The 67681-nt window shown below is 51.8% G+C and overlaps 5 protein-coding genes, 1 long non-coding RNA gene and 1 pseudogene across 9 annotated transcripts; 4 read left to right on the forward strand and 3 right to left on the reverse strand.

Annotated features, from left to right (window-relative positions):
- Window positions 1-2578: 2578 nt before the first annotated feature.
- On the forward strand, window positions 2579-5643 carry LOC120689408 (annotated as a pseudogene).
- Window positions 5644-5666: 23 nt separating this feature from the next.
- LOC120692687 lies at window positions 5667-8498 on the reverse strand. The gene is made up of 2 exons (XR_005682704.1): window positions 8291-8498; window positions 5667-7578 (listed from the first exon to the last, which is right to left on the reverse strand). It is a non-coding gene; the product is annotated as an uncharacterized LOC120692687 (long non-coding RNA).
- Window positions 8499-35606: 27108 nt separating this feature from the next.
- On the forward strand, window positions 35607-38128 carry LOC120687713 (flavanone 3-dioxygenase 2-like). Its single transcript, XM_039969739.1, has 3 exons — window positions 35607-36172; window positions 37313-37637; window positions 37739-38128. The coding sequence occupies exons 1-3, from the start codon at window positions 35730-35732 to the stop codon at window positions 37979-37981; spliced, it is 1011 nt and encodes a 336-aa protein (XP_039825673.1). The 5' UTR covers window positions 35607-35729; the 3' UTR covers window positions 37982-38128.
- Window positions 38129-39159: 1031 nt separating this feature from the next.
- On the forward strand, window positions 39160-43501 carry LOC120687711 (photosynthetic NDH subunit of lumenal location 1, chloroplastic-like). Of its 2 annotated transcripts, XM_039969737.1 has the most exons (6): window positions 39219-39948; window positions 40028-40120; window positions 40250-40455; window positions 40547-40618; window positions 42800-42896; window positions 43125-43501. In XM_039969737.1, exons 1-6 carry the CDS (start codon window positions 39375-39377, stop codon window positions 43229-43231), a joined length of 1149 nt encoding a protein of 382 aa, XP_039825671.1. In that variant the 5' UTR covers window positions 39219-39374; the 3' UTR covers window positions 43232-43501. The 2 variants fall into 2 exon arrangements, with proteins under 2 accessions (XP_039825672.1, XP_039825671.1); XM_039969738.1 differs by lacking the exons at window positions 42800-42896; window positions 43125-43501 and adding an exon at window positions 42302-42793 and having other exon boundaries at window positions 39160-39948.
- A 431-nt stretch (window positions 43502-43932) lies between these two features.
- LOC120687714 (50S ribosomal protein L11-like) lies at window positions 43933-45926 on the forward strand. 2 transcript variants are annotated; one of them, XM_039969740.1, is made up of 5 exons: window positions 43933-44272; window positions 44373-44545; window positions 44654-44717; window positions 44890-44934; window positions 45494-45926. In XM_039969740.1, exons 1-5 carry the CDS (start codon window positions 44068-44070, stop codon window positions 45700-45702), a joined length of 696 nt encoding a protein of 231 aa, XP_039825674.1. In that variant the 5' UTR covers window positions 43933-44067; the 3' UTR covers window positions 45703-45926. The 2 variants fall into 2 exon arrangements, with proteins under 2 accessions (XP_039825674.1, XP_039825675.1); XM_039969741.1 differs by lacking the exon at window positions 44890-44934.
- Window positions 45927-50191: 4265 nt separating this feature from the next.
- Window positions 50192-53744, reverse strand: LOC120692903 (transcription factor bHLH70-like). Of its 2 annotated transcripts, XM_039976290.1 has the most exons (4): window positions 53256-53744; window positions 52412-52828; window positions 51920-52300; window positions 50192-50759 (listed from the first exon to the last, which is right to left on the reverse strand). In XM_039976290.1, the coding sequence occupies exons 1-4, from the start codon at window positions 53298-53300 to the stop codon at window positions 50670-50672; spliced, it is 933 nt and encodes a 310-aa protein (XP_039832224.1). In that variant the 5' UTR covers window positions 53301-53744; the 3' UTR covers window positions 50192-50669. The 2 variants fall into 2 exon arrangements, with proteins under 2 accessions (XP_039832224.1, XP_039832223.1); XM_039976289.1 differs by having other exon boundaries at window positions 52412-53414.
- Window positions 53745-57690: 3946 nt separating this feature from the next.
- On the reverse strand, window positions 57691-63514 carry LOC120691418 (serine/threonine-protein kinase ATG1a-like). Its single transcript, XM_039974473.1, has 13 exons — window positions 63196-63514; window positions 62994-63111; window positions 62849-62907; window positions 62347-62411; window positions 62008-62092; window positions 61850-61930; window positions 61650-61749; window positions 61394-61448; window positions 60529-60650; window positions 60112-60452; window positions 59350-59635; window positions 59208-59278; window positions 57691-58222 (listed from the first exon to the last, which is right to left on the reverse strand). Exons 1-13 carry the CDS (start codon window positions 63451-63453, stop codon window positions 57998-58000), a joined length of 1866 nt encoding a protein of 621 aa, XP_039830407.1. The 5' UTR covers window positions 63454-63514; the 3' UTR covers window positions 57691-57997.
- Window positions 63515-67681: the final 4167 nt, after the last annotated feature.

Genomic DNA, 67681 nt, shown 5'->3' on the forward strand with positions numbered 1-67681 from the left:
ACTTACGATCCAGCTAATCCCGATCTTGAAGAGTATTTCTAATACATGTAAGATCCGTATTTGCAATAATTATATCAGTTTTTCACTTGTTCTAATTATGTTTGTGTTTTACTACTGGCAACAATTAATTTGTAATACATGTTCGGATTATGTTTATTTTTTTACTACTTGCATTAATTAATTTCTAAATATTGTTCTGATTGGTTTGCCCCTTTTAATTTCAGGTGATAAATCAAAGATGGTTGAGCGCGGCGGAGGTATGATGCAGTCGTTGGAGGCCGTGCTGCGCAGAGTTGCTGGGAGAGGTGAGCCCTCCCAGATGGCTGGAGGAAGGAAGAGGAGGAGGAGGAGGGTGAGGCAAGTTCGTCGGTGCCTCCACTAGATGAGGACGCCGGCACGTCACAGACGACGAGGAGCGGCAGGAGTAGCAGGAGGACGAGGGGGCCTCGCGTGAGGTCACCCTCCCCTGAGGACGAGGAGGAGCCGCCGCAGCAGCAGGAGGAGGACCAGGAGCAGGACCAGGAGCAAGACCAGCACCAGCAGGAGTAGGACCAGGAGGAGGAGGAGGTGGCCTCTAGTGAGGAGGACGACGACCAGGGAGAGGTGGCAGGAGACATACCTGCCGTCTGGATGCGAGGCCCCGCTCGTCTCCCGAACTGACCTATACCGCTCGAGCAACGGCCGATTATTCGGCCGGACGGTAAAAGGTAAGTAACTTTAGCCTATTTCATTACGTTTCATATTTATATATTTCAATTCCAATTTTACACAAATATTTTTTGCAGGAATTTTGTAATCGTCGTTCCATGTGTTCACAAACGCATCCCCAATGGCATTCTGGGCCTACTTTGCAAGGACCACTACCCTGGATGCATCGAGATTGACGGCCGTCTTCAGTCGGCGTCGGATTGGGAGCACTACATCCAAGCCTTCGATAGACCGAACCGGGAAGGCGGGTGCTTTGTGAGCAAGGCAGAGCGGGTGTTGCAGGAACTGTGGGTAAGTCTTGTATGCGCTATAATTGTCAATACATCTCATTAATTGGACATTCTTGATATAATGGCTTCGTTCATCATCATGTGCATGATTTCTACAGGTGCGAGGAGGGAATGATGACCATGGCACGCGAGGTGGCAAACACGGCCTGTCACAAGCTGGTGGCGGATATGCTCTATGAGGCGCGCATCCAGGCCAACTGTGATTACAAACGTCGCATCGAAAAAGTGAAGACCAACAAAGGGGCTGTGCGAAACCTCAGGCTAACTCGAGAACAATATTTGAGGGTAAATATACAATATTGTTAATATTGACTTTTACTAAAATGAAGTACGCTACAGTTGATCTTCTTATATGTCATGTATGACCTGCAGGTGATTCCTTGGTGGTTAGCCTGGAATGAACAGTGCTTGGAAATGATAATCGATAGGTGGTATGCGGAAGGTTGGGTGGAGATGCACGAGTCTTGCCGGCAGTGGCGTTTGATGATGCCAGGTGCACCGCACTATCAGGGCAACCGTCACCTACGACAGTACGCGGCCAGATGGGTAAGTGAATTCATTTCTTCATTTTAACGCTCAACCGTACACAATTTGTAATCATCTTTCTTTTTTCACAGTCAGCCTCACATGGAGGCGAGCCTTGCCCCCCGATCAAGGCGTGGGCTTTGGCCCACAAAGGGAAGGCGACATCGAATGTCAACTACAACCCGGCGGACCCCCCAGAAGCGTACAGCAATGCGACTGTCCACAGTCGCCTCAGTGAGTACAACTCGATGGCAACGGAGGTGAATGGGCCGGACTTTGATCCGAGCACGGAGTCCATTGATGCAGAAGTCGTGATGAGGGTGGGAGGAGGGAAGAAGCATGGCCGGTACTGGATTGGAGACAGCTTGATTGACACCGCCAGTACTCCTCTCGTGCAGATTCGAGCCAGGAGCACCAGCTCTAGCCCGGCCATATGCCCACGTCAAAGCACTACGGAGATCCAGATGGAGGCACTGAAGGTTATTTCTGTTACATCAAAGGTTTATTAATTTTGACATATGTTTCTTGGTACTCTAACAATGCAATCTAATTTTGTAGGCCCAGATGCAACGGGACTTTAAAGCACAGCTCCTAGCACAGCAGTAGGCGTGGGCGGCACAGCAGCAGGCACAGCAGCAGACGTGGTCGGCCGAGCGGGAGAGGATGCAACAAGACCTTCGGCAGACACAGGAAGCCTCCCAGCAGAATCAGATGCAGCTGGCCCTGTCTTTTCAGTTCATGCAGACTCTGGGCTCGCAAATGGGTCTTTCGCCACCGCAATTCACTCAGACTAATATCCCTGCGTGTGCAGCTACCCCTACTCCTGTGAGCGATTTCACAACCTTCTAATTTCATTTATCGTTATTTGACTAATAGACAACTCTATCATGACTTAGAAATAATGCCTTAGAAACAAAGACTTAGAAACAATGTCTTAGAAACAAAGACTTCAAATTAATGACTTTGAATTTGCAGCCTCAATCGGCGGCATCAAATGATGGGCCAACAGAAATGTCCCCTTCGCCGATGCCTCAGAATGTGTGGCCGCCTCCTCAATGGGTGACTTACCTGCAGCAGTTCCTGCAGAACCCTTCGTGGTCGCAGCACCCGCCGCCGCCGCCGTAGTCGTGAGTTGTGCTTGCATGGACATGCACTCTTTGTATAGACTATCGTTTGAACTTGTGCTTGTATGTACATGTATGAACTACCAGTGCTTGTATGGACTTGTATCGACTACATTTGGGCTAGTATGCATTGCAATATTTGCTATATTTGCATTTGGACTTCTATGGATTGAATGTGATGCAAATTGTGATATATGAAATGATCGTGACATTTGATGCAATATATATGAATTGACTGTGATGTTAATTTGATTGGAATCTGAAATATTTGTGATTAAACAAAAAAAATAAATCTGAAAATTAATTTTGCCGTGTGCCATGGCAAGACACACGGCAAAGCTGCCATTCTTTGCCGTGTGTCTGTCTACGAGGCATACGGCAAATGTGGCATTGTTTGCCGTGTGACTGACCATGTGGTACACGGCAAACAGACCATGTGGCATGCTGGGCGACGGGGTAATTTTATTTTGCCGTGGGCCTGATAAAACACACGTCAAACACCTTGTATGCCGGCCGAGCTTTGCCGTGCGCTCTTTACCGTGTGTAACACACGGCAAATCTTTTGCCGAGTGTTTTTGGGTCTTTGCCGTGTGCTTTGGCAAACCCACTGTTTTCTGTAGTGAGTGTTTTCGTCTCATACTACTCTAACAGCAATCTCCAGCATCAGCGCAGCGAACAGGCCACTACCCTGTCTGTAGATGTGGTTCCGTGGATCCGAATCTGAAGTGTACTCTCCTGCCCATTCGCGCAATCGCCGGTGCTCTGAGACTTGCGGCATGCCCTAGTCCAGGGGCGAGCCTCTTCTGAAGACGAACAGGGAGGGGCAAGGCGTGCGCAGAGGCCTGTTTGGTTTGAACGCGTGGCTCACCAGGTGTTTATTGGGCCAACGATTCGGCATCCTGCAAGACTGATCGGGTTTGATTTGCGGGGCTAGACGTGTCCACCGGCCAGTGGAGCGAAGGGGAGGCTTCTGGAGCCCTCTCGTTTCTGGAGCCGGAGAGGCCAGTCACCACGTAAGAGCAAGTATTATAATTCTCTCACAGCCGGCAGGGAGGAGCCACGTCATCGAAAAAACAGCCACGTTATGAGAGAGAAATGGCAGCGGGCGGTAAACTCTTCGCCCGGCGTAGAGCAGCAAATCCAGGAATATATCTCACCGTGAAAAGCGGATTGCATTCATGCAAATAGCCAGCGACCGGCTTTTTTTACTATACGAGCATTGATTACAATGGGCGTTGAGTGACCTGGCAACGCTCATGCGCCGGCAGCCGGCGTTCTTATAATCCTTGCTCTAACTGGCGCCCCCATCTCCTCCCTCCATTCTCCATCCAACCACTCACAATCATTCTGAGCCACTTGGCCGCCTGCTACTCGCCGCTCGGCTGCACCCGCCCGCGGCCCGCGTGCCGCTCGCCTATCCGCGCGCCGCCCGCCGCTCGGCAGTCCGCCCGCGTGCCTGCCAGCTTGTGGCTTGCCGCTCGGCCGCCCGCCCGCGCGCCGCTCGCCGCTCGGCCGCCCGCCCGCGCGCTGCTCGACCGCCCACGTGCCACTTGCCGCTTGCCGCTTGCCGCTCGGCCGCCCGCCCGCGCGCTGCTCGACCGCCCACGTGCCACGCGCCGCTTGCCGCTCGGCCGCCCGCCCGTGTGCCGCTCGCCGCGTGCCTGCCCGCTGGCGGCTCGCCGCTCGCCCGCCTGCCTGCTCGCGGCTTGCCGCTCGGCCGCCCGCCCGCGTGCCGCGCGCCGCTCGCTAGTCGGCCGCCCGCCCGTGGGCTGCGCGCCGCTCGGGGAGGCCAAGCTAGAGATCGCCACGCGGCGGCAGGCGGCAGCGCTGCGGAGCAGCGAAGGGTCAAGGACCTTATATTCGGTCAACCGCGCGTGCTAGGAGAACATCAAGCTCGTCGAGTCGCAGCGCGTCATCCGCGATGAGAACGCACGCTTCCGGGACATCCTCAAGCAGGCCGTTGCCGAGGCCAACGCCGTCAAGGACTCGCTCGAGCTCGCCAGGGCGAGAATGCGCGTCTCAACGACGTCGTCGCCGACAAGGACGCCGCGCTGCAGAGTCTCCGCCAGCCTACTCGCTGCGACGTCCACGGCGCGCAGCACGCCGGCGGTCGTCCACCAAGACCGCCCCCGCGCCGGACCACGGCTTCGATCAGCGCCTGCAGAACGGGACGCTGCAGTCGGCGTCGCAGCGGTGGATGGCGGACAAGCCGAGGACGCCCAGCAGCCGCCGGAGGTACTCAGATCGTCGAGCCGGGCAAGCTGAAGGGCGGCATCTCGCGTCGCTTAGCAACATTGCCAACCTCAAGTGTCAAGTCCGCGGCCGACGCGGCCATGGAAGACTTCAACGATGTGGCCCTCGTCGGCCGAGGACGATGTGGCCGGTGGTGTCAGGGGCCGCACCACACTGGCGGCGCACGGGCACGGGCGTGCGTGCGGCGAGCTGCGCGCGGTCGAGCGGGCGAGCGGCGTGCGGCACGCAGGCGGACGGCCGAGCGGCGCGCGGCGCGCGGGCAGGCGAGCGGCGCGCGGCGCGCGGGCGGACGAGCGGCGCGCGGGCGGGCGGCCGAGCGGCAAGCCGCGAGCTGGCAGGCACGCGGGCGGACTGCCGAGCAGCGAGCGGCGCGCGGGCCGCGGGCGGACGCAGCCGAGCGGCGAGTAGCACGCGGCCAAGTGGCTCAGAAAGGTTGTGAGTGGTTGGATGGAGAATGGAGGGAGGAGATGGGGGCGCCAGTTACGTGGTGAATTGCCAGAGGCAAGTCACCCAATCCGGCTCCCTCGTTTCTGGCCTCTGGGAGCGAGCCACGATTCCTCCGTCTCCATGGTCCCTCCCCACCATGCTCCTCCGGCGATTAGCTTGTGCTGCCTACTCACCTTTTTCCATTTGGCGAGCTTTATTGATCCGGAAAAGTCGTGATTGGCTTTTACTTTCAGCTCATCACTGTTCATTCTTTTTCACAAAACTGCCATCACTACTCACCACTACAGACCATATAAATTTCAGTACAAAAGTAACTTAATTACTTAGAAAAAAAATGAAATTATCAAATTTAGTTCCACCGGCTGCCTGATCGGCAACAATGTTGGAGTGCTTTCTTTGAAAGCATAATCCCCACAAACACCGGATCAACCATGCAGATCAACCTATTACATTCACAATGGCTATAATGACAGAAAAACTAAACAAGTTCATGATCGAAAGCTCCCGTGGTTCTGTAGTTCCCATTTACCATATGGTTCTGTAGTTCCCATTTATCATAGTCCGCCCCCTAGTTCCCAATCCCGTCCACAACAGTCTGCCAGATCATAGTCATCATTTCCCAAATGGAGTAGGTATTGAGTATCAAACCTGTAACCTCAAGTTTCATTGCTTCAATATTTGGAATCAAGGAATACCCGAGTCCTATCTGTCTCTTGCTGATTGTTTCACATAGCATGGGCTACTGCCATTTTCACCTCAAGTATACATGCTTCCAGTTCTGCATGCAAAGGATCAATCACTTGAGGCATGGTTCCGGACCTGCCACAATTGCATTACAGAATAATTATCTCGCTCAAAAATACTTGAATACCAAGTATACCTAGTTGTTCAGTGCCAAATCCATTTTTCTGAGATTCGAAAAGATCAGCAACAGACCAAGGCAACCCCCTATTGTTTCTGTAGAGGACTCCAATTAGTCCCAGCAGAGGAACAAAGTGCTCGGTTACTCCCGAGAAACAACATATAGCAATCTAGGCTATTTATCTTCACTCAGCCTGTTCAGCTTGCTGGAGAATCGCCGGCTGGGCTGGTATGGCTGGGCTGATCAGCCCAGCCGAGGCCACCGAACGGCTGGTGGATCAGGATAAGCCTGGGCGTCGGTCTCCCATCCAGCGGGTACAGTTCAAATCAGCCAGCCCATCCAGCGGGTACAGTTCAAATCAGCCAGCCCAGCCAATCAGCCAGTCCAAGTCAGCGAACCGAATGGCGCCACTAGCTTTTTGGGTCATGGTGCAAACTTCATATATTCTCATCCACCCAAGTTTGGTCCAATAGATGACTGGAACCCATGCCATGCTGGCTCTTCTTTTACCCAGACTTGACGCAGATCGCCCTATGGAGCATGAACAATGTATACTCCCATATCGTTACTGTACCCAATCCACAATTACCTTTGTCATGAGTTGTCATGAGTCGTGACCACAGTGCTGCTGAGATTGATGGCAATAATTTCACCGTATAATAGGCCAACCTTGTAGCTGCAATCCTGTAAATGTGCTTGAGATGGCCACCAGCTCCAGTTCTCATCCCCTAACCTAGCAAATGAAAGCTGCCCAAATGGATTGTGGATGGAAACCCAAACTATAGCTCTATGCAGATGTATCATAAAACACAAATGTCTTATGATGGAGATAGTACCGCAGCTTGCTAAGAGCAAGGTTTAAGCAGCCATTCAGCAACAGACCATCTGATGTGAACTGAGCAATGATATTTACAATTTTCACCTGCACCATCAAAAAATGGGCCTTGCCTGCTCCATGGCAATCTCCAATGGGAAAGCTATAAGCTCACTTGTGATCGGATTGACAGGGTGCATTCCAGACTGCTCATCAACAGAAGTGACTCACGCGAGGACCCAATCAGATTCCTTCTGCAGAGGTGTGGTTCTAACAAAGTTAACTTGTATGTCCTCTTTCCCGTGAGGCTCTGGAGGCAAAACAACATTCTCACCAGCAGATTCAGACCTGTAGAGGAGGCATGGTGTTCGGGGCTGCTTCAATGCTTCTATTGCCCAATGCTACGTAGGCTGGTATTGCGGAGTTCCAGGAGGTGCAGAAAGAGCCTATGCGCATGAGGTATGGGATATCCAGAAGAACAAATATATCCATCAGGATGTTCTGCAGACAACTCTGGGCTCTGGCAGTTTGGTTGTTGCAATCCCCATACGATGCCTGGCCATATTACCATGAATAAAGCATAAGTTGTTTTCAAGAAATGCTGCAACTTTAAACTGTAAAAAAACAAATTAGTCATAAATAAGATCCTCCAATTACTCATCTTTTTTCTCTCTCTCAGATATCAGTGACTCGGTACTACTTGTAAGGTGGCAAAAGTGCAATAGTCCTTAGTTGGTAGGTGCTCCAAATAATGCTGAGATAGGTTCTACCTCTTAGCTCTTAATGATGCATACTAAGGGACCTCAAAATGAAGTTACAAACATGAAGCATGCAACACAGAGCCACAGAATGTGTACGAGCTGGAGCAAACTTTTAACACTGTCCATATGGAGGCACGACATATGCTAACGCTAATTGCTGACTGAAAGCAGATTCAATTTTGTACTGCATTTCACTAATTGAGCATCAGCCATCAGGGGTCTTAGAAAAGCCACGTGTGCCAACAGCTGTGCTGCAGATTCACTATGTCAGCTGTGCATTTCAGAAGCCGCACCACAGCACCAGGTTTATAGTCATTTCATATATTTTTTTGAATCAAGTACTGATATTACGCTAGCGAAAGAAACCATTCATAAAAAAAATCGCTGAGTTTAGGGGTAAGTAACTATAAGAAGCTGAAGTTAAATCGCCAATCCATTCCATCACTTGTTGAATCGTTCTCTGCTTCGGAATGAATTGACACATAACACATCGATTCGACGCAAACCTAGTCTCTGTCCAGATTTGAGACTGTCGAGGTTGCTTCGACTTGCTACTTGCGGGCTTCCGGCGCGGTGGCCTAACCTTCGCCGCTCCCCTGCCTGAACAGCCTCGCCGCGGGCCCCTCGTGCTTGGGCTGACCGCTCGTCGAGACGTCGTTTTCCCCTCCGCCGGCGCGGTGGCGCCGTCGCCGCTTCGTGTGGTGACTGGTGACTGGTGAGGGGGGGGGGGGGGGGGGGGGGGGGGGGGGGGGGGTTTCTGCAATGCACTTGTGCTTGTGCAGCGAGGGGTATAGCATTTTCTTGGGCCGTAATGTTGTGGGCCTGTGGTCGGCCATCAATATTGGTTGGGTTGGGCCGGTAGTCGATTTGATATACAGGCAGGCCTTTCTAGTGAAATTGTTGTTGCAGATCGGCAGGCCCTGATTTGATTTGTCACATCTCTCCAAAAAAGGAAGAAAAAGATTTGATTTGTCGTAGAAAAAGCATCAATATTCAAGAGCTTCTCCAAATCACATTAGTCAAATTTTATTTTAGCTAACCATTTAGCTAAGATCTCATCTCTATATCTATATTGTGCTTCTCTCCAACAGACTAGCCAAATAAAATGGGCCAAATAAAATCATTTTTCCACAAAGGCCCCTAGACTCTTGCTAAACCAACTCGCAACCCAGGAGACCCTATTCACTTGAGTCTATCCCTTTTCAAAGAGGACCCTCGTATTCTGTTTCTTCTCCGCAAGGGTCCCTGGCACAATGGGTTAGCTCCTTGAGTATAGGGAGCTCGTGGAGTCGGCTGGGGAGGGCGGCCGGCGGTAGCCACAGGGCACTGGGCTGGAGTCCCATCGACGGTGGCTCACGGGGCCGGCAGGTGACCCAGGCCGCTGGTGGCTCGTGGAGCTTCATGGAGCGGCTAGGTGGGCAGCGAGCTAGTGGTTGCCGAGGCGGCGCTTCGCAGACAGCGCGGGCGTGGGGAGGTCGCAGTGCTGAGGCGTTGGAAGGGGCACATCGCCGACTAGAGCCGAGTTGGGCGGAGCAAAGCGGCGAGTGGCGCCGCGACGCAAGCAGGCAAGGCAGAGGCAGACCGGTACGAGGCGGGTGGAGCGGGCGGCCAGCGACCTCGGGGCAGCAGCAAGCATGACGGCACGTTGCACTGTGCGGGGCGACGCTATGTGACCGGCCGGAATCGAGGGTGGTGTAGGGTTGAGATGGCGGACTAGAGGGGGGTGAATAGTTCTGTCTAAAACTAATTGCGCCGGCTAACCGAAATTTATGCGGAATTGAAACTACTCGCTTAGCCAAGACTTCACCCCTCTAACTATGACTCTAAGGCACCTTCAAAAAGATTCTACACAAAGCAAATGGAGTGTCAAGCTAGCAAGAGCTCTCCTAACAATTCTAATGCCAAGCCTCACAAGCCTAAGCACTAGTACTTCACAAACCGGGGGAGCTCATACACAATTCTAATGAGCAAAAGACAGAGATAGATGCTCAAGGACAGAGATACACAATCCAAACCCAAGAGCTCAACTTGCTTAGCTACACAATCTAAGCAAGAGCAACTAATTAAGCTACACAAGCTAACTAGTTACACTAGGATCTCTACTTCTAGCTACGCAAGCAAGAAGATGATTAGCAAGCTACACAAGCTAACTAATCACTAGAGAGAAACTACACAAGCACAAGATATATATGAATGTAAATATAAGACTTGTGATTTGGAGAGTGCAAATCACCGAGAAGAGTAGACAAAATTGACACGGTGATTTTTATCTCGAGGTTCACTTGGTTGCCACCAAACTAATCCCCGTTGAGACAAGCTCCAAGGTTGCCGCCGATCCTCTTGCTAGTGGTGACTCTCAAGTCACACTCTCCCACGTGGAGTGCTCACACCGAGCTCTAGCACATGATCCGGTCGAACCACTTGTTGAGCTCAAAATACTCTTAAAACCCGAGCCCTTTCCCGGAATCCCTCTCTCCATTCCTAACGTCCAATTCCCGACCCCGATCTTTTTCCTGTGGCCTCGTCTACGCACGCACGCAACGTTGCGCGTGGCCGACCGGGTCACAGCGGCCGCCACGAATCTTGCCGGCGAGCGTTCGTTCCTCTCTCTCCCCTCCTTTTCTTTTTCTTTCTCCCATTTTCCTTTTCCTTTTCTTCTTTTCTTTTCCTCTCTCCTTCCTCCTTTCTCTCCCTCCTCTGCCGCGCGGCCCGGCCCGCACTCCTTCCTTTCTCCTTTGCCGCGCGCGCCTGGCCCGCCCCCTTGCCTCCTGCTCCACCCGGCCACGCTCCCCACCCGAGCACGCCTCACCTCGGCCCGTGCGCACGCACGCCCCCTGGACCCCGCTCCTGCGCGCGCGCCCCGCTCCCGGCTGCTGCTCCGTGCACGCACACGCGCGCACCGCCGCGGCTCCCCTTCCCCGGCCGAGCGCCGCGCCGCGCCATTCCAAGCAGCCTGCGCGCACGCGCACACCACCCACCGCCTTCCCGCCGCACGTCGGCCCACCTTCCTCTCCTTGCGGTATGACGACGGCCACACAGCACCGGTGACCTTGGCACAGCGCCGCCTGCGCCGGTCGCCCAAGGCGTCGAGTCACCAGTGCTCGCCTCGCCGACCGCACCACCGCCGCCGTTGACGCCCCGCAAGTGCTGCACAGCGCCCGTGCCATCGCATCACCGCCGTGCCGCCTCGCCGCTAGCACCGCCGCGTCGCGACTCCATTAACTCGGCCGCACCGCTCGCCGGCCTCCGCCCGCGCCCCGCCAAACCTCCACCGCCTTAGCTCGCCTATAAAAGGACGCCCAGCACCGCCCGTTTGCCCCACAACCACCTCCGCCACCCCCAGCACCTCCCCCAAGCTCCAGCGCCGCTGCCGCAAAGCTACTTTGCCGCCGCACCTTCCTCCCGTCGACCCGCCTCTCAGCTCCACTCCAGTCCGAGGTGAGTGAAGGAAATCAAGCCAGAGCCTTCTCTAGTGCTCCTCCCCCACTCCCTGGCCGCTCTCACGCCCCACGACGTCGCCGCCGCCGCACCGCCGCCCCCCACCCTCTGACCCCGTGGCACCGCCACCTCATCGCACCCCGGCCCAAATCAAGGCGGGGAGTGGGTTCCCCATGGCCCGCACCCCTTTTTCCCTCCCCAAGACCGCCGCCGAGCCCCAGGGCCGCCGGCGCCCTAAGCCTCCTCCTCTGTTTTCCATTGAGGGAGGAGGAGGAAGGGGGCAAATTTGCCCCAAGCCTCCTCCTTTCCCTCTTAATTGGTTAAGAGTCCCCCCTCTTTAACCATTTTGCAAAAAGAGACCCCCCCCCTTTTATTATATTTCAAAACAGACCCTTCCACTATATAGCATATTTGTGAATAGACCCCTACCTCTTTCTAGAATGACCCAAATACCTTCTAGATTACAACCAAGCCCCTGCCTTCTCAAATATATTTACAAACAAGTCCCTGGACCATATTTAACCCCTGAACCTTTGTGCAACCTATCATTTTATGCACCAAATGAACTCTGATCAACCCGAAACTTTACCACGACTTTCATAACTTAGTTTTGACCATGCCATTAGGATACCGCTTGAAAATATTACTCCGTACTCCATATCTTATGTGTTTCCGATTCGAGCTCAACGATAAATTTTTATTTTTATGTGTCTTGATTGTGTGCTTGTTTGTATGCGTCATAGACCACGGTGTGAACGAATGAGAGCCCGCCAACGAGTAGTACTGCGAGCAGGTGAACGAGGACCAGTTCCGCGACCCCGAGCCCGAAGGACAGGACCTCCCCGAAGGCTACGAAGACGGCAAGTTCAATCCCGCCCCTTTGATGCATGTTTTGTCCTAGTTTTTATAAACACAACCTATTGGCCTGTTTTACAAAATTGCATATGTTTTGCTTGCATGAAAACACGGTTGGATAGCCACCCCTTGATTTGTGATAACCATTCCTTGACCACCTAGATTAATGTCTGATTTTGCTTGGACGTTAATCGATACTAGAACGCTTAGGACCTGCTACTTTATACAACTTGTTTTATAAAGAAAAAGTGTGTGTGGAAAGGGATAAAAGTGGATTTTTGAAAAATGAGTCTAGACGGGATGGATGGCATTTCAGTGTGATTTGCCGTTTGGTGTGCTCGTGCTGGTGTGGCAGGGCAAGGAAGGAAGATATCCATCTTGTCACCCTAAGGACCGAGTTGGTGTTACATCTCACCTAACTCCACTATCGTGCAAACCACTCGACCGTTGTATGGGCAACGGCTTAGCATAAATCCCACTAGTTAGTCTGATAGCCATCAGGAGAGCTGAGAGCAACGGGTGACTAAGGAGAAGGGATAAGCCCCGAGTGACTTATGCCCCGGTTAAACCTAGGTGAACGGTCGATGACCCCTGCATCCCGTGAAGGCTAGTCAGGTCTAGCTAAGGTGGGTAATGGCTTTGTTGGGATCTGCACGTCACTAAGGTGATCGAGTTGCGGTACCCCGCTTGTGGGTAAAGTTGCACACCTCTGCAGAGTTATAAAAACCTATTCGAATAGTCCGTGCCCACGGTACTGGGGTGAGTTACGGTGTGGTCTCACAACTAGTGTTTACTTTGGGATGGGTTGGTGTGAGATGTTTTGGAAATGCGTCCGGCAGTTGTGCCGTGTGCTACGGCGGATGAGGAGTCCGGTAGCAGCATAAAACTTGAACTCCGTGTTACTCACTACAAAAACTGGTTTCTAAAATGTTTTCGGCTAAATGAACCCCTGCATAAAATTTAGCTTTTCGCAAATTAAACCGTAACCTTATCCATTGTTTTACCTGAGCATGTTAATCTGATATAACCCCCTCCGTGGGTGTAGTTGGACTTGCTGAGTACGTTTGTACTCACCCCATTCTTACTTTTTATAGAAGAAGACCCAGACTTCGTACCAGACAACGCCGAGTAGAGTTATCGTTCTACATCCAACCTTGCCTGTGGAACCGGTCCTGTTCGAGATGTTTTCACTGGCGCAGTATTCTGAACCCGAGCTAGATCCCATGTGGGTCGCGCTCTGGTGTTATGCCGTAGCTTGGTTACTTATTATTATCATCTGTATCGAGTGTCCTCCTCGGAGGTTTGTACGGTAATGAACCATCTGATGTAATAAATGTGGCATCAGCCTCCTGGGACTGATGTTTGTATCACATTTAAGTTCTCTCTTATGAGGGGACGCTTCACGTCTAGGAGGTGGCAACCTCCAAGAGTAACAAGTACACCGGCTTGCAACACGATCACCTAGTGCCACTCGATGCAATCTCTCAAAGCAATCACACTAGAATCGCTTTCTCACTCGATCGGATGATTACTATCAAGTTAGAGTGAGTAGAGGGCTCTCAAGCACTCTCAAATAAGGACACCAAGTCCCCAAGATGCTCTGCAACCTCAAATGGCCGGCCACACCCACTATTTATAGAGGGAGACCCCAAACTAGCCGTTACTTCAAAAACCCGTCGAAACAGAGCATTCGCGGACTGTCCACCTCATAAAACCGGACTGTCCACAATTCAAACCCAACAGCTAGAACTGCAATGATTATGTGTCAGAGTCGATCGTTAGAGCCCTTCGCGAACTGTCCGCGCCCTATTGGCGGACCGTCCGCCGTTCAGACACCCCGAACACTCAGAGAGACAGCGTCTCTGGACAAACTTAAAGTTTGAGGGGCGGACCGTCCGCACCCCTTGGGAGGACCATCCACCCTTCACATCGTGCAACCTTCCAGAAACGAAAACGTCTCTGGTCATTTTCTCAACTGACCGGCGGACCGTCCTCGCCCCAGGGGCGGACCGTCCGCCCTTCACTCTTAAATCCCACTAGAGACCCAACACATCTCTGGTCAAATTGTTAAGTGACCTGCGGACCGTCCGCAGTCCAACCTTTCAGCCCAAGCTAGAGAAACAACCTCTCTTGACGATTTCTTTAAAACACCAGCGGGCTGTCCGCACCCCAGGGGCGGACTGTCCGCAGTACGGCCTTCAAGCCCAAACAGAGCTGCAACCTCTCTGGACAAAAGTGAATTATACTTGTGGACTGTCCGCCCAACCGGGCCGGACCGTCCGCCTGTCACTTCTTTTTCACACAAGTTGATCAACATCAACTTCAACACCTTCTCCTTTGCAAATGTGCCAACACCACCAAGTGAACAACATCATGTGCATGTGTGTTAGCATTTTCACAATCATTTTCAAGGATTTTCACTTGATCTCACCACGCCACTCGAACCTAGCAACATCGCAATATTAGATCGCTCAAGTGACACTAGATGACCGATATGCAAACAAGTTTGCCCCTCTTGATAGTACGGCCATCTATCCTAAATCCGGTCATGCACTTCTCTATACAACCTTTGACTGGTGAAATGAAATGACCTACAAGTCATATATTTGGCTTGCGCATTCTATTTCATCTTTCCAAATATTGATGCCACACAAGCACCAAACTCCATCAAGCCTTTTGATCATCATCATGAGTCAACACTTGGCTTGATCTTTCTTGAATGATATGATCCACTCCATATCATCACATGACCTCTTTGGTCTATCGATCTTGACCTTGCTCGCTCTTCACCGTTGTCTCGGTCCATCGGCGCCAAGTCTTGCCCAAGCTTCACCGCCACGCGGTCCCTCGCTTCAAAGCCTTGACTTGCCCTTCACCATTGCAACCGATCTATCAAGCCAAGTCTTGTCTTGATCTTCTCCACTTTGGTCACATGACTCCATGTCATGTCTCATATGCAATGAGTTCCTCCATCACACTATATGAGCATAGCATCAATCCTTAGTCATTTCTCCTCCATGGCACATGTTGCTCATACTAGTGTCTTTGTGTGGACTAATCACCTGTGTATCTCAACATAAACACTTATTAGTCCACCTAAGTTGTCACTCAATTACCAAAACCAAACAAAGGCCTTTCAGGTGGGAGGGCGAGATGGCAAAGTGGAGGGCCTTAGCAAATTGCCGAGCGATGGGGGCAGTTTGGCTAACCGGGTAGCGAACACAACACTTTGGCTAGGCTATTGGATGCTAATTTTACAAGTTTTTCTATTTTTTTAGCTAACGTATCAGAATAGAGAAGTTTTTGAAGTTGCTCCTATTTTTTTTCTCTATTTTTTTAGCTAACGTATCAGAATAGAGAAGTTTTTGAAGTTGCTCCAATTTGACTTGCCAAAAAGAAAGTTCCGTATAAGATTAGATTAACGCGCTGAGTTGTCATGGTGTTACCTCTCTCTAGAAACGCCAGCGTCATGATTACGACCCCCAAACCAAAGCTAAAGCTTGTGAATCTCAAAAGAAAAAGAAAAAAGCTAAAAGCTTGTGACGTCAACGCGTCTTTTACTAACGAACACTCTTGCACCATTAGACTTTTGTGCAGTATCCTAAACATCAAGCGGTATATTCTTATTGGCCGACGTAAGCGCACACTCTACCGGTCTACCTCACTCGTTGCGTATGGACATGGCGAGTGACGTGAGAAGATCCGAAGCTGATCTGTCTCCAGTGATGCAAGATGGAGATTGTGGAGGCCAACCAAACCATGCCTAAAAGAAACACCATTTGCTTTTGCTTTATGTCGAGCGAGCACAGTCCAGCATCGTGCTGGGAGTGGAGCGTCGTCTCATCTCAGCTCTGGAGGGTTCGTCATATGCTTAAACATGTCTACCTAATACGTCGGCAGACTATATATATTAAGTAAATTGGCAGTAGGCGTTAACTTGCGTAGTAAGCATGGCATTGATTAGCCCCTTGTTTAGATGCCTTCAAAATTCCAAAATTTTATAAGATTTTCCATCACATCGAATCTTTGAACGCATGTATGAAGTATTAAATATAGTTAAACAAAATAACTAATTACACAGTTTGTCTATAATTTGCGAGACGAATCTTTTGAACCTAGTTAACCCATGGTGAGACCATAATTACCAAATAGTAACGAAAATACTACAGTGTTTTACAGCCAAAACTTTATACATCTAAACAAGGGCTAGGTAAATTGGCAGTAGGCGTTAACTTGGGTAGTAACCATTGCTAACAGTATCGATAAGGGAGTTGAAATGTGTGTTTAACCCGAAGCTTCTCAAAACAATGACATCTGCCTTTTATTTTCTTTAAAAGAAATTAAGGGTGAAAAAACATGAATATGTGCAACGTTGAACCTTTCCATGAAATATGTCTTGATAGAAGATAGTGTATGTATTTATTCGATAGCTGTTATTGTTTTTTATATAATAAATAACTTGGTCGAAGTTATACATGTTTGGCCTAAGACAAAATTAAAGTGAATAATAATTTGAAACGGTGGGAGTATTTCTGAATTTTTCGATTTTGAATCAGGACCCGTCACTAGCTACTCAACGACAGGAGGGGCAGCCCTAGCTACGTCCTCACTGCCCCTCCTATCGCCGTAACTAGCTTGCCGCTCTGTCAGTCGCTATGCTTGTCGTTTTGACGCTCTGCTCGTGTCGTGTCGTGTTACCATATATACCATCGAGTCTTGGTCGCCGACGGCACTAGAGGTTCGTTCGTTTTCACACAAATATAATGCTCCAGATGGCCGGCGCTTGATGGAATTATTCAAAAAAAAAAGGCAGCAGGCGGCCGAGTTCAGTTCCAGTAACCCTCGAGCCAGCTAGTAGCATTAGCGCTTTTGACCTGGGTGTCACAGTCACAGACAATGCCATGCGTACTATTGATCAGATCGAACGCAACCGCAGCAGCATCGGGACGACAAATTCTACGCGACGCGCATTGCCGACTAGCTAGGCCGACCAACGGCCTTTAAACGAGGGATCCGTCCAAATCTTTACTCTTTAATAGCACGAAGGCGGTGCCTACTCGATTATCATGGACACGTGGACATCTATCTATCTATCTCCTTTGGTGATCGAGTTGTCTATTGCTTTGGTGTTGCTTTGGTGCTGAATACTACTCCCTCCTTCCCTGTTTATAAGGCATGGTGGAACATGACACGGTCTTCTAAACAACACTTTGACCATTTATTTATCATATATTATATCACTTTTGATTATAAACTTATAATCATTGTAAACTATGTTTGATTATGAATCCAATCATATGAAATTTGCATTATAAAAATAAAAATTTAATAGTCAAATTATTGGTCAAAGATGAGAAGGTTTGAATCTTGATATACGTGTATGCCTTATAAACGGGGAAGGAGGGAGTACTACATAAGCCTTTATTCCAGGTCATTTATACCGATTGTCTTTGGGCCCAGGACAAAAGGTGGCTTTTGTCCCGGGTCCAAAGGCTAGCCGGGCCAGCGGGGGACAGGGGCCTTTTGTCCCGGGTGGAGCCACCAACCCGGACAAAAGGCCAAGGACCCTTTTGTCCCGGTTGGTGTTACCAACCCGGACAAAAGGCCCCTCCACGTGATAGTTCAAAAGGGAGTTATTCTTTACTGAGTCACATATAATACTTAGTTGAGTTGGCAAGGAAGTCATGCGCTAGGCAATAGGTCTTGGGTTCCAATCCCGCAGGGCGCAAATATTTTTTAGCGCGAGGGACATTTTGTCCCGGTTCTACCACCCGGGATAAAAGCCTCCAGCGCTTTTGTCCCGACGGTCTTGTCCCGGTTCCAAAACCAGAACAAATAGCCCTTTGGAACCGGGACAAATAGCCTATTCTGTAGTAATGCCGACAAACCTGTAACGGTTGGAGCGATCGACATTGACCAGTCGGTCATTGCAGTGTCATGAGATGAGGCCGGACGGCTTATACTTTCTTAAAAATACTGTTAAATCAGCCAAATGAGACGAAATCAGGCCACCCGAACGACTACGACAGAGACCACCGTCCAAAATTAGTCCATTGCACCTTGAGCCTGGACGGCTGGACCGGACATCACATGCTGATCTGGTGCTTGCGAATCAATCTTACTTGCTCTCAATGCAAGAAAGGGACTGAGACCCGGCCTTCGTCGGTTCACCAATCCGGCCTCCCATCCCACCGTCGCATGGGGCCGGCGAATTGAAGGTCCCGAACGGCGCCGAGGCCGGTGACGGCGACCCGTTCAACTCGGGTCACTTGGAACGAAGCCCGGCCGGCCTGGCAATGCCGATGCTGTGGAGTGGACATGGTTGTGCGCTTTCAGTATCCCATTGGCGCGACGATGGTTTCCGAGACAAGGAGGACGCTATGCACATTTTGTCGTGTCCTTTTTCTCCGAAGGAACAATCGTCGTGTCCTCTCCTCTCCTTGCGCAAAATCGCACGTTTTGCTTGTGCCTTTCTTCGCTGCTCTAGCATTATTTAGCCGGAATTTCTACAGTGAGTCTGAGTGTAGATACTGTCGGGGACCACGATTAGGGGCACCCTAATCAGGGTACTAAAATCACCCTAAAAACATAAACACATATTAGACAACCGAGCCCACAAAGTCCTACGGCCTTCTTACAATCTGGAAGAAAGGAAATGACTCAAAGAATCCCAGCACGCGGCCCATCCGCACCCCCCTCGGACCCGCGGGGTGATCTCCGTCTTGCTCGAGGGCTCCCATCGAGATCCTCGACCGCGCCCCGCGTCTCCGCCTCGCTCGAGGGTAGCGAACCTACCCTCGAGCAGGGCGAATCATCTCCGTCTCGCTCGAGGCCACCCCTCGACGTAAAGGACAAACGACCCTTCCGCTCACCCGCCCGTCGTACGGAGACATTAAATTCCAACCACTCCTCCACAGCGCCCAGAACAGACGGCGTCAGGCCGCCATTCCCCACAGTGGCTGTGACCGGAGTCCCGTCCGCCAACTCCGGTCACTGCTCTGCCATGCCGAACGCTGTGGGAACCTGCGTCGCGGTACGAGACGTGCTCGGCACAGCTCCCGTTACTATTCTGCCAACTCTTGCTGTCCCCTGCTCGGGAATGGATCCGGCGTCGCCACGTGTCCCCCAAGGAGGGAAGCTCGGCACTAGCAGCCGGAGGCCCGGACCTCCCCCTCGAGGGGTCCGGGACCTCCACGTGACTCCCGGACTCCCTTAGCGCACGCGCTAGCACTCCACCCAGGGGGGCCCGGGACCGCCACGTGCACCACTACCATTGGCGCACATATATATGCAAGACCCTGGCCTGCAAGGCCCACGGAACACCGCCACGCCACATCTGGAAGATGGTACACCCCACAGCGACGACCACGCCGCCTGTTGGAGCTGTTAGGACGCCGGCGCGATCTCCGCAAGGCCGGGGATGATGCCCAGGACGGCTGCAACGCCCGACGCCATGACCCACAATGTACTTCCCACAGTGCTCGACCACTGCACCCCCGCGATTCGGGGAAAAGACGATAACTTCCATGATCCCCTGCGCATGTACACCGTCCCTCCTTGTGTCTATAAAAGAAGGAGGCGGGCTTCCTTTAAGGGGGTCGCGGTCAGACCCATTCGATAGAACACAACACTCAGCACCACTGAGCACCCGATATTGGGAGCTTCCCTCCCTCTCTCGCCTCGCCTGTACCCCGTACTACAAGCACCTCCGGTGCAAGATAATACAATGCCCTCGCACGCCCCCTTGCTGGACGTACGGCCCCGCGGTCGGAACTAAAATAAACCCGTGCGTTACTGTGTTGCCTCTTGCATCAACATCTGGGACGAGGAAACACGCAGCATCATCACTGGTTGGGTCTGGACCACCGGGTCAGGACACCGACAGTTGGCGCACCAGGTAGGGGGCGCTGCGTGATATTTTCTCTTTTGTTCCCATTTGATCTCCAGGGATGGCGAGTAGATCCAACCCATTCCCCATGGGCATCTCGGATCCGCTCCCAGCAGGATACGTGATCTGGTTCGAGAGCCTTGAGTTCAGAGCAACCGGCAACGGTTACCTCATGGAACTCCTCTCGCCCAGACGCAACCCTGACATTCTGACTTCACCAGCCCGGTGCAACAGGCGCTCGAGCCAGCACTCGCGACAAGCATGCGTGTAGTGGCGCCGGGCAGCACGCCTCAGCTCCCCCACATGGGTTGAGGTTGCCATGTCACGGCTCAGCGTTGCGGTCGACGGGGCCACCGCTTCGTCATCACATACTTCGGCGCCCGCTACGCCGGCACCATCATCGACTGCAGCCTTAGTGCCTCCCAGGGGGGGCGCGACTGCGACGTCGCCCTTCCCCATCGGGATGCGCAACGCTGCCTCCTACACCTCTTCGTCCAGCACCAACTTCGTCGAGTATGAGGATCTGCCGGGTCATCACCTCCTATCGATCCGCAACCTCATCGCATCGTCTCCTAACGACTCATACCCCGAGATGGCGAGCTCGATCGCTGATGACATCAGCTTCTTCATGGACAACTTCACAGCCGAGGAGGCCGAGGACTACTCCGGGGTCCACGACCCCGATGCTTTCCGATCGTTCTAGCTCGCGGCGGCTTACTGCCTCACCTGCTCCGAGGAATCCAGCGAGGGGGATTACGATACCGCCCGGGAGTGCTTCATGGTCTAGCTCGTGGACGGGCAAGAGGACAACGCTCCGGGTGATGACGGGAACGGCGGGGCGGATGCGCAGGCAAACCAACCGGTGGTGCCGGCTGCGGCCCCTTCTTCTTCGTTAAGCTCGGCGGTGCGGCAGGCACAGCTCGCGCAGCTCAAGGAGCTTCAAGCCAAGCTCGACGAGCAGCGTCGGCAGACTCAGGAGTTGCGCACCGCACTCGAGCAACAGGCACCTCCCTAGGCAGCGGCACGCGTTGCCCGGGAGCGGATCCTAGCCGATGACAACATTGACAAACCTCCGGAACTGAAAACAGCCGGCGAAAAACTCATCACTGCAGCCTACCTACTCCAAGCGATGCCCGAGCCGTCGACGACTTCGGGTCGCAACCTGCGCCGCGAGGCACAGGCGCTCATCGAGCAAGCTGCTGTGCAGTAGGCCGAGAGCTCTGCGTCTCGCATGCACTCGATAGTCCCGAAGCAGCCTGGTGGCACTACACGCAAGGACCACGGGGTGTCGGTGCACACTCCACCAGGAGGGAAGGGAAAGGCAGCCGTAGCGCATGACGCCAGGGAGCGACTCCACGACACGCGCGGGCATGCCGGCGATGGCGACGCCCGCTATATCGTCAATGGCAGGAAGTACACCCCTCGACGGGGTGGACGCTTCGACCCCGAGTACGACAGGGGCGAGTCACCGGAGCCTCCGGGCACCCGGGTGTTCAGCCAGGAGATTCGAACTGCTCCTTTTCCCCCACGCTTTCGACAGCCCACTACCCTCGTCAAGTACTCGGGCGAGACCGATCCCGCAGTCCGCCTCAACGACTACCGCCTAGCATGCCAGCTGGGCGGTGCGACGGAAGACGCGGTTATCATCCGCAACCTTCCCCTTCACCTTGCTGATGCCACATGAACGTGGCTTGAGCACTTGCCCGCGGACCAGATCCACAACTGGGCCGACTTGGTCCAGATCTTCGTGGGCAACTTCTAAGGCACGTACGTGCGCGTTGGGAACTCCTGGGACCTCAAAGGGTGTCGGCAGAAGCCCAATGAGTCCCTGCGCGATGACGTGCGGCGCTTCTCCAAGCAATGCACCGAGCTCCCCAGCGTCACCCACGTCGAGGTCATCAACGCCTTGCTCGAAGGCACGACATGCAGGAACCTGGTGCACGAGCTTGCGCGAAGCCGTCCCGCCAACACCAACGAGTTGTTCGACGATGCCACCAACTACGCCGCCGGCGAGGAGGCAGTTGGTGCCATTTTCGACGACAAGCCGAACAAGTGCAAGGAAGATGCGCCCGCAGAGGGCGGCAACGTCAAGATCAACGCCCCCGCCAAGAAACAAAAGCGGGGGAGGAAAGGGAAGAAGCAGGCCCCACCAATCCAGCATGGACCGGGGCAGGCAGAAGACTCCAACGAGGCCTTCGTCGCCGCCCCGGACCGCAAAGGACCTCGAGGCCCCCCTCGAGGGGGAGGCGGCCTATTCGATGACATGCTCAAGAAGCCATGCCCTTACCACAAGGGCTCGGTCAACCACACCCTCGAGCAGTGCGAAATGCTTAGAAAGTACTACAACCGCGTCGCGCATCGCGACGAGGACAAGAAAAAGGATGATGGCGACAAAGGTGGAGATGATGAGTTCCCCCCGGTGGAGAATGCCTTCTTCATCTTTGGAGGACCAACGACAAACATGACCTCCCGGCAGCGCAAGCGTGAGCGCCGGGAAGTCTTCTCCGTCACCAAAGCCACGCCATCCTACCTCGACTGGTCGAAAGACACTATTTTCTTTGGCCGCGAAGACCACCCCGAGTACGTCCCACACCCGGGACGGTACCTGCTTGTTGTCGACCCCATCATCGGCAATACCCGCTTCTCCAAGGTCCTCATGGACGGAGACAGCAGCCTCAACATCATGTACACCCACACCTTGGGGCTCATGGGGATTGGATTGAAGGAGCTTCGCCCCAACAAGCCGCCATTTCATGGCGTTGCGTCGGGGAGGCGAGTCCAACCCCTCGGCCAGATCGATCTACCCGTCTGCTTCGGCACGGCAGCCAACTTCCGCAAGGAAGTACTCACATTTGAGGTGGTGGGGTTTCGGGGATCCTATCATGCCATTCTTGGTCGTCCCTGTTACACCAAGTTCATGGCCATCCCCAACTACACCTACCTCAAGCTGAAGATGCCGGGTCCGAAGGGTGTCATCACCGTCGGCTCTTCGTTCGAGCACGCCTACGAGTGCGATGTCAAGTGAGTTGAGCACGCGGAGGCTCAAGTGGAGGACGAGGCCCTCGCAGCCACCCTTGACAAAATGGCAAGCGATGCCTTAGACTCCACGCACCGACACGCGGGAAGCTTCGAACCCGCCGAGGGTATCAAGAAAGTGCCCCTCGACCCGAACCGCTCCGACGACAAGGCGTTGCAGGTCAGCGCTACCCTCGACAGCAAATAGGAAGTGGAGCTCGTCGACTTTCTCCGCGCCAATGCAGACATCTTCACGTGGAGCCCCTCAGACATGCCTGGCATACCGAGGGAGGTTGATGAGCACTCCCTCGATATCCGACCCAACTCCAAGCCGGTGAAGCAGCGCCTGCGACGTTTCGACGAGCTCAAGTGCCGGGCGATCGGCGAGGAGCTGCAGAAACTTCTGGCGGCCGGATTCATCAAGGAAGTATTCCATCCCGAGTGGCTAGCTAATCCTGTATTAGAGAAGAAAAAGAATGGGAGTTGGCGGATGTGCGTAGACTACACTAGTTTAAATAAAGTATGTCCGAAGGTTCCCTTTCCTTTGCCACGCATTGATCAGATCATAGATTCAACTGTGAGATGTGAACTTTTATCTTTTCTTAATGCTTACTCCGGTTACCACCAAATTAGTATGAAAGAGTCCGACCAGCTCGCGACTTCTTTTATCACACCTTTCGGCATGTACTACTACGTCACGATGCTCTTTGGCCTCAGAAACGCCGGAGCTACATATCAGCGGTGTATGCTCCATGTTTTCGGGGACCATCTCGGGCGGAACGTAGAGGCATATGTCGACGACATCGTTGTAAAATCCAGGAAGGCGGACGACCTAGTTCTCGATCTCAGGATCGCATTCGATTTCCTAAGGGCTAAAGGGGTAAAACTCAACCCCGAGAAGTGCGTGTTCGGAGTCCCTCGAGGCACGCTCTCGGGCTTCATTGTCTCCCAGCGGGGCATTGAACCCAACCCTGAGAAAGTCTCGGCCATCACTCGGATGGGACCGATCCGAGACCTAAAGAGGGTGCAGAGGGTCATGGGATGCCTAGCGTCCCTCAGCCGATTCATCTTGCGTCTCGGCTAGAAAGGCTTACCCCTGTATCGACTCCTGAGGAAAACCGATTCTCACGTGGACCCCCGAAGCCCAAGAAGCCCTCGACAGGCTGAAGACATCGCTCACTCATGCCCCCATTCTCACGCCACTCGTGGATGGCGAGCCCCTCTATCTGTACGTAGCTGCAATGACCCAAGTGGTCGGCGCGGTGTTCGTTGTCGAAAGACAAGAGGAGGGCCATGCTCTGCCTATGCAACGGCCGGTGTACTACATCAGCGAGGTGATGTCTGAAACAAAGACACGCTATCTGTAGATTCAGAAACTGCTATACGCAGTGGTTTTGGCCCGGCACAAGCTGCGCCACTACTTCGAGGCTCATCCCATCACCGTGGTCTCGTCTTTCCCTCTGGGAGAGATAGTCCGCAACAGGGAAGCCGAGGGTAGAATTACCAAATGGTCCGTGGAGCTGATGGGAGAAACTCTCACCTACGCCCCCCGCAAAGCGATCAAGTCCCAAGTCTTGGCTAACTTCATGGCTGAGTGGACGGACACTCAGCTACCCCCACCACAAATCCAGGCTGAATGCTGGACCGTGTACTTCGACGGGTCGGTGATGAAAACCGGCACCGGCGCCGGCCTCCTCTTCATCTCACCCCTCAGAGATCACATGCGATACGTAATACACTTGCACTTCCCTACATCTAACAATATGGTGGAGTACGAGACCCTCTTCAGTGGCCTCCGCATCGCCATCGAGCTTGGCGTCAAATGCCTCGACGTACGCGGTGACTCTCAACTCATCATCGACCAAATGATGAAGGAGTCTAGCTGCCACGACCCGAAGATGGAGGCATACTGCAAGGTAGTATGCCACCTCGAAGACAAGTTCGACGGCCTAGAACTCAATCATGTCCCGCGCAAGTACAACGAGGATGCCGAGGATCTAGCCAAGATCGCATCAGGGCGGACCACCGTCCCCCCGAACATCTTCGCTCGCGACATCACCAAGCCCTCCGTCGAATTCGAGGATCCGGCGGAGCCAGGCCCCTCGAACACCGGGCCCTCCGGCGGGAACCCCCCGGCGGACGAGGCCGAGCCCATGGGCATTGACTTCGAGACCTCCTCCACGGATGAGGCCGAAGCAATGGAGATCGACGAGGCCCCCACTTCGCAAGATTGGTGTGCCCAGTACCTCGACTGGATGATTCGAGGGATCCTACCCTCGGACCGCGCTCAGGCTCGGCGCCTCGCTAGGCGGGCCAAGTCCTTTGCCCTAATCGACGAAGAGCTGTACAAGCGCAGTCCCTCAGGCGTCTTGCAACGATGCATCCCCACCCCCGAGGGCAAGGAACCGATCCGTGACATCCACGCTAGCACCTGCGGTCATCACGCCGCGCCGCGCACCTTCGTGGGTAACGCGTTTCGACAAGGCTTTTACTGGCCCACCGCGGTCGCCGACGCCACCGACGTCGTGCGGACCTGCGAGGGTTGCCAGTTCTATGCTCGAAAGACGCACCTCCCGGCCCACACTCTGCAGACCATCCCCATCACATGGACATTTGCCGTGTGGGGGCTGGACCTCGTCGGCCCGCTGCAGAAGGCACCCGGGGGCTTCACCCACTTGTTGGTAGCAATCGATAAATTCTCCAAGTGGATCGAGGCTCAACCCATCGGCAAGATTAAATCCGAGCAAGCCGTTCTGTTCTTTACTGATTGTCTTTAGGTTCGGGGTCCCGAACTCGATCATCACCGACAACGGCACCCAGTTCACAGGTAAGAAGTTCTTGGCATTCTGCGACAGCTACCACATACGTGTGGACTGGTCGGCTGTGGCGCACCCACAGACGAACGGGCAAGTAGAGCGTGCTAATGGCATGATCCTCCAAGGACTGAAACCAAGGATCTTCAACAAGCTGAACAAGTTTGGCCGGAGGTGGCTCACAGAGCTACCCTCGGTTATTTGGAGCCTGAGGACGACCCCAAGCAGAGCCACGGGCTTTGCCCCATTCTTCGTCGTCTATGGCGCCAATGCCATACTCCCCACAGACCTGGAGCACGGGTCACCAAGGCTCGAGGCCTATCAAGAGCAGCAGAACCAGCGAGCCCGCGAAGACTCGCTGGATCAAGTGGACGAGACTCGAGACGTGGCGCTCCTACACTCTGCGCGCTACCAGCAGTCTTTGCGAAGATATCAAGCACAGAGAGTTCGGCACCGAGACCTCAACAAAGGGGACCTGGTGCTGAGGCTTCAACAGGATAACAGGGGCCACCATAAGCTCTCACCACCGTGGGAAGGCCCATACGTCATCGCCGAGGTGCTCAAGCCCGGCACGTACAAGCTGGCGAACGAAAACGGCGAAGTCTTCACCAATGTTTGGAACATACAGCAGCTACGTCGCTTCTATCCTTAGAGTTCCGAGCTATTTGTACATCGTTTGGACTCGCATTTTCGATTTCCCGAAACAATAAAGGAGTATGCTTTACTTATTTATTTTTTAGGAACCTTCTTGACCCTCGGGGGCTCGGATGCGCACGAACACTGAGGTACGCATGGCTTTACCCTCGGCAAAGCCAAGCCTCCTTCGGGGGCTACTACGGGGGGAGCCCCCGAACGTCCCCAAAAATCGCCAATGTTTTTTCGAAAAATTTCCGTCTCTAAGCTTCTCGTACACTTGGAAAAACAGACGCGAGGCATAAGCAACTATGTTACGGGGCTGGCCGAGTCGTGGGGCCGCCTACGCCTCCAGGATACGACACCCCCCTCACGACCCCACGCCTAAGTCGCTTATGAATGCGAAATTCCTCGCAGAAGTTTACTGAAGTCGCATACGAGAACTCGGAAGTAGAGTAAAGAAAACGAGGGCTCGAATACACAAGGCCTCGATGGGCCACACTGTCGATTTATAATAACGAATTTCTTAATTCACAAGTACAGTCACGACAAATACTAATTCTTTACATGGGCTCCGAGGCCCAGTCTCCCTACAGGTTATCATCCCCCCTTTGCGGGTCTGCAATAGCATCGAATTCGGCTATTGGGGGGATGTCAGCTTCGAGCTTCCCGGCCAGGACTGTGGCGAACTCCTCGGCGGCTGCGACGGCGTCGTCCATGATGGCCGACGCGGGGTCCGCATTAGCGTCGTTCGGAACGACGTACTCCGATGACACCCTCTGGAGGTCCATGATATAGTGCGTCGAGACCACGGCGAGGGCTCGCAGGACACCGAGGCGGAAGGTGCTCTTGGCGTGCTCGGCGATCCTGCCACCTAGCGCTCGCTGGCGGCTGATCCCCGAGCTACTAGACACGGCGCCCTCCCCCTCGAGCTCCTGGCACACGCTCACAGCGGTCCGCTCCAGGTCAGCGTACTCTGCCTGCGCCGCCATGAGCGCGGTGTTGACCGCCTCCTTCGCCGCAGTCTCGTCTGCCACTCTCTGCCTCAGCACTGATCAAAGGAACTAAGATATGCTGCGAAAAATTAGAATCCAACAACAGCGAAATTTCGAGCACACACCCATGATATTCTTCTGCACCTCCTCCTGTTGGACTCGGGCGGCATCCTCGAGTGAAGACAAGGAGTTCTCCTTCTCCTTGAGGGCGGCCTCCGCATTCCGGATGGCCACCTCCTTTCCCGCTAGGGCTTTGCCCTTCTCCTCGAGGGTCCCGGTGAGCGTGGCGACAGTCGCCTTCTCGCGCTGAAGCTCGGCCTCCTTGCCTTGGAGCTCGGCCTCCTTGCGCTGGAGCTCGGCTTCCTTCTGCTCGAGCGCCGTCCTAGTGCGCTGCAGCTCGGCAGTTTGCGCCTCGGCTTCCTGAGCCTTCTGCTCCGCTGCGGCCCTCTGGACGTCACGCTCGTCGGCGGTCCGCGCCAGCTCCTCCTCTAGCGCCTGCTAACACGCCCCCAGATCTGTCATCTTGGTGTTGGCATCGATGTTCTGGAGCACCAAGCCAGCATTGTGCTGCCCAAGCCAGAGCACCTGAGAGTACAGCCGGGTCATCTCGGCGCTCTTTTTGTGCGAGATGTCCCTCAGCCGCTGCAAGTGGAAAGACGTGGATAAAACACATGAAATCAAGGCCAAATACGAATGATTCCTGGGAGGGAGCCGCTTACCTGACTGATCTGGTAATCCGTCATCCTATGGAGCTCTAGGGCGCGATCTAGGTGGTTCAAAATCTGAGAGCCGGCCTCAATCTGCGCCTGCCAGATGGCCTCCTCCTCCTGCTCGTCGTGGTGAAACTCCGGGGGGACCCCGGACTGGATGATTGCCCCGTGATGGGGCCACTCGGACGTCCCCGCGTTGAGCACCTCCGCGCAGGCCGACTTAAACTCAGCGATCTTGTCGACGGCGCTTGCCGCAGCAGCGGGGTCGATGTCCCTCGAGTCCCCGAACTCCTCGCTGCTATCGGGCAGCTGCACCACTGGCACCACGCTTTCCGGCACCGCCTGCGCCATCATTGCGCAACGACACCCTCGTCCCAGGCCTCTGCAGGCACCGAGACGCGGGTTTCCTCCGCCACCGGCGCCCTAGGCGCCGACTCCTCCTCCGCGACGCCCTCTACCCCAGCCCTCGGGGGCTCGGGACGAGGGTCTCCATCTCCGTTTGGCTAGCAGGGCGCTCCTGCGCGTCCCCACCAGCTCCTTCCTCTGTGACCAGCCGAGCGGCGCTATCCGCGTCGCTCCGACCGGCCTCGACTTCGACGTCCGGCCGGGTGGCGTCATCTGCGCCGCCCCGGCTGGCCTCCCCCGCGGCGTCAGCCTGAGCGGCTGCTTCAACGCCGCCCTGGCTGCCATCGTCCCCATTCCCCAGTGCTCGAGCCTTTTGGGCCACTTGGGCCCCTCGAGTCATCACCTCCCGCAGCTTCGCGGCCTCCGCCACAATATCTACGATGGGCGGGGGCTACGGGGCCGTGTGCAGCGTGGCGCGCCCCCCGGTCTTGAGGGCTTTGGCCGGCGCGAGCGGGGCTGCATCCTTGGCAACGGCCCCGGAGCTGGAAATCGGGGAAGAGAGGCTAAGGTTAGCAGGATTGGGGGACCGATTAAATGAACGCAAAGAATAAAACCAAAACCACTTACCCGGACCGGGCGCTCATACTGTGTTTGCCCGTGCCACTCCTTCTTGCCCGCAGCACATTGACGCCCCTCGACGACTGATCTGAGGGTGTCGTCCTCGGATCTGCATGAAGCCTCGAGGCCGTCTACACGGGCGTCTCCGCGCTTGCCGTGGACCCATCGCCGGCAGGGGCAAACACAGATCGCCAGAGTCAGGGACTGCATGGATGTGCCATACAAGCTACCCTCGAACGCGGAGTTCGAGACGTCCTACGCAGTGTTCAAGGCCAGTCGAAGGTGCCTAGCAGGGGGATCCCATCGAAGGTGCCTAAAAAAGCCAGGCCACCCCATCTGGGGGCCGGTCGTGAAAGGCAAAGGAAAACATTACGAGACTTAGGCGATACTAGAAGTAAGAGTAGGGAAGTTGGAGAGGAAAGGGAGTCCCACGACCCCTATTTATAGCTGCATCGGGCGCCAAGCTTTAAGCCTGTCGAAGGGCGAAGGCTTGGACCACCCGTGACGGCGCGGCTCCCCACGAGCGAGAGATACCCTCGGTTACCGTGCTGAGACATGACGGGACAAAGCAAAGCTGAGCCCTTGGACGCTGAGCGGCGCAGCATCGGCGCTGGCCGACTGCCCTCAAACGGCACACCGCAAGGCGACCAGGGAAAGCGGGGCCGAGACCCTGTTGGCGCTCCTTAAGTACCCATTTTATCCCTTGTTTATCCTTGATAATGGCATGAATTTAATATAAAAATCACTAACCGTCCTAACCCCGGCCTAATTATTGGTCATTTTCACATTTGCACATATATTTTGGAGGAACTTCGTTTTTGCAGGTTTTTGGCCTATTTTGGAGCATGAAATGACGAGACCCGTGAGCGAGCGCTAACACGGAGAAAGACGAAGGCCAAAGCCCAAAGGAAGGACCAAAGCCCATGTTTATTCGAAGCTCATTCATGCACATCCATCCTCCAAGAGAGCCCAAAGGAACAAGCCCACAAAGATAAGATCAAGATACATCGGGATTAAGCAAAGCAAATAAAGATTTAAGGAAGGATTCTCTATCCTATCCTTTCCTCGAAGATATCTCCAAGATAACGACGTCCAAAGGGGTGCAATCGTGAAGGACATAAACTCTAGAAGATGCGAGGAGTCTACACGCGAAAGATGAGACCGAGGTGGGCCCGAAAGAGGGTAGGCCGGCCGGCCTAGCCTGTTTTCGAGGCGGTTCGGCCTCCCCTTCGACCGGTGGCTTCCTCGGCTTATAAATAGCTCGCACCTTATTCAACTCGCGGAATCAATCCACCCAGAACTCGACGAAAACCTAGGGCCAAGACCGGAGGAGGCTTACGGCAGCCGCGAGTCTTCGAGGGTACCTAGGAGATGGCTTAGGCCACCCCTAGCCGCCATGGCCTCCCTGCGAGGTTGTGCCATGGTGGAGTTCAGGAGTCATCCCCAACATTCGTCGGGGTATATACACACACGATGGTTATATCAATCTACTCTTTATTCTACTTGTCTCGACTTTGGTCTACTTCAATGCATGCTTTCTTTCTCATATGTGATGCATCCATATATTCATAGTAAGATTAGATCTATTCATGTTGATTAGTCTATATCTTGCGGATGCGTTGAGGTAGCGTGTTTTAGCTAGTTGGTTGATTACCCCGGTGTGGTGACAGCATGGCGGAGGGAAAAGCCCTAGCGACGACATGATGTGGAATAGGATCAATGGCGAGTATCATGGGAGTCGTAGCGCGGCCACCAAGAGGAGGAGCTTCGAGTAAGAGCACTTGGTGGGCGTTTGGGGGTAAAGCTTTGGGAAACTTTAGGCGTCAACACGCACCTCGCACCGGCGACCTTGGGAAAGTAGGCCGGTTGCGAGCCGCCTTTCTGAGAGATGATTTCGTGTACCTTTAGTTGAGATGCAATCTATGTTTTGATCACCTTTTTGACTAGAACTGTACCTAGAGACGATAGGCCCTAGCTCCTTGGTTGTGTTATCTCATCTACGGTTGTGGGTGTGATGAAAACTTATGCTTCATTCATATCTATCAAGTGTTCAGTTTATATGCAATATTCGCTTCATGTTTAGGATATGTTCGATAGATTAGATGGTAAACTCTAGTTGGTTCGCTTCCGATCCACGGATTGATAAACCTTGAGGGAGTACTCTAAGGGAAAAACTACGTCGATCCGTGCGCTTGCGGTACATAAATTGGGGCTCTAAGGAGAGTCAACAGACCCTGAGCGCGGGACAGCACGGCAAAAGCGCCAGCTGCAGAGCAGCTAGCGCCATTGTGGCCCTGGCCCGCTCAGCACGCTGATGCGCCTCGTTCCCGGAACAAAACAAAAAGGGGCGCGCGCCTCGAGTACTCTCTCCACAGGCGCACTGCCCCAACCAACGAGTTGTCTCATCCACCAGGCCAGCACCCGGGTGCGCCTGGCAGGAGCGCAGCAACGATCGATCACGTCAAGGGGTAAAATCGCCGAAATACCCTTTGGCCGAATCCCTTGACTCGACCAAATCCTCGGGGGCTACTGTCGGGGACCACTATTAGGGGCACCCTAATTGGGGTACTAAAATCACCCTAAAAATGCAAAACCATAGTAGGCAACTGAGCCCACGAAGGCCTACGGCCTCCTTCCAATCTGGAAGAAAGGAAAGAACTCAAAGAAGCCCAGCACGCGGTCCATCCGCACCCTCCACACACCCGCGGGGTGATCTCCGTCTCGCTCGAGGGCTCCCATCGAGACTCTCGACCGCGCCCCGTGTCTCCGCCTCGCTCGAGGGTAGCGAGCCTACCCTCGGGGAGGCGAATCGTCTCCGCCTCGCTCGAGGGTAGCGAACCTACCCTCGAGCAGGGCGAATCATCTCCGTCTCGCTCGAGGCCACCCCTCGACGTAAAGGACAAACGGTCCTTCCGCTCACCCGCCCGTCGTACGGAGGCATTAAATGCCAACCACTCCTCCACAGCGCCCAGGACAGATGGCGTCAGGCCGCCATTCCCCACAGTGGCTGTGACCGAAGTCCCATCCACCAACTCCGGTCACTGCACCGCCATGCCGAACGCTGTGGCAACACTGTAGGAACCTGCGACGCGGTACGAGACGTGCTCTGCACAACTCCCGTTACTATTCTGCCAACTCTTGCTGTCTGGACTCCACCTCACCACACCAACGGCGCCAGACCCGTCCCCTGCTCGGGAAGGGATCCGGCGTCGCCACGTGTCCCCCAAGTAGGGATGCTCGGCACTAGCAGCCGGAGGCCCGGACCTCCCCCCCTCGAGGGGTCCGGGACCTCCACGTGACTCCCGGACCCCCTTAGCGCACGTGCTAGCACTCCACCCAGGGGGCCCGGGACCGCCACGTGCCCCACTACCGTTGGCGCACATATATATGCAAGACACTGGCCTACATGGCCCACGGAACACCGTCACGCCACATCTGGAAGACGATACACCCTACAGCGACGACCACGCCGCCTGCTGGGGCTGTCAGGACGCCAGTGCGATCTCCGCAAGGCCGAGGACGATGCCCAGGACGACTGCCACGCCCGACGCCATGCCCCACAGTGTACTTCCCACAGTGCTCGACCACTGCACCCCCGCGATTCGGGGGGAAGACGACGACTTCCACGATCCCCTGCGCATGTACACCGTCCCTCCTTGTGTCTGTAAAAGGAGGAGGCGGGCTTCCTTTAAGGGGGTCGCGGTCAGACCCATTCGATAGAACACAACACTCAGCACCACTGAGCCCCGATATTGGCACTTGCCTCAATCAGCTTCTCCTCTAGCAGAGACTTGGGAGCTTTCCTCCCTCTCTCGCCTCGCCTGTACCCCCTACTACAAGCACCTCCGGTGCAAGATAATACAGTGCATTCGCACGCCCCCTTGCTGGACGTACGGCCCCGGGGCTGGAACCAGGATAAACCCGTGCGTTACTGTGTTGCCTCTTGCATCAACATCTGGGACGAGAAAACACGCAGCATCATCACTGGTTGGGTCTGGACGGCCGGGTTAGGACTCCGACAGATACTCATTAATAATCTTGCCACAAAGGTTAAATCGGATAGAAAGACAGAGAAGAGATGGCCATCTTTTTACCTTTTTCCTTTTTTTAAAAAAAAAGCTGAAGACAAGGGCATCTTATCTTCTTTTAGCTGAAAGATGCTGTCTGTCTTGTTGGTCAGCCAACTCCTGTCGATGGCGACAGGGGCGCGCAGCAATTCCGCCGGTGCGTTCACTCGGGCGTTCAACTCCTGTATTTGCTTTGTGGCCAATTCATCCATATTGCAGAGAACAGTAGCTAACAGTGGCTCTCCAGTAGTAAGATCCAACTATTAAACAAAGGGCAAAAAGTGGACATCAAAAATTTGTTGGCAAATTCTGCAAATAACATCTCTGATTACGAGAGTTCCTGCTTAATACGGCATTTTTTTTGTCAAAAAGCTCCACTACCTACTCAGCTTTGGCGCAAAAACCACATAGGAGACTGCTGCACGCGTTCCTCTGTTTCATCCTTGGCTTTTGTAGGAAAATGACACAGCTGAAAGTTTCTTGATCCATTCAGCAAAAACTGCTTTCTCTACTAATTTTCGTCATTTTCTCCTGCACTTTGGCCAATGCAGTTGGTGAAGCTGACCGTATAGTATAACTACAACCACCTGACTATGAGATTTTTGTTCAATATAATGACGCAATCAGATGGACCTTAAATTATTAAGTTGCCAAGGTTGGTTCCTGGACAAGTTAACCGACGGCAGCACATTTGACTGCATGAAGGAGGACATGTAGGTCAGCCTGAGCGGTTTGATTTAATTAGAACGAAGCTTCCTTATTAACCAACAGGAAGACTGCAAGAGTGATTTGAATTCAAACTTTCAGAGCCGCCGTTTGACAGAAGAAAACTCCTGGCGGCTTGTGAAAATTCAACGACAATAAAGGACCCGATGACCAAATTAGATGTAACAACGTGAATGAATCAACGGAAACTGCTGACCAAAGTAGCTGAGTAGCTGGTGTATACCTAAGCGTTGACAGTTTTGATCAACCAGCAGATCTGTGGTCATGCCTAGTTCAGTTGTTATTCTAGACGTACTCGATTAAAATTTGACAATTGACAATCTAGATGTGATGTTCTTGAAAACTAGTACAGCTTCTTTATCAAAAAAAACTCCTTAACGTACGTTTAGTTTGATTGATTGATTTGTTGATATTGTGAGTAGCAATGTTGTTATTAGGGCTTCTCCAACATCAAAAGCAAGCTGATGGCGCTTGGATGCCACCTCAAAACTCAAATCATGGGGCCTAGGGGGCGGATCCAGCGGTGGATCTAGTGGGGCTGGAGTCCCCTCTAGATCCACAAAAACAGAGGAGAAAGATGGGGAGGAAGAAGAAAGGAATAGAGAAGAAGGTACTACGGATGTTACAAATATGAATGATTTTTTTTTTGTATTTGTGATTAGACTTTGAAAAGGTATTGATAGACAGTAACAAGTTTTTTTTAAAAAAAAATATTTATTGATTGTAATTCATGTAAACAACTAAAAGGTGTGCCATCACTCGTTTCCGTAGCCTTCGGCCGTGTTTAGATCCTCAACCAATATTTTTTGGGAATGAAATCTGGCTAATTTGAAGTACTAAATGAAGTCTATTTATAAAACTTTTTGCACAGATGAGTTGTAAATTGCGAGACGAATCTAATGATGGTAATTAATCCATAATCAATCCATAATTAGCGGATGGTACTGTAGCATCACTGTTGCAAATCATAGATTAAGTAGGCTCATTAAATTCGTGTCGCGATTTATAGCTCATCCATGTAAAAAATTTTGTAAATAGACTTCATTTAGTACTCTATGCATATGTCCAAATATTCGATGTGGTATTTTTGAATGTAAAAATTTTGGATCTAAACATACCCTTAGCTTCTTGGACAAGTGCGTTGGGAGGAAATGGGGAAACCGGAAAAGGACCACACATAGAAGCATATATGCGTGCTTGACATTTGTGTGCACCTCTGACTCTGTCGAGGCACACTGCAGCACCAACAGAAAAGAAACCAGAGAAGAAGAAACAGTGTGCCGTCCAAATCCAATAACCGGCGTAGACACCGAAACAGGACGTACTAGTATTTGCAGCCAGATCATCGATCAAACGGAGCGTTACGAGTCGAGCCATCATCGGAGAAGAGAGGGCGGCGAGTGGCAATCGAGCTCCAAACGCGGCGAACACTACGGCGGTGGCGGGCGGGCCGGGACGACCTGGCCAAACCCTGCCGCTGCTGCCGTCAGCGGCCTGACGTTGGGAGCTGACGTCGATCGGTCAACTGGGAGCAGAGCACCGTGCGCCACAGGGCTGCGACGCTGACAGGCGGGCCGGGGGGGTCTCTATCTATCGCCCACGCCCCATGGCATGGGCAAGAAAGCACAGAGGCAAGGCAAAGCGCGTGGCATTCATTGATGGCCGAGTCGCTCGCTAGTGACATCTACTACCTGCTATTTATATGTAGTCCGATCGTGGCCGGGGAACACATGGGGCGCACTCGCACTCGCACTCGATTGCATTGCAGCGCAACATCGCATTCACACGGCGCCCAAATTAGCAAGTGATCGAAGCACCAAGCAAGCAAGCAAGCCGGGCGGCATGGCGGACCAGCTCATCTCCACGGCCGTGCACGACCAGCTGCCGGAGAACTACGCCCGGCCGGAGACGCAGCGCCCGCGCCTCCACGAGGTCGTCTCCGACGCGCAGATCCCCGTCGTGGACCTCGCCGACCCCGACCTCGCCGCCGTCGTCGCCCGGATCGGCGAGGCCTGCGCCACCCACGGCTTCTTTCAGGTGCTCAACCATGGGGTGCCCGTGGAGCTGATGGACGCCATGCTGGCGGTGGCGTACGACTTCTTCCGGCTCCCGCCGGAGGAGAAGGCGAAGCTCTACTCCGACGACCCGGCCAAGAAGATGCGCCTGTCCACCAGCTTCAACGTGCGCAAGGAGACGGTGCACAACTGGCGCGACTACCTCCGCCTCCACTGCCACCCGCTCGAGCAGTTCGTCCCCGACTGGCCGGCCAATCCGCCGTCCTTCAGGTACGAATGAATTATAGATATTGTTCAAGGCCATTCCTGGTTTCCTTCTCCGGTGCGGTTGCTCTGAAGCTCTGCACCCGGCCTCATGTTTCATGCCTTGATGATGAGCAGCATCTCTTACTAGTAGTATTTTCCTGAGACGCGCACTTTTTAAATCCCTAATTAAGCACGTACACCAAAGCAAATTATTGGTACGCTAGCTAGCTGCTGATTATTTAAAGGGAATGCGACAAGTTCAATATTTAAAGGGAATGCGACAAGTTCAAAGGAGTACTAGACTATTGCATCCACATCCTAAAGTTGAGGCCGTGTTCAGATAGAGCGTAAAAAATTTTTTCAATAGAATCTTGCTAATTTGAAGTACTAAATGAAGTCTATTTATAAAATTTTTTATACAGATGGGTTGTAGATGGGTTGTAAATCGCGAGACGAAATTAATGATGCTAATTAATCCATGATTAATCCATAATTAGCGGATGGTTACTATAACATTACTATTGCAAATCATGGATTAAGTAGGCTCATTAGATTCGTCTCGCGATTTACAGCCCATCCATACAAAAAGTTTTATAAATAGACTTCATTTAGTACTCCATGTATATATCAAAATATTTGATGTGATGTTTTTGTGTTTACGAGGTTTACGGGTAAAGATCTAAATAGGCCTGAATAGTGGTCGCTACTAGACTACTGGCTTCTTCTTCAAGCTTGTGGAACTATTTCTTGCTTCCTTTCCTCGTGAGACCGGCCGATCACTGAAGCGCTGAGCAAACTCCAAGGGAAATTTTGAAAGTGACTGACCAGTAGCCACCACCATGTAGTTTGGACGGCTGTAGCATGTGCTGGAGATGCATGCACGCCAGTTTTTAAACCGTTCCTAGGATAGACAGAGCTCCTGCAGCCAAAAAGGTAAGCTGAGCGCCTGAGCCTCTCAGCAAACAGGAATGCCAAAATTGCGAGGCGTGGTCCACCCACCACTTGCCTGGTTCTAGTTCATCCACTGCTCCGCACTGGAAGTAACAACGAGTGGTGGTGGTGGCATGCTGGAGTGTGTGTGACCAATCACTTGCATTGGCTTCTGCCCTGTTCCTGACAGGCAGTTCCTGAACACTGATGGGGGTTTCTCCTGCTCCCGCACAGGGAGATCGTGAGCGCCTACTGCCGAGAGGTCCGGGGGCTCGGGTTCCGGCTGTACGCGGCCATCTCCGCGAGCCTGGGCCTGGAGGAGGAGTACGTGAAGAAGGAGCTGGGCGAGCAGGAGCAGCACATGGCGGTGAACTTCTACCCCAAGTGCCCGGCGCCGGACCTCACCTTCGGGCTCCCCGCGCACACGGACCCCAACGCCCTCACCATCCTGCTCATGGACCAGCAGGTGCCCGGCCTGCAGGTGCTCAAGGAAGGCCGCTGGATCGCCGTCAACCCACGCCCCAACGCGCTCGTCATCAACATCGGGGACCAGCTGCAGGTAGCTAGATCATCAACATCTCACTTAAATAAATAAATAAACCAGCAGAAATTATATTCCAATGTTTCCTTCCAGTACTAACTGAATTAATTTGCACGCAGGCGCTGAGCAACGGCAGGTACAAGAGCGTGTGGCACCGCGCGGTGGTCAACGCCGACAAGCCGAGGATGTCGGTGGCGTCGTTCCTGTGCCCGTGCAACGACGTGCTCATCGGCCCCGCCGCGAAGCTCGTCGGCGACGGCTCGCCGGCCGTCTACAGGGACTACACCTACGCCGAGTACTACAGCAAGTTCTGGAGCAGGAACCTGGACCAGGAGCACTGCCTCGAGCTCTTCAGAACCTAGCAGCGACAGAGATGTTTCCATCCATCGCATCGGGATGGGAAGACAGAAAAAAAAAGGGTTAATTACCTATGTACCATTATAAAAAGTTCACCTTCCCTTGTACATTAGAAATTTAGAAAGTTCTTAGTATTCTTCCGTTTGCTGTCCTGACATGTGGGCCCGGTCTCTGCTCTCTCTTCTCTCTATTGCTTCGCACCCCGCGCGTGCCCAAAGCTTGCCGCAGCCAGGGCAGAGCTCACGGCAGCCGGGGTGGAGATCTCCCCACGCGCGGCCGCTTTGCGCTGCGACAGGCTGAAGTCGTGGCGGTGCTCACCCCCTCGCGCGCCCGCAGCGCTGTCGCTCCGGCCTCGCCGCCGCCATGTTGCGCCAGGCCATCGCCGCCCTGCATCCAGGTTGAGCAGCGCTGCCGGCCTCCAGAGCGGCCGCTGCCCCCGCGCGCCCGCGGCGGAGCTTGCCCCCACGCGTGCCGCGCCCGCAGCTCGCCGCGTTCGTGCTCCGTTGCTCGCCGCCCAGCAGCCCAATAGGTAGCTCCCTGCCTGGCTGCCTGCCCAAGCGTCTGCCGGCCGCCGCACAAACACCCACTCACCCGCCGGCCGCCGCGTAGCCACGCAACCACCCGCCGGCCATCGTGCACTCGCGCTGGCGCTGCTGCCTGACGTCCGTCGCGCGGTCGCGCCCACAGGCCGCAGCCCGCTCCCGGCTGCGCACCGCACTCGGCCGCCCCCGCTCCCGCAGGCTGCCGCGTCCGCTCCCGTCGGCCGTTGGTGCCCCGCGTCAAAGTTGAGCTCCGCCGCGGGCGCGCGTGGGGGCGAGCTCCGCCGCAGGCGCGTGCGGAGAGAGTTCCGCCCCGGCCACCGCAAGCTCTGCCCTGGCCGCGTCGAGCTGCGGGCGTGCGTCGTGGTGAGCTCCGCCACGGGCGCGCAAGGGCGACGGCTGCTCAGGAGGCCGGCGGTGCTGCTCAACCTAGACGCGGGGCGGCGACAGCCTGCGGGCGCGCGAGGGGGTGAGCGCCGCCGCGGCATCGGCCTGGCGCAGCGCGAACCTGGCGAGCTCCGCCGCCGGTGCACGTGGGGGCGAGCTCCGCCGCAGCCGCGCGCGCCGCAGCGAGCTCTGCCCTGGCCGCAGCGAGCGGCGAGCGCGTGGGTTGGAGGGGCGAAGCAACAGAGAGAAGGGAGAGTAGAGATCGGGCCCACATGTCAGTACGGCAAACGGAAGAATCAGATGGAAAGATGGTCTGAGTGGTACGTAGGGAAAGAAATTTTTGTTGGAGGATACTGAAGAACTTTCCAAATTTCCGATGATATACAGGGAAGGTGAACTTTTTATAATGGTACATAGGTAATTGACCCAAAAAAAAAGACTACTCCTAGAACAGTTGTTACTAGCGGTTCCGATGGCCCTAGCAAGCAGTTGGTTTTCGTCCATAGTTTGCATTGTCAGGGACATCATCAGCTTTCCTCTGCAGAAACGCCTCGCCGTCATTTGGGAGGGCCCATTGGGCACCGATAGCTCACACATGTGCTACCGGAGCCCAATGGCTCTTAGGGGCGGGGGATACGATCCAGGGTCTCCTCCTGGGTCCAACCAAAATGAACATCTGGGCCCTTGTTCCGATGGAAAAGGCCCATCTGCGAGAGAGGTCGTGTGCCCACGCACGGCCCGGCCCACCGAGCGCCGCGCGTCGTGTCGTGTGTGGACCAGAAACGAAGCGAAATCCTACTCGGCGCACCGAGTCCGCAGGCTTCTCTCGCTTCCCCCACATCCGATCCGGCCATCATCCTCGTCGACGTCCCCCATGGCCACGGCCGTGCGCGCCGTCTCCCTCCCGCTCCCTCGCCGCGCATCGTCCTCAGCTCCCGTGGCCGCCGCCCGCCGTCCCGGGTCCCCGTTGCTGCGCAGGCGGCATTGCGCCGTCGCGCCCGTCGCAGCCGCCTGCAGCCCTGCGCCGCCGCGGCAGCTCGACAACGGTTGGTACCCCGCTGCCTCTCCTGAGCAGGGCTCCTTTCGAGCGTCTGTATTTTAGCGACCTTGCTGTGTTGTTACTAGAGGAGGGAGGGTCCGGGCCCGGGCGGCGGCTGGTGCTCGTGGCGGGTGCTGCCGCGGCCGCCGCGTTTATTTCCCGGCCCAATCCAGCGGCATGTGAGTTGCCCTTCGAATTTACGACCGCCTTCAAATGCTCGCCTTCTGCAGTACCCACTTTGCTGGTCACATTTCACTTCGAATACGGTTTATTTGGTCAGAACTGAGTGTCATTCTGATCTGCTATAGTCGCAGCAGAGTCTAAGAAGGGGTTCCTGCCTGTCGTCGACAAGAAGGCTGGTTACTCCTTCCTCTACCCGTTCGGCTGGCAGGAAGTGGCCGTGCAAGGGCAAGATAAGGTGTACAAAGATGTGATAGAACCTCTGGAGAGTGTAAGCATCAACTCTATTCCCACAAGCAAGGAGGACATCCGTGACCTTGGTCCTCCGGATAAGGTTAATTTTACTATTTATAAAAAATAAAAAACTGGGTTAGTCCGTCTGGTAGAGGTCCGTTTCGACTATTATAATAACTCCTGTTCTCCAGGTTGCTGAGGCCTTGATAAAGAAGGTCTTAGCGCCACCAACGCAGAAGACGAAGTTAATCGAGGCAAAAGAGGTACAATCTCCATGCTTGATCTAACACATTTTCTTATTGAAACTTAACTAACTATTCCTCTTGCTATCATGGACGCTAGTGCATGCCAAATCTTTGAGGAATTAGTTGGTTTGTGGACAGAATTAGAAAAGACTTAAATCAGTTGTCGTGGCTCTAGGAGGAGGGTCACAGCCGGGTGGCGTAGTGCACCCGCCTAACCCCAGAGGGTGGTTACTCGGGGAAGTGCAAGCGATTCCTCAGATCTTCTCATGAAGTAAGAACACTCGAGGATTTAGAGTGGTTCGGGCCGCCGGAGCGTAATACCCTACGTCCATTGAGAGTTGTATTGCTCTCGTGTCTGTGGATGAGTCTATCATCTGCCTCCCAGTCTTTTCTTCTCTAGCGGGCGTCCCTTTTTTATAGTGCAAGGAGGATGCGTACACAGGCGTTGGACCCCGACGGATGGGCCCAACAAGGATGTATAGTTTACCATCCAAAAAACATTAACAGTGCCTTGTGAATTTCTTTCTGATACGCTTCATCGCCCTGTAGACTCTCTGACCGAGGGGGGTCTTCACCTGTCCCATCGGCGAGGCGACCGTTGAGGCGGTGTAGGTTGCGGCGTAGAGTGTTGGGTCTACCGCGTAGGCATTATGATATTCCGTCGCCGAGCGGTCGTGTCTAACTGGCGTTGCAGACTGACGCGCGTGGCGTGGGTGGCGCCAGCGGCTGCACTGTGTGCCTTGGTAACGCGCGATCAACAGTACAGCCTGGCAAAAGTCACCTCTGGCTCTGCTGTGGCAGAGCGTACTTAACATCTCCCGCATTGAATGCGATAGGTGGGCTAGTCTTCCCGGGGAAGTTTCTCGGCTGCGTGCGCGCCTGCGCCTGCGGGCACACAGCTCCGGACCCCCTCAAGCGGGGTGTCTGTTCCCTCCCCGCTGAGGGGTCCGGATAGTATATGGGGGTCCGGGATCCCGTGGAAGGTCCGGGGCCCCCGGCTGTTCTGGCTGAGCGCTCCCTTCTCCGGGACACGCGGCGTCACCGGACCCTTCTCTAGCAAGGAATGGGTCTGGGGCTGTTGACCGGGTGAGAAGGGCTTCAGACTGTGGGGGTCCGGCTGCTCAAGCCGTCAGCGCGTAGTCACAGATAACTACGAGGCTCTTGCCTAGACACGGCAGTCACCTCTGGGACACGTGGTGATACCGGACCCGTCCCAGAGCGGGAAGCGGGTCCGGGACCGTTGGTCCGGTGAGGTGGAGTCGGACCCGGCTGCTCAGCTCCTTAGGGCGTAGTTACGGATAACTACGCGAGCCTTGACGCAGCAAGAGGGGGTACCCTAGTCCAGAGGTACCGACATCAGTCAATGCTGATTTCTCTAATATGTACATATCCACCTACTACCTATACAACATGTGCTCAAAATTTTCACCTCGTTTCCACGTTTATGCTAGTATGACGAGAAATGAATGGTTAGGCGGCAGTCAATTTCCACCTTGAAAGTACAGTGATATTGTGACAAAGTTTTTTTTTGTAGATAATGGTAATATGAGAAGGAGAATAAAATGTATACGTAGTGCTGTAAATTGCTAGTACGTTACTTCTCCAGTTTCTACTAGAATTTTTTTTTTCTCGAATACGCGCGCAGCGTATCATTGTATTAAGACAAAGAAGAAATTGGTACAGTTTTCGGTTACAACCCAGATGGAACGGACTCCAGATGGACACAAGCCGGCAAGCCGGCTGAACACAACCCGAAAGATAAACTCCAACATAAACTACTCACATTCCGCACAACCTAACGACTGGCTCTGAGCGTAGCCCTCAGTCAACACTCCATCCCACGAAGGGAGAGCTCTTGCTCTTGTTCTTCAACATCGGAAATAAGTCCTGCAGTGCGTCCACATGGCGCGGTGGAGGTTCACGAAAGAAATTCTCCACCGCTTGCTCTGCCGAAGCCGCCAAGGGCAGAGGCGCGCCAACCTCACCGAGTCGGCGCATCAGGAGCACCGACCCTCGCTTTGCCGGCTTGACGGCCGAGAGAGGGTCCAAGGCTTGGCGATGGCTTCGCCTGAGACCATCTACTAGAATCAATTGATTATTTGTCAGACATCCTGTTCTTGAAATTTTTCATGCTATTATCTTCCTCAAAGATATATTGGGTGCTCTGATGTTTTCACATGATATATTTTGTTCATGCAGAATGATGTTGATGGGAGAGCTTACTATACTTTTGAGTTCACAGCTCAGGCTCCGAACTACACCAGACATGCACTCGGTGCCATCGTAATTGCAAATGGTATTGCCATCCATCAGAGATCTTTTCAATCAGTGAGATGTTGTGTTTAGTATTTAATGTGTAGAATTTATGCACTTTCCATCAACTTATTTCGTCAGATTTTTTATTTATTGTACTCTCGACATTGTACTGGAAAACTATGAGAATAATTTATTAAAAAAAACTGTGAGAATGCTGTCAATGTTTGCTGTTATCTATTATTTTCTGATAGTTGATTGGGTGCTGCAGGCAAATTTTACACATTGACCACTGGAGCAAACGAGAGGAGATGGGAAAAGATGAAGGATAGGCTGCACACAGTTGTCGATTCCTTCAAAATTGAAAATAGAATATGAGGAATGTCTGGGTTCTTGTGCTGATTTTTTCTTTTTTGTATTGTTCTCTTTTGGAGCTGCAATGGTGAGACCTAAATAGTAAATGTCGGGAATGTGAATTGCACCTATCAGTTTTTATTTCTGAATGTTTTGTTCTTGAAACACTTGTTTGTACTTGGCATGTATATGTTTTCACTATCTGTACTGTGGTCGTTGGAATAAGGAGATCCATACACTTGTGTAAATGTATCGAAAATAAGCAATAGAATTCACCCATGGGAGATTATTTTAGTGTTTAATCCTTCATGGTCAAAGCTTAATTTCAGTGTATACAAAGATCGGAATGTTGAATTTCCTCCGCATATTCAAGCGCTGCCATCAGAAGAATGCAGTCTGCAATTCGGTATCCCAGCCCAGTTCAGTGGGCATGGAGTCTCAAGATTCTCAGCCCCACTTTTATTTGAACAAGGCGAGTGAGAATTATACTCGCTCTTTTCCGATAGCAAAATTTGGACCAGAGAAAACCCTCTCCTTTAACATTTGTGCCATTTCTAGCTTGTGCAAATCTTCTTGACTTCAGAAGACTGAGAAGAGGAAAAGATGGAAAGCATCCCAATTCCCACATCCAGCTCTGGATTACGTTTCCAAAAGGCTGATAGTGATAGCCATCAGCCCAGCCCATCACGAACCCATCTCGAGAATACGCTTTCCTTGTGAGAATGCGGGTTCACCGGACGCATAACCAGCTCCGCCAAGAGCGGATTAGATAGGAGGCAGCGAGCAGAGGGAAGAACAGTGCGGCACTGCTCCTTCCCGGCGCTGCTTATCTCCCCGCTCCCTCCTTCCAGCGCGTCGCCATGAACACAGCCATGGCCACCGCTTCCTTATCCCTCAAAGGCCGCCCTTGCCAGGGCGCGGCCAAGAACCTCTCCTCCCCGCTCCTCGGCGCCCCCGCCTCCTTCCTCCGGCCGCTGGCGCCCGCGCCCAGCGCCGCCCCCTCGCGGCGGACGCTCGCCGTCAGGGCCATGGCGCCGCCCAAGCCGGGAGGCAAGCCGAAGAAAGGTCCGTTTCCTCGTTGTATTCACCAGTCCTGAAAACATCAAAGAGGATCTATGTTTTTTTGCGCCTAAGCCCTTTCGTGCTTGGGTTCTCTTGAATGCAGTGGTGGGCATGATAAAGCTGGCCCTGGAGGCCGGCAAGGCGACGCCGGCGCCGCCCGTCGGCCCGGCGCTTGGTGCCAAGGGTGTGAACATCATGGCGTTCTGCAAGGAATACAATGCCAAGACGGCCGAGAAGGCCGGCTACATCATCCCCGTCGAGATCACCGTCTTCGATGTGAACTGAATACTGTCCATCCTACTATGTGTTTGTCTGAAGTCTGAACATTGATTGTTAGTGTTGAATAGTTTTCGTAATGCTTGTGCCTTTGCTTTGTATTTGCAGGACAAGAGCTTTACTTTCGTCTTGAAGACACCACCAGCCTCCGTTCTGCTCCTTAAGGCTGCAGGTGCGCACCCTAGACATTAGCATCAATCTGCTCGTAGTTAAATTGCACAAATTATTAAAGAAATTGGACATAAAGGAAAAGGTCTGTGCACTTGTGCTTGATTGATATTTTTTTTCTGTGCGTCTTTGGCACGTGTTTGATGAGATGGTATTTATAGTTTGTGCAAATGCAGCTTATTGGATTAACAATTCAGCGTGCAAATGTAACCTTTTTCAAAGTGAGTTCATACGGCCTACATGATTTTTTTTGGCTGCACGGTGATAAAATAGTGAATGCACTTGCAGCAAATAAAGTTTGGAGTTAGCAATTCCACAATGATTCAGTAGTAGGTGATGGTAGGACTAAGTAGTAGTATTATGTGATTTGATGCCTTTCATTCTCCTGAAACAGATATATTAAATCAGGTGAGCAGTGAAATAGATTATACATTTCATTATATATTTTTAATTAACTGTGTTTCAACACAAGCGACTTATCTCATGAACTTGCTTTCAAGCTTATAATTTTGGATATCCGCCATAGATGAATAACATGGACTTGCAACACATTTTTTGTTTCTATTTTTTTTATTTTGCATGTTAAAGTATACACATGATGACATGAACTACGAACTAGTAAAACGAATGAACACATTAGTGCCTGCAAAATGCATACGCTTTCTAGCATAACAACCTAGTGACTGGCACCCAGCTATTTTTCCCTGTGTTTATGTTGAACCATGTGCTGTCTTCATTTTCACAAAGCAAATGGTTCCTAACCTCAATCTTGATTGTTAGGTGTCGAAAAGGGTTCAAAAGAGCCACAGCGAGAAAAGGTTGGCAAAGTAACAGCAGATCAAGTCCGTGCGATAGCTCAAGAGAAGTTGCCGGACTTGAACTGCAAGAGCATCGACTCTGCTATGAGGATCATTGCTGGCACTGCCGCTAACATGGGCATTGATGTTGACCCTCCAATCCTTCAGAAGAAGGAAAAAGTCCTCTTGTAGTTTGTTTTGCTGGCACCCACAGATCAAATTATCAATCGCTTTCTGTAGATTCTGCCTTCCTTTTTGTTCGTCAATTCGCAGTGCCAACTTGAAGTTTTCCTCTGGTGTCCGTAACCTTGTTCACTAATCCAGTCATTTGGTGTAGACCTGTAATTTTTTCTTGCCAAGTCCTTCGATATACCACATCTGAAAGGAAAGGGCTATTCCAAGCCTTTGCGCACCAATATTTTTGGAGCCGGTCAGGCCTTGTGGACAGCAACATTTATCCAAGAGCAAGATTATTCCTCAATGTCACAGGAAACAAGGCACCTTACCCGATATTTGGATGTTTAGGATCATGATCACATTGAACTCATATGGATCTGCATCATTGACCTCTGCCTCAAGAGGCAAACCTCCTTTAGCAGCAGACCCATTTTCATCTTTAGCAGCAGGCCCATTTTCATTAGATTCAGGACATGCAGTGGTATTGGCATGAGATGATTCAGGTGCTTGTGCACTAGGTTGTGATGTTGGTTTAGCAGAGACATTTTCAGTGTCTACTGCTGAAGTTGGTGGCACAGGCATATAGATGGGCTCATCATCTACACCCACACATTCCTCCTCATTATCAAACAAGTTTGGATCTACATCTGCCTCAGCTGGAGTACCTTCTGATTCTACCACTTTGGATGCAGACGCTCCAGTTTGGTTAGCAGTTACCCATTCAATAGGTGGCATCATACACAAAGGCTATATTTCTTCAGTTAGCACAACCTCAGCAATCTTGGAATTGTCAAGGATGGCTACAATCACATGGCAACGCATCTCCGACTTATATATTTCAAACAACTCACGCAATTGAAACTCTTCTGTTAATCTAATGTCCTCACACAGTTTCTTGTGAGAACCAGACTATGGCCGACTGGTTAGGTGCTCATTTTACTTTATTTTCCAGACTTTTCATCAGCAGATCAATTGAAAAAGAGCCAATCTCAACATCCCACTTAATCACCCGGCCCTCACAGTACACTTTTCTACCCATCGAATCCACTGTGAGAAACCTTTCCACCATAATCTCTAGCGAGAACAAATCAAGCTTACAAAGAAGAACCCAACAGAAAATCAACATGGTCTACTCAACAGCCTACAATTTCACCCTTCCTCTAGTTAGGTTTGGGGAGACAACTCTTGGCTTACTTGTTGTCCACGCCGTCGACCTCCATCACCGCCCCTAGGGAGAGATTCCGCTGAGGCGGAACTCACCATCTGCTTCAGCTGGCTTGCATCGCACTTCCTCTTAGGTCTTCCTCGCCCGCTGTCGTGTTGCCGCCGCCGCTCTAGGGTTAGGGCTCGTCGGGTCGAGGAGGGGCAAAGTGTTTGAGTGAAGGAGTGAACGGCTCAAACGAAGCAAGCCGATGCACGCAGCCTTATTAGTTGGGGAACCCGATCTTGATGAGACAGGGCAAGATCGAGCCGTGCAATTAGCTCAATATGTAGAATATGGTCTGCAGGTGGGCCCAAAGTTGTCTGAAGCGTAGAAAATGGCATGAGCTAGGTGGAGGAAAAATAGTAATAGCATGTTTTGAAATATACGAATAGTAATGACAGACTAACTTGCAGAATTGTAATGGCAAGGATCCAATTAACCCTTCTGAGCAGATCCTGCAGGTTGGGAGAAAACAGACTGGACCGAATTAGGAGTCTGCAAACGCAATTGTCCGGCTGGCACAGCTTGTGCCAGCCAAAGGGGTTAAGGCCCTGTTCGCTTCTCTTTTCTCGACTTATTTCGGCTTATTTTGACTTATTTCTTCTCACATGGTACTATTAAATCAGCCGAAATCAGCCGGCTTTTAAATCAGCCGATGGAATGGATAATGAGTGAAGGTACCTTGGAGAGCGTGCGGGATGGCAGGCCTGCCCTCGGCCTGGATCCTGGCGGGCTCCTTCCAGTTCCACCCCCATGAGGTCCTTGCACGCCTCCACCAGGTCCTTGCAGATGCCCAGCTCCGCGAACTTCGACGCCAGACGCGGCTTGTCACCGGCCTCGATGGCCAAATCCTCCTTCGCCATGATGGTCGAGAAGCTTGCGGCGCTGGGGACGGAGAAGAAACGGCTGCTGCTGGTACTGGCTCGACAGGTGAACTGGGCCGGCCCGAAAACACCAAGGCTTCTGCTGCGCGATAGAGAAGCAGCCGATCGATCCATTTGACGGTGGTGTGCTGCGGCAGGCCCAGCGGAGTTGGAAGGAAACTTGTTGGTTGCATGCGGCCCATGGTCACATAATATCGATATGAATTTTACTGAGCTCTGAACCGTTTAATCTGTTGAAGCAAAGCTATGGGAGTGGATTGTCGGCTGCCTGCCATGTGTGGGCTCGCCACGCTCGGAGTCGGAGGCTCACTCAAACGGCTCTGCTGCTTACTCCTCAGCTGGAGATGATGATGATGATGTGATGAATGGGCAACAAAACGCGCAGGGGTCGGGTACCCGGTCGGGTCATGGGGGCACGGTCCCCCCTCAGCAGCAGCTGCACCTGCACCTGCAAGCAGGGTTAACAATTTCGGCGAAATTTCGCCGAAATTTCGGAAAATTTCCCGTTTCCGCTAGTTACCGGGATTCGAAATTTCAGTATTTTTCGGAAAATTTCGTTTTCAAATTCAAAATTCAACAAATTTCGACCGAAATTCGCCGAAATTTACCGAAATTTCGGAACGAAATTTCGTTTCCGGTAAACACCGGGATTTGACCGGAAAACGAAATGGTTAACCCTGCCTGCAAGGAAGGGGCCGTGTGCCATTACTGCACAAATCGCTCACATGATGCTTAACCCTTTGCTGTCTCTACTGTTTGTCCGTCTCTCCCTCCCTCTGGTATCTCCAGGCGACCCCTTCCTTGGCTGGCGTTGCCACAGTTTGTTTGGCAACCACGCGGACCCAGCCACAGTCTGCTCCCGGCTCCTTTTCGCTTTGCATCAGCCGGCTGGCCTGCCGCCGTCCGGCATATCACACGTCGCGCCGTCCCGATGCAGCTGCAGCTAGCCTGAGCAAGGATCATGGCTGACTTCACGCACGTACGCCGCCGAATCATACGGAATCATACGTACCAGGCCCGGTGCTCGTGTCATGCGCAGGGTTTAATTTACCGACCGGACCGGTCAAACCGCCGAGGTCTGGTACCGGTATACCGATCCGGTTTGGCCGGAAACCGGTCGAATTCAAATTTGAATTCAAAAAACTCAGTTCAACAGGTTCGTACCGGTATACCGGCCGGTTAGACCGGTTTACCGGCCGGTTTGACCTGTTTGAATTCAAATTCAAATTTAAAATCGCATGTGTAACCGGTTTGGAACGGTATACCGGCCAGTTTGACCGGTTTACCAAGTGGGTTTTAATGGGCCGTCTCATTTTTTTTCTTTTTCTTTTTTGGTTTAACTTTAAATGCCCGAAAAGTAGGTTAAACGAATATTTTTTTGAGAATATTTGACACCATTAGATTCGTCGCACCTTAAAGTATTTTTAGAACTTTTTTAGGAATTTTTCGAAGGGCGGGCCTGGTACAGCGGTAGAGCCTACCGTCTGTAACCGGAAGGTCCCGGGTTCGAGCCTCAGCCTCTGCACATTTGTGTGGGTAAGGCTTGGGGCTTAAAAACAACCCTTCCCCAGACCCCGCACAGTGCGGGAAGCCTACGGCACTGGGTACGCCCTTTTTTTAGGAATTTTTCATTTTTTCGAATTTAAATTTGAATTTTGAATTTGGGCCGGATGGTACCAGCCCAAACCGAAACCTGACCGGACTGGTTTCACCGGTAACAGGACAAACCGGACCGGTTCCTACCGGTTTTGTAAACCCTCATCAAGCGTGCGCGTATCGCGGCCGCATTAATAACGGAACCCCCGGTACGGTACGACCTCGCTGGCGCGCGCGTCTGCAGGCCTGGCCGCCGCCTCTCCGAGGCGACCGAGTCCGATCCTCGCCGAGCCCACGGCGCCGAGAGACACCGGAGCAATGCAATCAGAAACGTAAAAGCCCCGCGCGCCGGCGGCGTTGGGGGCAAACCCCACGAACGCCATTGACCCGGGGCACGGCATGCCCAGTGCCGCGGCAAGTCTACTGTCTAGCTATAGCCTCAGGCTACAGCTGCACGCATGCTCCGCGGCGCGGCGGCTTTAGCTTTAATTTGCACGCCGAGAATGATTCGGCGATGATGCGGAACGCGCGGCGCGGCACGTCGGCCGGCTCGGCGCCAGGATCGCAGCAGGAGAGCAAAAGCTTTTCGCGGCCACGGCAATGATGGCATGGGCGTTGACGTTTTGACCAGCAGCGTAGTAGGGGCGATAGGCCTGTGTGTGGGCTGCGCAAGCGCTGCTACAGACAAGTACTCCTACATGGCAACCACACCCGACGAGGCAAAGCCTGCCCCCCTCCCAAAGAGTAACAGACCAGCGGCAACATCAAAGGACACCACACCGCGATGCAGACGCCGTGCAGAGCAGAGAGCCAGAGATGCTGCACCCACAATACAATACAATACAATACAGTGCGTATGGCAAGCACATGGAAGTATGGAACACCATCAGTTGCGTAAAAATCGCTAGTAAAACATTGTGCGTGACTTTTGTACAGCGTACACACACACGGAAGGATGCAAATATGCAATGCATGGATCACTCGCTGCAAATGCAAATCTGCAACGCAAGCTCTCCGAAGCCGGCCAGCTAGCCCTGCCACTCCAACACTGTTGTGCAGTTTTCTGCTGTGCTGGTCGTGGCAGCCAAGTAAACAACAGTCATGGCAGCATGGACCACCACCGCATGCAGTGCAGCTGGCCGTTGCCATGGGCGCCCTGCACCCAGAGCTGCTCGGTCTCCACGCATATGCCAACGTCGTCGTCTCCTCTGCGGCCGCGGACGTCGTGTACATACATGCAGCGCTCTGGCGATCTTGACTTATCGTCTCCTCCGTCCCGCTGCCGCCGGCCGGCGTCGTCAGCAGCATGTGCCGCCGGCGTAGGCGAAGATCTGGTGCACCACCGCCGCCACCTCGTCGGCCGTCGCCACCTCGCACCCGTCCTCCATCTGCATGCACGCACATCACACCATTAGCCAGCCAGCAAGCGTTTAGGTATCGGACAGAGGCTCTGCATGCATGCGGCCTGTATTTTTGCCTTGCAGATTCCCAGGACAAGCAAGAAAAAGACAGCCAGGAAAGCTGGGGTTTGTAAGAGCTAATCTGTCTGCGTGCGCCTTGAGCCCGCCCGCCCGGTTGTCTGTATACCCAGTACTAGCAGTACCAGAGACCTCATCGTATTCGATCCCTCCATCTACATACTCCAAGCCTGCCCAACACAAACCAACGAACATGCCGCTGCCGCGCTGCGCTTCTTTCATACTAGATCCCACGCAACGCTCCACGAGGAAAAACAATCACCTCGCTTTCTGCAGCCATCATATGCATGTACGAGTAACTCCCCCCCCCCCCCCCCCCCCCCCCCCCCTCAGTTACTCACTCCCTCAGTTCCAAAATAAGGAGTCAAACAATTTAAAATTTAATAAAATAGTATTAATATTTATGCTACAAAGTATGTATCATTAAATTAATTATTTAATATATTTTCATACTATATCTATTTGGAGACATAAATGTTAGTGATTATTTTTATAAATTTTGATCGAATTTGAAATTGCATAACTTCTTAAAATTCTCAAGAGTTACATTTTTTTTTGGAATTCTTTTTGGAACCAGGGAGCACTCTCTATCTCATCAGTCTCCTCAGCCACCAGGTGATGCCAAATTTTCTGCCAAATTGGCAACCTGAATTTCTCTCCTTCATAGCTAGCTGTAAGATACAGTAATGTTCTAACCGGTGCTGCAGCAAATGTTTGCACCTTTCAACCCAAAAAAAAAAATGCAACTTGCTCCAAGCGATGTTTAAGTCATGTTTGTATTAAAACTTGAATTGCTTTTTTTAGCGACCGTATCTAAGGGCGTATTTTATTTTATTAAGAGATCGAGAGGAAAAGAACTTGAATTACTCAACCTTAGAATGCTACCCAATGTCATCGTAGAGAAAACAAAAAGGAATACTAGTCACATTTACACTTTATACTGTAAGAACAGGAAAAGGCGCTGTTTGAACTTCACAGTAGTCAAAACGCATGACTGAAGAAAACGAGGGAGTACGTAAGCCATGGAGGAAACATGACAAGAGGTAAAATCGATGTGACATTTCGCTGACCTTAAGGTTGAAGCAGTACACGACGGCGTCCTGGCCGACGGAGGTGACGGCGAGGTGCAAGACCGCGAGCCGGAGGTCCTCCAGCGCGGCGACGGCGCGCACGAGCCGCCCGGGCCACCGCCGCCCCGCGACGCGCACGCGCACGTGCCCGCCCACCGCGGCCATCGCCTCCACGTCCACGCCGCCGCAGCAGCCGCGCGCCTCCGAGTAGCTCGCGTACTGCGGGGACACGAACACGCCGTCCGCCGCGGCGGTCGCCGCCGTGCCCACCGCGCCGGCGGCCCCGCGGCGCGCGGCCGCGGCCGCCTGCAGCGCCACCAGCTGCTGCTCGAGCTGCTTCACGTAGTCGATCGCGCCGCCCACCACAGTCGCCTGGTCGCCCTGCACATTGTTGTACATCGCAATCATATCGACGCAAGTTCGTCAGAGATTGTTGGGTACGGATTCGGACGGCAGATGTTTAATTTGCATGGCCGTGCATGCATGGCTTACGCGGGGGATGTAGCTGGATGGGATGAGCGAGCGGAGCGAGGCGAGGTGGTCGTTCATGAGGCGGCGCCGGTTGCGCTCGACGGCGATGTGCGTCATCCGCTGGCTCTCGGCCTCCTCCGGCTTCCTGCGCTTCTCCGGCGGCGGCGCGGCGCGCGTCCTCGGCCTGGGCCGCTTCCTCCGCCTCTCCGCCCTGGTCGCCGGGGGGAACTCCACAGGGTCACCCGCCGCCGCCTGCGTGACGCAGCTCTCGAGCAGGTCGAGGTCGGTGGCGAGCGCGAAGGCGGCGGTCCTCTTGCGCCCTTGCTGCCCGTCCTCCACCACGACGCCCGGGCCCTGGAGCAGCGCCAGGAAGGGCATGTGCGCGGCCGCGGCCACGGCGGCGCTGGTGCTGGGCGCCGCCTGCTGGTCCGCCGCCCACTGTTCCATTAGCGCCGCGGTCGCCACGCCATCGCCAGCCGCGCAGGGACCGGCAGCAGAGCAAGTAGAGAGGCACATCAGTGAGCAAGGCAAGCGAGGAGCGCGAACAGCAGCAAGTACAGCGCGGCAGCGCTTCCCATAAAAGAGGTTTTAAGGGTCGCCGCCTCCTCTACTTCTCCTAGGAAGGCACAGTAGTAAAGAGTGGCGCGCATTGAATGGTGCGTGCGTGCGCGCCGGGTCGCCGGCAGAGCGAGCTGCTACTGCGACATTAGGGAAGGAGCAAAGGGCAGGGAAGGGAAAGGAAGCATGCAATTGTCCATTGCATTGCTTGCATCGTCGACACATGCAATGCAAGCTGGTGCTGGAATTGGAAGCTGCTCGCTCCATTACTAGCGAGGAGGAAGCAGCTGGGTCTAGGGGAACTTACCAGCGAGGAGGCGATGGGCCCTTGCAGCTGCTGCATCCTCTCCATTGCAGCAGCAGCAGCAGTAATAACTGCTGCGACGAGTAATGAGCCCCTCCCTGTCCCTGAGGCGGCAGCAGCTGCGAGCCCGCAACAGCGACCTGCGAGCCCCCTCGCTCCCCCTCCTTCCCCCGCCCAGCTAGCTCCTCCTCTCGCAGCTCGCAGCTCGCAGCTCGCAGCAGGAGCAGCTGGAGCTACTAGGGCAATAAATATGGTGCTACTTCTAGTGGTAAGAAAGGGAACGGTAGGAGTATTAGCAACAGCAGCCTGCAGCCACCAGCGTAGAGAGTGTACAGTGTAGTAGTGGATCGACAGGGAAGGGCGAAATATAGGCTCGGCCGGGGAACCTTAAGAGAGAGACGTCTCGGCCGGAGGAGTTGTCTCTTGTCGAGCGTGCGGGGACTGGGGGTTGGGCTGGGTAGGGCAATGATGGGCAAGATGATGGGAGGGGAGGTCGGGTCGAGTCTCTGATTTGGATTTGGAGAGGGTCGATTTGTGCGAGACGTCGTGAAATGAATTATTGCTGGTGACTTGGCGGCGTAGGGGAGAGGGAGCCATGGAGGGGATGACGATGGGGCAAGCTCGCAGATTTGTCGGGGCCGATGGCAGCGGCACCGGCAGGGGGCTGGGGGCTGGGGGCTGGGGCGCCGCGCCGTGCTCTCCTCTCGCTGCGGAGTGCGGAACCTGTTCTATCCTCAGCTTTCTTTCTCCACGTCGGCGAGGCCTGCCTACCTGCTGCAGGCCCTGCGAGCTCTCTCCTTGGCCAGTGGCCACCGTGCGGCAGATAATTATTAGCCCAGGAGATTTGGAGATGTGCTTTAATTAATTAATTAGGAAAACATGGCCGACCCCGACCAGGGCTCACTGGCTGGATTAACAAACACATTGTAATCATGTGCACCCAAGTTATCATGCAACAAATTAAACTCCTTCAGAAACCCCCCAGCAGTTTTCAGAGACCGTTCTCATCTGCTGTTGGCTTGGTCTCCTCACTGTGCAAACGGCGTGCGTACGTCACCCCCGCCACATTCTGGTGGTGGTGGTGCCCTGGCTGGCTGAGAGATTCTCATCACACTCCTGTAGAAATTTGTGTATTTTGGCATGCCGCCCAAGTGGCGTCGTCGTCTACACTGCACAGTCACAGTTGCACGCATAATGCGTGGCATCGAGGGCCAAGGGGCACAGCGATGCAGTATATATATATATATATATATATATATATATATATATATATATATATATATATATATATATATATATATATGGTCGTATGCTGTAGGCCACCGGATGTCCGGATCGATCGGATCATTGATGCGTGCCAGCAGTCCCCGCGAACGTTCTTCACTTCTACTCCCTACATTTCTACGCCGGTAATACACTCGTACATTCCGTGCGTTGCATATTACTCCCTCTGTTTCCAACTATATATTATTTTAACTTATATATATATATATATAGACAACATATAGTTTTTCCTATATATTTATTAGGCATAACGATTATCTAAATGGGTAGCGAATTGGGCCTGTAATAATTTGAGAGGAAACGAGTAGTAGCTAGCAAGTTCTGCAGTATGTACAGTATCAAACTATATACTACTATGGACCAAGCAAGGCGAGAGCTGTATGTAACCTGGCCGTACGCATGACGAATGGAACGAAATCGACACTGCTGTTTGAGCAACGCGGGAACAGTGTTCAAACCCAGAACTGCATGCACGCACACGGCCAAACGAGCGTCACGAGACGGTGCCAGTGCCACACGGCCATCTCTTGTTAGCTCTCGATCCGTCGGCCTCGCTCGCCGCGCCGCGATCGGCCGGGGCGTGCAAATGGAAAACCCACCTGAAGAATTGACATGATCAGATGGAGCCGAGAGCAAGCACGGATCCCGCGTGTCATGGCAGCTTGGAGATGGAGGTAGCGAGCGCAGCAAGGGAGCAGAAACGACGGGAAGGGCGGAGACTTTTGCTGCATCGGATGCGACAGCCAGCGATCGAGACCGAGAGAGGCGTCGTCACGCACGCAGGCGCGGCCGGCCGTATGTAGATGCCGACCGGAATGGAAACGGGACGAGCGGGTTGCATGCGGCGCCGGCGCCGGCGCCGCGCGCGGTCCGATCGCTTGGTGTTTTCGCGTACGTCTCGAGTTGGAGAGACCGGCTGCAATGTGTGATCTGACGACATGCACGCCTTCCATGGACAGTCCTGCAGGGAGTCAAGGACCATGCGCAGTCGTCTACACAGCGATCGCTCTCCTACAATTCGCCTTCCGTGGACAGTTACTGTGGCCGTGATGCCCGGAGCGAGCTTTACTAAACTGAATGAAAATTCGCTGCAAGTGGTACAGCCATTGCATGGTCTCGTCGCGGTGGCACGCTCGCACAGGCCGCGTCGCCGGGCCCCGGTACAGTGGGCGCGGCGAGGTGATGCCATCCCATTCCCACCCGCTCCGTCGTCCCTCGCCGCCCGGGCACAGCCACAGAACAAGATCGATGGTGGGCTGGCCGAGCTCGGCGCGGCAGATCGATCGCTCGCCCTCGCATCGCATTATTGGTGGTGATTGCGAGATGAGCCAAATCTCGGTCTGTTTCTGGTCTGTGGATCTTCTCCGAAGCAACCAAGCCAACCCTTTTCCTCCGGCCAGCGTTTTCCCGTCGTCTCCTTCCTCCGCCCGCCCAGTGCCCACACGCCGCTCACTTGCCCATGTTTTCACCGAGCGCTGAGCTGGACGATGGACGGTGGGATAGATACAGGGATGGGATGGGGTTTCCATCTCGATTTTTGCACTCTGCCTGCGGCCTGTGCTTCTCTTCTACTGCAGCCTTTTTGACCACAGGGTGCGCGCTACTGCCCGATGCAGGATTCGCGATACCTTTCCTGAATCCTGACGGACCTCGGACTTACTTTCTCCTAACACGGCCGTTCCGTTCAACCAGCTTGGTGCGTTGGTCAGTTCAAAACTCAAGGACGGAGTCACAATTCACAAAGGAGTTCGATGAGCAGCCTGATGATAAGCCCTGAACTAGCTAAAAGCATCTTGTGTCCAATGGGTTCAGAGTTCAGCCATCTGGTCTGAATAATTGCAAGTTTATAATTCGATGTATGCGCTTGGCTGTGGCTGGTGACTGGTGCTGATTTGTTATGAGAGAACAATATTATTGACTGGCTGATAGCTAATGGCTGATACTGATTTAGTATGAAAGAACAGTACTGCTGATTGGTTGGCTGACAAGCCAAACGAACCGCGTGAATAAATTTACTATAACGCTACCGGCCTTCCTACGAGTGCGAGCGAGCTTAGCAAGTCAGAAACACGTGAACGTAAGTACTGGTCCAAAGCAGGAGTCGTGCAAAGGCCAAAGGCATATTACAGGTGACAGCAAGTAGAGACGACGGCCGTGCACATACAGAGGCTCACAGACACCATTTCCAATGAAATAGCACCAGGCCAGGGGTCTCCTGATGGGGACGGTGGAGAGGTCTCAGCCGTAGCATGAAACGCCACGGTGGAGAGCTCCTGCACTGCACAATACGCACACGCAGAGAGACGCGAAACAACGTATCCGGCGTAAGAAATTACCTTTTTATTCTTGATGTTTTACACACAGGTGAGGTCTAAGTTCTTTGACTTGTTGTCAAACTCTTTTTTTTTAACCATACCCATACGGCGTACCCTTGTCTTGTGTCAGCTGTCACGTTGCCCTCATCCAGAGCAGACCCACAGCAGATGCAGACACGGAGTCGAAAGGCTGGACTGGAATGAATGATGGTGCGTGAGCATGACTGGACGCATGCGGCGGCCGGGAAATAATTGGGGAGATTTGTTTCGGTTGCCGGCGGGATCTGGTGACATGATACAGCCAGCCATGCATGCCCCTCCAAGTACCAAGCGGTACCGCCCAGTTTTAATTGGGCTGAGCTCTGCCTGCTCCGGTGAAAATCTCCTATCCTCCTCCTGCCTGCTGAGGAGGACCAAGGACCAATCAAGCATCGCCTTCGTCTTCGCTGCGGAACTACGCAACAAACACAAAGAGGCGAAAGGGATTAGCACGACAGGGAACATTTTGCCCAGCAGGGCAGTCGAGATGCTATGCTAGAGCGTGGTACCACTTGCCCAGGCTCTCCCGTGCCCTCCTCTTCCATGCTTTTTTTCTTTCGCGCCAAAAGCACAACACAAACATTCTTGCTTGCTGATGGACGCGGCACTTTCAGATGTGCGGTAATTGTAAATGGGGTTGCTTGCAACGTACCATCAGGAAAGAGCGAGCGCTGCGGAAATGTGTGATGTCAGGCTTGGCACCATTGCGAGACAAGCAGGCAGCTGGACGACACCCATGTAATGATGTAATGTAAAAGGAATTATACTTGCTGCAGAATAGATACACATTGGGAGCTCCAAAACTTGAAAGGAGACTAGACGATTATAAAGAAGTGTTGAAACAGTTTCTATTTACATTTTGCATAAAGCATGTACAAGTTTTAGGTCACCTCAGCATTTTGCACAAAGCAGTTAGGGGCTACCATAGAGCTTCACTAAGTGTTATGTGCAAAAGAAATGGCTGATGGTCTGATGGACCATGGCGTTCTGCAACTATATAATGTTATATATACAAGAGTTCATGACATCAGATGTCACCAATACACTGAACACCTCCCTAGACAAAAACAGTATGGAGGACAAAAAGCTTAGCCATGATGCCGGAAATTAGTTATGAACTATTCTCTGCTGTTGCCCCGCAACCTGAGCACTGCAGATATGGCTCTTCAAATTAGCTATGTAGCTATGGATGCGTTGTTGCTCTGACTGTGAAGGGGAAAATGGAGGATTTAGTGGCAACGTAGGTGCTTCTTGCAATATGAATGTGAGCAAGATGATAGATTTTGAATATAGCGACGCTGATTTACTACGGTATCCCAAAACTTCATTCGCCTGAAAACAATAAAGTAAAAAGTCAATAAAATGTACTGACTGTAACTGATAAGTGACAAAATACACAGCCCTTGACTCCAAAGCAGGTTCTCATGTGATTAGGGGTGTCAATTGGTGACCCTTAGGTCCACCTCCAACCCTCTTTGTTCAAAATTTTATACTACTACTTAAAAATAAGATCTCATTTTGGAAAAGCAGTACAAAATGTTTGAACTAAGGAGGGTTGGAGGCGCACCTAAGGGTCACCAATTAACACCCCTACATGTGATGAACAATAACACAACTTTTTTTCCTAGGAGGCAGATCTATATATGATTATTATATATCAGATGGATTCTACTGAAAATGAAGGCAAATCTGCCGGATTCGTGCTGTCTTGTTGCTATGTTGTACTTCACTTCTTCTCTATTAATACATACACTGGCATTATCTGCCGGCTTCTGTTAAATAAAAAAAGAACGCAAATTGCCTTCAGGAAGCAGGGAGTCGCATGGTTTATCACTGGTTGAGTTCCATAAAGGAGCAAGCTCTGGCTGAGTGGCTGGTAATGGTCGTGTTCGTTTCTTTGTAGAAGAACCATTTCATTCTTCATGGAGATATAAACAAGTATACTCATTTCTGTTATTGATGATAATTTCTTATTAGAAGCCCCCTAAAAAAACAGGCCTTACTCTTTTTTCTCTTCTTCTCATATTTTACAATGCACTGAATGTGCATTTCGATGAAATTCCGGCAAGCAATCGCCTGCCGTGGTTCCGTTGGGGAAAAAAGGACATGCCTCAAACTAGCGGTAACTAATGAAACCACCAGTGGCATATCTTCAGCATTGATTTGTGTTACTTCATTTGAAAAATTTACCTGATTTTGGTGTACATGCTCAATTTTTATGTATTTGTATGTGTACATGGGAATGGTAACTGAGGTACCATCCATATTGTACAGATTTCGACAGAATGAACAGATAAATCCAGATAGAGATACTTACCGCACCACTTTTCCCATATTCTAAAGCAGTTTTGAATATGACATCCATTGCATCGGGCATCTCAGTGTTATCTGGAAAACAATGTTGATTATAATTAAGAATCAATATTGAATTGCGATAAGAAAATATCATTGTTCCTAACCATAACTCTTCCGCAATATATGTGATATCTTCTCGGCACGATCATATGCTTTCATGAACCCACTTTCAACCCACGAACGAACAGAAACAGGTCTACTGAAGTCCAATCCTCGCGCCGCATTCGGAGATGAATGATCACTCCTAGGCAGGACATATTCTGTAGAAGATTCAGAGAAATTTCCATCATGTGATGCATCCATTAAGCTGCACGCATCAAGCGCCTCTTTCCAGATAGCTAATAATAGAAGCTCAATTGACAGTGACTCCAGATACAACCCCTTAGAAAGCTGCAATAACACAGAAATGTGGAGACACATAAGAAAAGGAAGTACTAACATATCACAGTTGTGAAATGAAATATACGACTGCTACAACTGTTCCATAGAGTAGTGGGTATTGCTGTGTTGAAATTTGGAAATGACTAACATTACAACATCGAATTATTGGTCTGATACAAATATTGTAGGAAAAATCCACATAATGGAAATTCAAGAAAAAGAGAAGAGATGGCTTGTTCGATAGTGACATACATTGAAAAGTATTTATTGCCAAGGGCAAGATTATCTTTTTGGAAAGCTGCAATTTTGACATTACATAAGAAAATACAGTACAATCAGAAATTACTGAGACTGAACCCGCAAGAGAATATTAACTGGAAAAAGCGCAATACGACGGATGCTCTGAAAAACACAATAAGCCAGAATGAAGATGAATATCATGTTTTGGATCACAGCACAATTTTCCAGTATGGCAGTAGTAGCACCTTTTCCCAAGCAAGTTCTGTAAGAACAAGAACATATTGATTCAGAATATGAAGCCTTGCAAAACAATCAGGTGGCTTCCCTCTTCTATCTTCCACATTGGCTGACTCATGGGAAGCAGGCACTGGAGTACACCCATGGTTTTGTACACCAATAACTCTGTGGCTAAAGTCTCTGTTTTGATTCTGAACAGAACCTTTGCCAGTGGACCTATCATAGCCGGAATTTCTTGTACCTGTATCATCCTTTGTCGACTTCTCGAGTGAAGACAGCATCTCCATGGAAGTACAGTTTACCGGAACGAGCACATATTCTCGTTCGATCCACTCCCAAGAATCGAATACTATAAACATATACATACAAAGTTAGCACCTAAGAAGAACACACGGTGTATGATTCGAAGATATAGTCTGATGTACCTTTCGATTTTTTTGATTCCACGCTTTCAGGTTTCATTTTTAGGACAACAGGAGAGGTGATTTTCTGGCATGTGTCCCTTAAATCAACAGCATGATGGGACTCACGGATAAGCTCACATTTCCTGAAATGGCATAAGCAGCAAGCTTGGTCACAGGAGCAAATGTAACATAATAAAACAAAACTATTCCAAAGGTACAGAAAAATCTAGAAAAAACTGCCGGATTGTTGCATAAATGAGCAGTATTCTCATTTATAGAAGTATATGCACTGCAAGCTTTAAAGCATGAGGAAATATGACATGATAAAACCGAAACTACTCCATACAAACAGAAAAAATAGTGGAAAAACTGCTGGTTCCAACAGCTCAGAAAGACTACAGAATTCTTGCATATACGAGTTCTAAGCCCATTACAAAATTATAAAATGCAGTATTCTACAAATAATTGAAAACAAACATCAGTGATGAACTAAATATGATGCAGTGCACCATCATAATTCTAAGGTCAAATTCATTTGTGGGCACAAGAACAGAAGAAAAAAGATAACCGAGTGCATACATGTATCTCATATGCACTATTTATGAGCACCTGATGTATTCCCCCCCCCCCCCACTAGTTCTCTCCACTACCATTTGAGTTCATCACTGAAATTATGTACGCACACACCGCATCACTAGTGGGGAATGCTTTATTTTGTTGGGGCGACTATTTCAGCATTGATGTAAGGATAACTGCGCATAGAGGCAACAGGGTATTGCTAAGCTAAACCATCAGCATCTTCATCGAAAACAAACTAGTTAACTAGATGATGCAACACTGCATATGGAATTATGGATGAACACTACCACCAGAATAAAGGGTTGACCTTGTTGTTGCCAAAAACTTATGATTGAAGAATTCGTCAAAACTTATTCTCTTCCCTGCAAAACCAAAAGCATATTTTAACCTCATTATCTAATCAGTAAAGACCAAACGTTCAACGCTAACAAATGACTTATACCCAATAAAAAATGACTTACACATAAAACAATAAATGACCAACTAAAACTGCTGCATAGGATAAACCAGTTAACACGCGCCTGCTTGCACAAGCAAAAAGTAAAGTGCAACAGAAGACTCACTTGGATCACGGTGCAAGAGTCTTCTGCACAAGTCAATGCAATCGGCTTCAATTTCTGAAGGGAAGTTAAGTTCATCAGAAGCTAGGATGTTTTGGTGCAGCTGTGTTCAGAAAACTGAGCAACCATTAGTTTTGGCGGATACATGTATTGCGGTCATACATACAAGAACATCTAATTACTCAATATTAAGAGTAGCAAACCTGGAAACAGGTAATCCCACGATATGGCAACTTCCCAGTGACTAGCTGAAAAAGAATGACCCCAACACTCCACAAGTCTGACTGCAAAGCTTTTTAAAGCAGTGTTAATTGCTTGGTTCTCCAAAATCCACGAATTTAATGAAAGATAATGGGCAAACCTTTGCATCGTAGTCCTTCCCTTGCCAAATTTCTGGGGCCATATAATATGGCGAACCACATATTGTGGCAGCTAAATTTTCATGCCTGAAACCATTCCAAACATTTCACTACACATTGCTACTGACAACAAGCTTGGAGTAAATACAGTATTCAGAAGCAAATATGTTGAGGATAACAACATAATTGTGACCTGGAAATGATAATAATAACAATATAATTTTGAACTGGAAATGATAACAGCTTATTTTTTATGAAATCAAACCATTGAGCGAAAGAAGGGGAAAATTATCTTTTAATTTAAACAAAATATAAGCAACAATGGGGGAGAAGATCCTCACTTGGCAAACCCAAAGTCGCCGATTTTCAATATAATGGCATCACCATTGGTTGATAGGAGAAGGTTCTGCCAATTTCACATATTGATAAGTATGGAGTAAATAATGTATCGTGAAAACAAATGAACACATGAAAAATTACAGTGAGGAATTCTGTACTTTCATTCAGTGTATGTTGATAGGACATCAAATGCAAGCATGACTGAACAGAACAATCCTATGTGTGGTTTGGCAAGTGATAGAACTGAAATTAATTGGGACTAACACATTTTAAGTGACGTTAGTTGATATTATGGAACTTGCACAAGCAGCGACAATAAACGTCCTCAACTCCACAACGTCGTCACAAAGTAAGCCTTAGTTTGGCACTTTGTGCACAAAATAAACATCCCAGATACCAATCAGGGTAATCGGCAAAAAAAAATCTAATGAACACTAGGAACAAGGGGGAAATCACGCCCAAACCAACCAAAAGTGACCAAATTAAAATGTCCTTAGGCAATACCTGTGGCTTGAGGTCCCTATGGACGATGTTCCTCTGCCTCAGCATCTTCAGCCCTTCCGCTACGCATCCAAAACAACAGAGTAACGTCTAATAAGGCCTAGATTATTTCCCCCCTAAAAAATTCGAATCCAGATTACGGCCATACCGAGCTGCCGCATAAAGTCCTTGGCGGTGGCCACCGGCAAACGGCCGTGCTTGTCCAAAAATTTATCGAGGTCGCCTCCATCGCAGTACTCCAGAACCAAGTACATGACATCCGTCGTCTGCAGCGAAAGCTCACTCGTGTCAAATCGTTAACCGTGCTGCTACTCAGTTCCATCGCGGGGGTTTCGAGGGGGATTGCGTACGTCGATGGTGTCGAGGAGGCGGAGGATGTTGGGGTGATCGATGCTCTTGAGGATCTCCCTCTCCTTGAGGATCCCGTCGTGGACGCGCTTCTCGAGTCGCCGGCGGTCGATCGCCTTCACCGCGACGCGCGCGCCGGTGACCCGGTGCGCGGCGCGGAACACCTCGGCGTACGCGCCCTTTCCCACCAGACTCTGCAGCCTGTAGCCCCCCACCTCCACCTCCTCCATCGCCTCCCCCGAGCTCGCAGGCGCTGCCATCGTCGCCGGCGAGTTGTTTTTTGGGGATTCCGTTAGTTCTTTAGATTAGAGAGGGTCCCGCGTGGTGGTGCCCCCCGTCGGTGAGGCGGTGAATTTGTCTTCGAGTTATCCTTCCGGCCCCACACGTCAGCGACCCCGCATATGCAGATCGTTTTCCAGATATCTCCGCGCAAAACCACCTCGATTAGCAGCAGCCGGCGCACTGACGAGTAGGACTCGAACTCCGCGGGACCAGGCAGTCAGCGTGTTGGGAGGGATAAATATCTGGTCCACTTTGCTTAGCCGGTGCCGGGCCCGGGGAGGAGTCGGCGTGGCCCTGGCCCCTGGGCGTGGGGCACGGGTGCAGCTTTTCGGCGCGGAGTCTTCTACGGGTGGGTTTCGTGTGGTGCAAGTTGTTGCCTCCGCGGATGGATGGGGCCATGGGGGTACCCTGCTGACGCGACAGGTGTCGTGTCGTGTGCGTTGCGGCAACGCCGCTACCGCTACGAAACTTTGGCGCGATGGTGGTGTCCCGGACTCCCGGGTGCGGTGCGGGGGGAGTCGGGCTCGCGCGTGCACGCTGCAGCTGTGAAAACGCCACGCACCTTTTTGCTCTTTGGAAATGGGTACAAGGCGAGGAGATGCTTGGGCCGTCAAAAATGGAGGGCGCTGGGCCTGGATCCGGTTTTATCTTTTGTCGTTGACATTTTGCCAGGCTCTAGTAAGTATTTTTCCCTTTTGATTTGGGTTTGGTGCCACCTCCTTGAGCAGGAAGGATGCTAGTGTCGACTTTTTTTTTTGACGGAAAGCTAGTGTCAACTTGCAATACTTCGAGTTGGATGTTATATGGAATTGAGATGCAAGTTGTTATTATTTACTGGCATAAACAAGGTGGTTTTTTTACTTTCTTTCTACACAAGATAAGTAACCTGCCATTACCAAGGAGTACCCTGGGTAAAAATAAAAATAAAAAAAATCTCAGGATGGCGTGACAGAACTTCAGTAGCACTCAACAACCGGATGAATTCATCAGCCCAGGCCCTTTTTTTGTTTGATTGAAGGCGTTAGACGAATAACTCGAAACCAATTACTCTATCTGCAAAAGAGAAGATTTCACTTGATTGCTCAGGCTGATATGAATGCCGGTGCCACAAGGCCACTTCCGAGCTGGTGCCACAGCAGGATTCCCGGGCTGATGATCCCCTGTGGGGGGCGCCCATAAATATCTGGCCACTGGCACACTAGTACAGTAGCATTGCTCGCTTCCTAGTTCCTAGAGCCACACCCTTTGTCAGAGGTGGAGGAAAGGATTGGGCAGGAGGCGTTCACTCCGCTGTCCTGCAGCTGCAGGCAGGCAGCTGACGAACGTAAATTTGGGGTGGGCTGACAGCGTAAAGTTGTAAAAATAGATTTTTTTACATATTTAAAGTATTAAATATATATTAATCACAAAACTAATTACAAAACTCCTCTGTAAACTACGAGACGAATCAAATGAGCCTAACTAATATATCATTAGAACATGTATATTGGATCAATTATTGTAGCAATTTAATGTCTAATCATAGTCTAACTAGACTCATTAGATTCGTCTCTCAATTTACAAACAAACTATACAATTTATTTTTTTATTTCGTCTAAATTTAATACTCCATGCATATAATTTTTTTTAATGTGATAGATTTGAAATTTTGAATTCCGCAACTAAACCGGGCCTAGAAAGGAAAGGAGGGTAGATTCTCCTCCAGGGAAAGTGTCAACTTTTTTCTTCACTATCCTCCTCACCTCATGTGCTCCGGCATTTGTATATGTAAGATTTTGTTCGATTTTTAAAGCAGCGCTTTTGTGTTGGGTGAAGGAACCTACTCGTAGACGTATTCTCCCTTCTCTCGATCGCAGATGCTCCGTGAAGTGGCTATGTTCGTTGCGTGGCCATTTCAAGCGTTGCTTTCGGAGGTTGCGCTGTTGGTAGAAGGCTTGCTGTATTTCGTATTGTCGTATTTTCGTTGGTGGAAGGCTCAATTCAAGTTAGCACTGTGCAGTGTACTATGAGAGAGATGTTTGGAACGTGAAGTGCATAGCTGTAAGCATCTAGGCCCTCAAGGTTTGTTTCGGTGATTAATGACAATCATTATTGTGACTAATGAGTTTGTGCAGCTTAATAGATCATTATCGCTCATTTGGTCATATGTCAAAAGAGGCCCCTAAATTTCATTATTCAAAAAGGCGATCTCGGTTTTCAATTCAATTATATGTCAAGGCTAAGGATCTTTCTAGTCCTAAGTGTCACAAGGTTGAGAAGGACACTTAGGTTAGTATAGGTTTTATAGTTTTATAGTGATCACACTATTAAGAGGGGTTAAGTCTAAGTAACTTGAGCATGGACATGGTCATTTGAAAATGGATGCACACTATGGTCTTTCAGGTTTCTAGAAGTTCAAATAAGTGGTTCTCAAACTATATCTCAAGAATATTTGGATTTCATTCAAGACTCAGATCAGAAAAGACAAAATCAGAAAAAGTCTATACATCGGTTTAACCGACGCTCTAAATTTTCTATACGTCGGTTAAACGAAGTCAGCAGAGTCTGGACAATTTCAATACACCGGTTAAACCGACGTGTTTGATATTAACGTCGGTGCATTAGTCCATAGTTGGTTTTTCCAGGGTATTTCAAGTTCTATACACCGGTTAAACCGACGCTGTTTAAATCAAGACGTCGGTGCAATTGACCAGTGAGATGGTTTTTCAGAGGAATTCAAAAGTTGTACTCACCGGTTAAACCGACGATAGGTTTGAGTTAACGTCGGTGCAGTTGTCCAGAGACTTGGTTTTTCAGTTGATCAGTGGACAACTACACTCACCGGTTAAACCGATGATACGTCGGTTAATCTGCCCCAGCGGTAACGGCTAGTTTTCAGAAGAGGCAGTTTACATTCACCGGTTAAACCGACGATGACTATTGGAGTGACGTCGGATTAACCGGCGCTACGCAGTTTTCTGGCAGCTTTTCTCCAACGGCTCTATTTGTGTGAGCTGCCTATATATACCCCTCCAATGGGTCATTTCGCCCACTCTTGACACCAGGCAACATCCATACACTCATAATATAGTCAAGAGCCACCTTGAGCTTCATCTTTCACATACTTGTGCATTCAATCAATCAAGAAGCAAGATTAAGGACTTGAGTAGAGAGAAGCTAGTGTGCATCCGTTCTTGGTGATCGGTTCTTACTCAAGTGAAGGCCTTAGCTTGTTACTCTTGGTGATTGGCATCACCTAGGCGATCTTGGTGATCGAGGTGTTTCTCGCGGAGCTTGCCAAGGATTGTGGGAGCCCGGAGAAGAAGATTGTACGTGTCTTGATCTCCACCACGCCGGGATGGTGAACGGAGACTCTTAGTGAGCGCCCTCGTCTCGGTGACTTGGGAGGTGACAAGACTCTTTGTGAGTGTCACAACGTGGATTAGGGGTGTGTGCCAACACACCGATACCACGGGAAAAAATCCGGTCGTCTCTTGTCCACTCTCTTTATTCAAGCATTTTCTTTCATGCAATTTACTCATGTGCTTGACTTAGAGATCATAACTTAGCTCTACCTTGCTAGGCTTTACTTTGTCTTATCTCTCTTAGCTTGTGTAGGTAGCTTAGTTATCCGGTTGGTGAATTGGTGCCCTACTAGCATTGCATAGGTTAAGGTTGCTTTACTTTGTTTTAGAAATTGAAAAAGGCCCAATTCACCCCCTCTTGGTCCATCGATCCTTACAATAGCTCCAAACAAGATCGCTGCGAAGTAAACCGCTCAGATCTTACCTACTGCAATACAGCAGCAAGCTCTCCAAATAAAACCCCGGATGATCGGATGATCAATTATTATCATTCATCCCTCCACTAAAGCACGAAATAAACTTTGTTGTATCCATTCAAGAATTTGCACCACCCATGCAAATGTACCTAAGAAAAGTAGCAACATCAAAATCTATAGCTACCATTGCATCTAGACTTCAACATGAATCAAGGGTGTAGAGTCGCCGGATCATCCCGACCTCAATGCTAGGCACCGCTCCCCCACCTCCCCCTCCTGCGACAGTTGGAATCGATTTCTAGCTTGCGCTCCCTTTTCCCCCTCCATTCGTTTTTCCATCCCCCATTCTTTTTTTTCTATCAAAAACTGAAACATCCCGCACCTGTTCCCTCGCGACCGCTAGGGCCGCCGGATCTCGAGGCGGCCGGTCTCGGGTACCATCGTTG

This window comes from Panicum virgatum, chromosome 9N (genome assembly GCF_016808335.1).
Source record: "Panicum virgatum strain AP13 chromosome 9N, P.virgatum_v5, whole genome shotgun sequence".
In the NCBI taxonomy this organism is placed as follows: domain Eukaryota; kingdom Viridiplantae; phylum Streptophyta; class Magnoliopsida; order Poales; family Poaceae; genus Panicum; species Panicum virgatum.

Coding starts and splice junctions, on each gene's coding strand:
- LOC120687713 (XM_039969739.1), top strand. CDS start 35,730: ATGGCGGACCAGCTCATCTCCACGGCCGTGCACGACCAGCTGCCGGAG. Junction 36,173..37,312: donor GCCAATCCGCCGTCCTTCAG/GTACGAATGAAT, acceptor GCTCCCGCACAG/GGAGATCGTGAGCGCCTACT. Junction 37,638..37,738: donor ACATCGGGGACCAGCTGCAG/GTAGCTAGATCA, acceptor ATTTGCACGCAG/GCGCTGAGCAACGGCAGGTA.
- LOC120687711 (XM_039969737.1), top strand. CDS start 39,375: ATGGCCCTAGCAAGCAGTTGGTTTTCGTCCATAGTTTGCATTGTCAGG. Junction 39,949..40,027: donor GCCGCGGCAGCTCGACAACG/GTTGGTACCCCG, acceptor TGTTGTTACTAG/AGGAGGGAGGGTCCGGGCCC. Junction 40,456..40,546: donor ACCTTGGTCCTCCGGATAAG/GTTAATTTTACT, acceptor CCTGTTCTCCAG/GTTGCTGAGGCCTTGATAAA.
- LOC120687714 (XM_039969740.1), top strand. CDS start 44,068: ATGAACACAGCCATGGCCACCGCTTCCTTATCCCTCAAAGGCCGCCCT. Junction 44,546..44,653: donor TCGAGATCACCGTCTTCGAT/GTGAACTGAATA, acceptor TTGTATTTGCAG/GACAAGAGCTTTACTTTCGT. Junction 44,718..44,889: donor TCTGCTCCTTAAGGCTGCAG/GTGCGCACCCTA, acceptor GTGCAAATGCAG/CTTATTGGATTAACAATTCA.
- LOC120692903 (XM_039976289.1), bottom strand. CDS start 52,906: ATGTGCCTCTCTACTTGCTCTGCTGCCGGTCCCTGCGCGGCTGGCGAT. Junction 52,301..52,411: donor CATCCAGCTACATCCCCCGC/GTAAGCCATGCA, acceptor AACAATGTGCAG/GGCGACCAGGCGACTGTGGT. Junction 50,760..51,919: donor TGTACTGCTTCAACCTTAAG/GTCAGCGAAATG, acceptor GCGTGCATGCAG/ATGGAGGACGGGTGCGAGGT.
- LOC120691418 (XM_039974473.1), bottom strand. CDS start 63,453: ATGGCAGCGCCTGCGAGCTCGGGGGAGGCGATGGAGGAGGTGGAGGTG. Junction 59,636..60,111: donor CAGAACTTGCTTGGGAAAAG/GTGCTACTACTG, acceptor GTGTTATTGCAG/CTTTCTAAGGGGTTGTATCT. Junction 58,223..59,207: donor AATATGGGAAAAGTGGTGCG/GTAAGTATCTCT, acceptor TATTGTTTTCAG/GCGAATGAAGTTTTGGGATA.